This window comes from Caloenas nicobarica, chromosome 34 (assembly GCF_036013445.1).
Source record: "Caloenas nicobarica isolate bCalNic1 chromosome 34, bCalNic1.hap1, whole genome shotgun sequence".
NCBI classification, from domain to species: Eukaryota; Metazoa; Chordata; class Aves; order Columbiformes; family Columbidae; genus Caloenas; species Caloenas nicobarica.
This window is the reverse complement of record NC_088278.1, coordinates 2,840,446-2,911,067: the sequence shown is the minus strand read 5'-3', so window position 1 is coordinate 2,911,067 and position 70,622 is coordinate 2,840,446. Positions and strand designations below refer to the sequence as shown.

General features: G+C 53.0%; 2 protein-coding genes across 2 annotated transcripts; one reads left to right on the top strand and one right to left on the bottom strand.

The window, feature by feature from the left end:
• Positions 1–20,321: 20,321 nt before the first annotated feature.
• On the top strand, positions 20,322–38,191 carry LOC136000693 (olfactory receptor 14J1-like; the record flags this gene model as incomplete). The annotated part of the gene is made up of 3 exons (XM_065654626.1): positions 20,322–21,058; positions 23,014–23,073; positions 38,059–38,191. Coding segments are annotated over 3 exons (930 nt in total), but the record flags the coding sequence as incomplete, so codon positions are not given.
• A 3,454-nt stretch (positions 38,192–41,645) lies between these two features.
• On the bottom strand, positions 41,646–42,560 carry LOC136000744 (olfactory receptor 14J1-like; the record flags this gene model as incomplete). The annotated part of the gene is made up of 1 exon (XM_065654697.1): positions 41,646–42,560. A coding segment is annotated over exon 1 (915 nt), but the record flags the coding sequence as incomplete, so codon positions are not given.
• Between the last annotated feature and the right edge of the window lie 28,062 nt (positions 42,561–70,622).

Here is a 70,622-nt window from a genome sequence, read left to right as displayed (position 1 = left end):
TTCACCCTGCCCTGAGCAGGACAGTGAGACAAGAGGATGTTCAAACCTGAGTTACTCTGTGATTCAAGGAATCTTCCCCTTGGAAAGGTTTTGGAAGACAGAATAGGTGGAGGAACAAGACAAAAAAAAAGGAAAAAAGAGGCAGAGGAGGAGACCTAAAAGGTGTCAACAGAAACAGAGCAGTTCCTGTGAAGAATGTTTCTCTACTCAAATTGTTAGCAGGAAAGCTCCCCAAACTCCCTGTTTTGCTCATTGGCCCCCCGGGATTTACATCACATTTCTTTACATCAGATTCTGCACGGAAGTTTGCACCTGATTGTTACAGCTTGTTTGCAGGAATTAGTTCATGTTTCCTTAGAGAACCGGATTAAACAGGCACCGGGGGAATTTTTAATTAGAGGAAACAAAGAAAGGAGAAAAAAAAGAAAACACAATAGAACTTAATGATGTTTCTCAGTTCTATGGTTAAATTAAGTAGTTTCCAGTGAGGTCTGAATGAGCAAAGAGTGAGAGGAGGAAGAACCGCTGGGGAGCAATGGAAAGTGCAAATGTCCAGACAGGCTTCTGAAGAGATGACTTCAGACATCGTGAGCTGAATAAGGACAGGTAGAAACTCCTGGATGTTCAGGGGGATTAAGTACACAGCATGATAGACAGAATTCTGGCAATGCAAGCATAGGGAAAGGTCAATGTTTCAACTCCCACAGTACATACGCATTCTGAAAATTCATATTTTAGCAGTATAGAAATTCCACAGACATTTTATTGGAAATATTGAATCATTTCATCTGAGAAAAAAAGAGTGTGGGGTTTTTTGTTCTTCTTGTTGTTTTTGGTTTGATTTGGTTTTGAGGGGAGTTCTCAGGTTTTCGGGCTGAGCTCCATGGTCTCACTATAAGCACCCAGTGCAAACCTCGAGAGGCCCCAGTATACCTGAGGTGTTTGCCTGGACTGGCAGGTATCAGACAAGACTGATAAAGACATGTCGCTTCCATCATTTACATCTAGTATTCAAGACTTCTGTGCTTAGTTAGAAAAGTTTCAGCACTGTAGGCAAAGAGGCAGGTACATGAAGAGCACTGAGAAGAAGTGATAGAAGAATTATCCAGTTGATATCACAGAATCATAGAATCATTTCAGTGGAAAGAGACCCTCAGGATCATCGAGTCTAACCATAACCTGACTCGAGCACTAAACCATCTCCCTTAAGAACCTCATCTAAACTCCTTTTAAACACCTACAGGGATGGTGACCCCGTGACTTCCCTGGGCAGCCTGTTCCAATGCCCGACAACCGTTTCCAAGAAGAATTTTTTCCTAATATCCAATCTAAAGCTCCCCTGGCACAACTTGAGGCCATTTCCTCTTGTCCTATCACTTGCTACTCAGGAGAAGACACAAACACCCTCCCTGCTCCAACCTCCTATCAGGCCGTTATAGATAGTGATAAGGTCTCCCCTCAGCGTCCTTTTCTCCAGGCTAAACAGCCCCAGCTCTCTCAGCCGCTCCTCCTAAGACTTCTTCTCCAGCTTCTTCACCAGCTCCATTGCCCTTCTCTGTGGGTCAGCGAGAACTGTTGCCTGGGCCTGAGGCCTGTATGCTAATCGAGTGTTGACATGGAACACAACATGCCCGGACAAGGCCCAGGAACAAAGAACTTGTGGTTATCAGCAAACGCCTAAGCCCTAGGACAAAGAACAACACGTGACCACAGGTGGCGACTGATAGTCGCGGGAACATCTCCTAATCAACAAACTTTGTTTAGGTAGTCTTGCTAGTCTTGCGCATGTGTTAGAGTGTTTAGCCAATCACCTTAAGACACGCTTAACTTAGAACATATAAATGTATGTGTGTTAGTTCAATAAATCGGACATCTTGCTTGCATCAAGCTACGTCCCCGTCTCTCAATCGCGACAAATTGGTGACCCCGACGTGATCGCCTATGGTGAAACTGCCGAGGAATGAAGAACCACCTATGTGGTGGCAGGTCGCGAGTCCCGCAGAACTTTGAATGAGCTGCTGAAAGGAAGCAGGATAAGCCGGCCGGCTACTTAATCCCTCCGTCTGGAACGAGAGGTGAGCTGCGGGAAACTAAAAAAATGGGGAATCAAGCGTCTTCCCCTGAGAGAGACGTTTATGAACTTACGAAAGCGTTGGAAACTAAAGAAATGGGGAATCAAGCGTCTTCCCCTGAGAGAGACGTTTATGAACTTACGAAAGCGTTGGAAACTAAAGAAATGAGGAATCAAGCGTCTTCCCCTGAGAAAGACGTTTATGAGCTAATGAAAGCATTGCTTAAAAAGCATGAGAAGAAGACCCTCTCAGGGCAGGATCTTAAGTTAATGCTCAAGTGGGTGCAGGTGAAAATCCCCACAGTAACTGCCTCTTCGATTTTTACACGTGAGCTTTGGGACGATGTAGGGGTTAAATTATGGGATGCGGCTACAGCGGGGGACGAAGAGTCGCAACGTATGCTCCCTAGATGGAGAACTGTTTTTGAGACTGTGAAAGCACAGGAGCAAATGCAACGGGGCTCCTGCGAGGAAGAATCAGCGCTTTACCAGTTACCCTCTGCCTGTCCCGTAACCTCTCCCGATGCTGCTAATGGGGTGAAGCCTTCTGCGCCTCCATTAGCTTGCGCCGCAGGGTATCCCCCTGAAGATGATCCCTTTGATCCGGGGCCTATCGACCCCGAGAAGGAGCCTGACTTATTTCCCCCTGACCCTCATGATGTTTGGGGAGAAATTAAGCGCCAGGCGTTGAAGGAAGGAGAGCTGGAAGTAGCGAGAACTATAGTCGCTCCTGTAATATATCAGAGACGGGGGGGGGCCCAATGGGAAGCACTCCTTCTCGGTTATCAAAGAGTTACGCCGTACTGTTACCGAGCAGGGGCTATCCTCTCCCTATTTTGCGAGTCTTTTGTCTTCGGTATTTGACACATATGTTATGACCCCACATGATCTGAAGTCTCTTGCGCAGTTGTTATTGACTCCGACTCAGTATACGATGTGGGAATCTCAATGGAGAACAGGATTGCAAACAATTTTGCTGGGGTATACGGGGCATGCTAATGCTGCTTTAGCTGCGTTGACCATAGAACATCTTACAGGGACGGGACGGTTCTCGGACCCTGTCGCTCAAGCTAGGGATATCCCTCGAGAAGCTTTAGAAGCACTCCGAGAGGAAGCGAAAAGGGCTCTGCTGAAAGTTCCTGATTCAGGCAGACCCCAGAAAGCATTTACTACTATAACCCAAGAACCTCGTGAACCGTATATGCAGTTTATAGATAGATTAAAACAAGCCCTAGAAAGGCAGATTGATAATACGGAAGCCCGAGAAATTCTACTCCTTAAGTTAGCCGTAGAAAATGCTAACGCTGACTGCAAAAAACTCTTAAGGTCTCTCCCGAATCAAAGCCGGGCCACCTTAAGAAAGATTGCCTCGCTACGAGTGCTTGGAGGCGTCCCCAGATACCCGGGATCTGCCCTAAATGCCAGAAGGGACGGCATTATGCTAATCAATGCAGGTCCAAGTATGATTCTCAGGGACGTCCGATACAGGGAAACCGGTCGCAGAGCGCGGGGCCGCGGCGCGTGCAGACACAAGTTCCGCGGATGGCCCCCCCGCAGGCGCAGGGGGGGGCAGCAGCGTTGCCGACCTCTGCCCAGCAACAGCAGGAAGTGCCGGCTTGGACCTGGCAACCTCCTATGCAGTAACGCTACTTGATTCCTCAGTCCATCTGTTGCCCACGGGTATTGTCGGCCCTTTACCACCCGCAACGCAGGCATTGTTGTTGGGAAGGTCGTCTACGACGCTATCAGGACTTTTTGTATTACCTGGGGTAATAGATGCTGACAGTTCTCAAGAGATTAAAATCATGGCTTGGACTCCGTTTCCTCCTTGTATTATACCAAAGGGAAGTCGGATTGCACAACTAGTTTTAATGCCCAAAGTTGATAATTCTCTGCCTAGTGACCAGTTAATGCCACAGAGGCAAGGAGCTTTTGGCTCCACAGGAGAACCGCAGATTTTATGGGTCCAATCTATCACGCAGAAACGCCCCACATGTCGATGTACTCTTATTCGTGGGAATCAACGGGTTGTACTGTGCGGAATTATTGACACGGGTGCGGATGTTACTGTCATTTCTCAAGCCAAATGGCCCTTCCAATGGCCCCTAGCAGATGTTTCCCAAGCGTTAGCTGGGATAGGGGGATATGGAGCTAGTCGACAGAGCTTAGAACTAATTCAGATACAGGATGCAAGCGGCCAAACAGCATCTGTCAAACCGTTTGTTTTACCTGTCCCCATGGTTTTGTGGGGGCGTGACGTGTTATCCCAATGGGGTATGTCTCTTCAAACTACCCAGGCACATTTTTAGGTGGGGCCATTGAGGGGTGTGAGACCCTAAAATTAATCTGGAAAACTGAAACCCCTGTTTGGGTCGATCAATGGTCCCTACCTATAGAAAAACTTCACGCCCTCCAAGAACTAGTTGCAGAACAACTATCGAAGGGACATATTGTGTCTTCTAACAGCCCCTGGAATTCGCCGGTTTTTGTTATCAAAAAACACACTGGCAAGTGGCGCCTGCTCCATGACCTCCGGAAAATTAATGACGCTATGGAAAGCATGGGAGCCCTACAACCAGGACTTCCATCACCTACTATGATTCCTCGTGATTGGCATTTAACGGTCATTGACCTTAGAGATTGCTTTTTTAATATTCCCTTGCATCCAGATGATGCCCCTAAATTTGCCTTTTCTGTACCAAGCGTCAACATGCAAGCCCCATTACAAAAGTACCACTGGGTTGTGCTGCCACAAGGAATGAAAAACAGTCCCACATTATGTCAATGGTATGTAGCTAAGATACTTAGTCCAATTAGAACCATGATGCGCCATGTCTTACTGTACCATTATATGGACGACATTCTAGTAGCAGCAGAACACCATGAAGTCATGGAGGAAGCCGTAGCCCTTGTCATGGTTGCCATTAAATCGGCAAACCTCTGTATTGCCCTAGAAAAAGTACAACGGACGCCACCGTGGAAGTACTTAGGGTGGCGCATACGAGCCCAAACTGTTGTTCCTCAGCCTTTACAAATAGCCACAGAGGTAAAAAACTTACATGATGTACAAAAACTGCTAGGAACAATCAATTGGGTTAGACCCTTGCTTGGCATTACTAATGCAAACCTAAGCCCATTATTTGAAATGCTCAAAGGAGGCTCAGATCTCTGTGCCCCACGGAATCTTAATCCTGAGGCTGTTAACACCCTACAGAAAGTTGCCATGGCAATTACCAACAGACAAGCGCATCGATGGGCACCTGAGTTACCTTTTCAACTCATCATTTTGAATCCTTCACGGCAACCTCATGCGCTGATCTTTCAGTGGGATAGCCAGAAACCGGACCCTTTGCTGATTATTGAATGGATTTTTTTACCCAACCAAGCCACAAAAACTATTTCGACACAGCATGAAATGTTTGCATCCCTTGTCGTCAAAGCTCGACAAAGACTGTTGACTTTAGCAGGAACAGACTTTACCCTTATCTGTCTACCAGTAACAGCTGTTTATTTGCAATGGCTATTACAACAATCAGCATTAGGGACAGCTCTAGTCAATTATACGGGCCAACTTACTTCGCATCCACCTTCTCATAAACTGTTACACGCTGATTTTCACCTTCTGCCGATGCCAAAAAGAAGCGATCAGCCTCTACAGGCCTTTACTGTTTTCACAGATGGATCGGGTAGAACCCACAAGTCCGTTATCCTTTGGTGGGACGATAAGTCTGGACATTGGGACTCTGATGTAGAAACTGTACAGGGCTCTCCTCAAATAGCAGAATTGTCAGCCGTGGTTCGCGCCTTCCGGAAATGGTCTATCCCTCTCAATGTAATTACTGATTCTGCTTATGTTGCAGGAATTGTTCAACGAGCAGAAGCCTCAGTGCTCCGTGATGTTTCTCATGCAGTCTTGTTTACCTTGCTACAGGAGCTTGTCTTTCTCTTAGATTCTCGCCTTCATTCCTATTTTATTATGCATATTAGATCCCATACCTCTTTACCTGGGTTTATGGCCGAGGGAAACCGACAGGCTGATATGCTTACGCTACCCGTGCAGGTATTACCCGATCGTGTAGCGCAAGCTCGACTTAGCCATTCCTTTTTTCATCAAAATGCTGGAGGTTTAAAACGACAATTTAACCTCACCACGCAGCAGGCAAAAAATATTGTTGCTGTGTGTCCTGATTGCCAAAGACATTCTTTTACATCCGTTGCCGGAGGAGTTAACCCAAGAGGGTTACAGAGTCTGCAGCTTTGGCAAACAGACGTTACGCATTTTCCTGAATTTGGTTGTTTGAAGTATATACATTCTTCTATCGACACCTTTTCGGGTGCATTGTTTGCCTCTTGTCATGCAGGAGAAAGAGCGCGAGATGTTCAAAGGCACCTGACGCGAGCCTTTGCCACTTTAGGAATACCCTCACAGATTAAAACTGACAATGGCCCTGCCTATGTCTCTTCATCAATAAATTCCTTCTTAAATTCTTGGGGAATCTCACACACCACCGGCATTCCTCACTCCCCCACAGGCCAATCCCTAATAGAGCGCTCGCACCAATCCCTCAAGTGTTTGTTACAAAAACAAAAAGGGGGAGTAGGGACCGCTACTCCAGAAGAGCGATTACAGAAAGCCTTATATGTCTTTAATTTTTTGAATTGTTCTCTGTTGGACAGTAATCCTCCCATAGTTCGACATTTTAGTACAAACACCCTCTTGGAACCCAGAATCAAGCCACCGGTGCTAATTCGGGACCCTGAAACAGGTAAAGTAATGGGACCCTATCCCCTCGTTACATGGGGTAGAGGCTATGCTTGTGTCTCCACAGAAAGAGGCCCCCGTTGGATCCCAGCGAAAAATGTGAGGCCCTTTCGAGAGGCACTACAGCAGCAGCCCTCTGACGACATCTTGAATCCAGATTCTACACCCGGTGAAGAGGACACCGCCCTCGAATGAACTCTGTTTTAGAAGCTACGGAGATGGGCAAGGGAATAGTTGTGGTTGCCCTATGGGTATTTACATATGTCAGCATGGGATTTGAATTGCACCAAGTTGACCCCCGTACTAATGTATGGCTTACATGGGCAAATCGCACTGGGGTTACAGACTTTTGTCTGTCCCTGGCGCAAGTTGGCGATTCGTTTATGGAAATGTTAGTTAGAGAAGATGTTCTTGAGTTAGTTGGTCATCGACCTTAGGATAGCCAAAATGTTCAATTAAAACAGAAAGGGGGAGATGTGGGTTAGCGAGAGCTGTTGCCTGGGCCTGAGGCCTGTATGCTAATCGAGTGTTGACATGGAACACAACATGCCCGGACAAGGCCCAGGAACAAAGAACTTGTGGTTATCAGCAAACGCCTACGCCCTAGGACAAAGAACAACACGTGACCACAGGTGGCGACTGATAGTCACGCGAACATCACCTAATCAACAAACTTTGTTTGGGTAGTCTTGCTAGTCTTGCGCATGTGTTAGAGTGATTAGCCAATCAACTTAAGACACGCTTAACTTAGAACATATAAATGTATGTGTGTTAGTTCAATAAATCGGACATCTTGCTTGCATCAAGCTGCGTCCCCGTCTCTCAATCGCGACAGAGGGGGGCTTCAGATAGGCAAACACGGCAGTGATGACAAACAGGGAGACCACGGCCAGGTGAGGGAGGCACGTGGCAAAGGCTTTGTGCCGTCCCTGCTCAGAGGGGATCCTCAGCACGGCCCTGAAGATCTGCACATAGGATACCACAATGAACACAAAACACCCAAATGATAAACAGACACTAACCAAAATAAGCCCAGCTTCCCTGGAGTAGGACTGTGAGCAGGAGAGCTTGAGGATCTGGGGGATTTCACAGAAGAACTGGTCCAGGGCATTGCCCTTGCACAGTGGCAGTGAAAATGTATTGGCCGTGTGCAGCAGAGCACCGAGAAACCCAGTGGCCCAGGCAGCTGCTGCCATGTGGACACAAGCTCTGCTGCCCAGGAGGGTCCCGTAGTGCAGGGGTTTGCAGATGGCAACGTAGTGGTCGTAGGACATGATGGTGAGAAGAGAATGCTCTGCACCTAAGAAGAAAGATAAAAAGAAGACCTGGGCAGCACATCCTGGGTAGGAAATGACCCTGGTATCCCACAGAGAGTTGGCCATGGACTTGGGGACAATGCTGGAGATGGAGCCCAGGTCGAGGAGGGCGAGGTTGAGCAGGAAGAAGTACATGGGGGTGTGGAGGTGCTGGTCACAGGCTATGGTGGTGATGATGAGGCCGTTGCCCAGGAGGGCAGCCAGGTAGATGCCCAGGAAGAGCCAGAAGTGCAAGAGCTGCAGCTCCCGTGTGTCTGTGAACGCCAGGAGGAGGAACTGGGTGATGGAGCTGCTGTTGGACATTTGCTGCCTGTGGGCATGAGGACCTGTGCAAGGAGGAAAAGACAGTGACGGTTCAGATGAGACTTCTCTGGGAAAAACCAAAGTCATTTCCTACAGACCCTCCCACAAAGAGACCCTTTTCTTTTTCCAGGAGAACGTCCTGTCTGCAGCCCTCGTCGGTGCTTGATGAGTGTGCAATGAAGAGCAGGGTCTCTGCCCAGGGGCTCTTGAGGAGTCAGCCTGACCCTGTGTGATGGGTGGGGCAGGGGCCAGTCCTGGGGTTCAGCTTTATCAGATGGAACCGCTCCTGCTGCAGAAGGGACTGTCAGCATCTGTACCCGCAGGCCTGAGAAACTGAGTTTGAGAGGTTTGGCGTTTCTACAGCTCCTTCTCCCCTCCCACCCTGGGGAGTGTTCTCGGGTGTCAGAAACCCTCAGCATTTCTGCTGCACTCAGGGAGAACAGAGCGAGTCCTGCGAGACCAGAGGATGCCTGTGGGTCAGTGCAGAGTGAGGGCAGCTGCTCTGTCCCTCTGTCTTGCTCCAGCTGCCCTGGGCTGGCACCTTTCTGAGATGGAGGCTGATCACACTGCCATGTTACCCTGAAAAACCACCAGGCACTGCTGAGAGCAGAGGGACCCACCTCAGACCACAACATGTCTCACCCTCTCCTAAGGTTTCAGTATCCCATGTTTATCCCGGAAACCACGGGTTTCACAAACCCAACAGCATTTTCTCTGTCACAGCATCTCTGTGCTCCTCCATGGGGCTTTCACATAACACAGAGATGCTGTAAGACAGGTTTGCATCCTGGAGGGAAGCTCACAGCTTGGAAGGAAATCTCAGGGACACAGCCAAGAGTCCTAATGATGGCATTTGATTCAGGGAGACTCAGCTCATTGCCCAGCCCCACACACTGCATTGCCCACAACCCCACAGGGCAGAGCAAAGCTGGGACACCTGTTCCCATGGACACAGCTGCAGGAAAGGACCCACAAGATCAGGCTGTGACTCTGTAGCTGAAACTCCCATCCCCAGAGAGCCTGACAGCAAGAACCAGATCACAGCAGTGACCCAGAGCAGTGGAGCAAGAAGGAAACTGCGGTGAGGGTGGGTGTGAGAGAGGCCAGGGCAGAGGCAGCCGGGCACTCAGACAGCGTCACCCTTCCCCAGCTGTGCAGCCACCTCCCACACACCAGCATTGCCGGGCAGCTGCTCTCAGCCCCTGTGCTCTGCAGAGGGAACTGGAGCTCTGGCTGCACAGGAGCTGCTTCATGCCTTGGAGCCCCCGGCCCTGAGGGCAGAGGCTTTGCTGGGTGGGAGAGGAGGTGAGGGGGCTGCTCACAGGGGGGATCTGCACTGTTGTCTGTTCTCTCTTCTCTCTCCCATAAGAATTACAGGTTTAGTTTCCCCTCTTTTCGGACTATTTCCCTGCTGTCTGGAGATTCTGCCCCTGGGAGGTGTTTCCCTGTCCATGTCTCTTCCCTGTCAGTGTTCACAGACCATCCCACCCTCTGTGCACTCACCCTGGCCCTACAGACTCTGCCTTTTCACAGGGCACTGCCTGGGGGCATCTTCCTGTTTGCAGGTTGGAAAACAGGACAGGTCAGACTAAGGCTGACGGGTTCAGCAGATGTGATGCTGGTGCTGTGCACAGCAGAGCAGCGGCTGAAGGGATGGTATAAGGCTTCTGGCAGACACACTGATCACCTAAAGTTGCAGTTCAGGAGTCTCAGTGACTTGTTCAAGCAGGAGAGCTCATTTTCCTTTTCTCCTTTCCTGCACCCCCCAACCCTTGGGATAGGAAACTGAAAAGACAGCCTCAGGAAAGCTCCCTATCTCTCTGGTAATCCTTGCATTGATCTTCTGCTTGAGGCATCCACTTGGAAAAATCCTGGGGGTGATCTGGAGCTGTGAGCAGAACTGACCCACACAGCACCCCCTTAACAGCAGAAGAACCTCTCCTGCCCTGATAGGGGTCGCTCCTTCCCCCCACAGCTTCTCCCCATAGCACCGTGGGGATCTCCCCGGGCAGGCTGAGCGCTGACCCTGGCAGGCGGCAGAGTCCCTGCCCCGGCACAGCCCTGGGGTGCAGGGACCCTGCTCTGCAGGACAGCCCTGGGCAACCCTGGGTGCTCACCCGGCTTCACAGCTGTTCAAAATTGCCTGACAAGAGCCCCCTCCTTACAGATCCCTCAAGCTGTGCCTGTGCTAACTTCAGGAGATGCCTCCAGGAGCTGCAGCCGCATTGCCCTGCACCCAGAGACTTACCATGGCAAGGGCTGCAAAGATTTCTCCTCCAGTGAGCTCTCAGTCATCCTCCCCATCCTGAGCACCTTTCATCTCTCTCTGCCTTGCTCGTCTCCCTGAGATCCCCAGGCAGAGCCCTCAGCCCTGCTGCGCTTTGCAGAGGAGCTGCTCCTGGGCAGAGCTGTCTCTCTGCAGCGCTGCCGCTTGCCATGACCTCCCTGTGTCCCAGGAGCCCAGCCCAGCTCAGCAGCACAGGAGCAGCCCAAGGCGCTTTAATGACCCCTCTGGTGGGTTTGCTGCTGAGGCTATGAACTTCAAACCCTGGAGGAAGTTGAAGAAACCTCTCAAGAAGTCCAAGTCATATTCAAACTCCAAAGTTTCTTGTAATGTTAATGGGTCCCACTGAGGAACACTACTGAGGAACTGACCCCAGGGTCTGGTTAGAGAAGAAAACTGGAGGCAGAGATGACAGGTCAGGACAAGCAAGGTGAAGTTCTCTCTGATGATCAGTAAACCTGGATGTGTTTCATTAATCAAAGGGCCAAGCCCTGACCCCCAGCCCTGGGAAGGCAGATCCTGTCCCTCCCACGTTGCCCAGGGCCCTTCCTGGGACAGTGTGATGTGGGGCTGTGCAAGGCCAAGGGCAGGACTATGGTCCCACACCTCCCAGGTTCCTGGCTGGGGACAAGGAGGCCATGAGGCCCCTGTGCTGTAAGGACAAGGTGTCTCCTCACAGGCATCAGAGGTGGAGACAACAGCCATAGCCAAGGGGAGAAGGGGCTCATGTCTGTTGGGGGCTTTAAACCTCTTTACATCCCTTGATCATCTCCACGACAGCCTGTCCTATGCTGTGGCATCCCCTGCACCTCTTTCCCTGCAGGCTGGAGACATCCCCCTGCTGCCCCACCTTGCTCTTGTCTGAGCATCTTCCTTCCTTTGCTGATCTCTCTCCATCCTCCCCAGCTGTTCCTTGAAGCACAAAGCCTTGGGCTGATGCAGACTCCCTCTGGGTGACCTGCTCCACCACAGCACTGCCCTTCCACTCACATTCCTTGCTGCTCATGTCCAGCCTGGACCTCCCCAGCTGCACTTTGTGCCATTATTTCTTTCTCATGCTCTTTCCCACTATGAAGAAAACCTCCACCCTCTCTGAAACCACCCTTCCAGCACTCTCAGACTACTCCTACACTGCTGCAGCCTCCCCAGCGCTGCTGGGCCAGAGCAGCCCAGGTCCCTCAGCATCCCATACCATGTGCACAAAGTCCTGACCCCTGCCTTGGCACAGCCCTGCACTCTCCAGTTCCTCCCTGCTTCTCCAAACTGGGAGCCGCACACTGGCACACACCCGTGTGTGTGGGGTCACACCAGTGCTGAACCGAATGGGATGAGAACTCCAGGTGTCTGGGTCCCCACGCTCCTCCTCATGCAGCCCCGTGTGCAGCTGCCTTGGTCATGGTGAGCGTGCAGCACGGGCTTGTGTGGCGGCCCTTGTAGTGCCCAGGCCCTTCTCCTCAGGGTCCCTGCTCAGCGTGTCAGGTCCTGCTCTGTCCTGATGGATGGGGTTATTCTCCTGCCCCGATACAGGACTGGCCGCTTCTCCTTGTACAACTTCAGAGCTCTTTGATGGGTGAATTCCAAAGTTTCTCAAGCACAATTAGCTCAGCTGTTAATCTTTGCATGCAGATGGTCTAACCTGATAAAGGTGTCTCTCCCAAGTTAACAGCAGGAGGAGTTACAGGACACTACAAATAGCCCCTCCTGGAGAAACTGTGGCATCTTGGGGGTCTGGTACTCATAATGCCAGAGCTCTGGACTTAGAGGGGAAGTTTCCCTTCATGTGGGAGAACATCAGGAAGGTGTGGAGCTCTGTCTGGGGACAGAGAATGTCAGCTGAAGGCTGAGAAGTCAGCATGAGAGGGCAGAACAACATGGACAATGTGTGGTGGGTGGACATCAGCTACTGACTCACTGATGAGGAAGAGGAATTAGATGAGGCCTCCTTCAGACAAATGAAAGAAGCCTCATGTTTCCAGGGCCGTGTCCTCATGGCAAACCTAAGATATCCCAATATCTGCAAGGTACCAGCCATGCAGGAGGGTTTTGGAGCTCATGGACAACATCTTCCTGACACGGGTGGCTGAGGAGTCAGTGAGGTGAGGTGCCCTGTGGGACTTCACACTTACAAACCAGAAAGGGTTGGTCAGGGATGGAACAGTCAGGGCTGGGAAAGTAGAGTTGAGGCTCCTGCAAGATGCTAACAAGGCAAAGAGCAGGATTTCAGGAGAGCAGGCTTTGGCCTGCTGAGGGACCTGCTTGGGTCCCATGGGATATGACCTTGGTGTTTGCAGCAATTTTTCTCTCACATTTCCTCCCTCCTCTCTCCCACCTGCTTTTGTGCAGCGTTTTTTACCCTTTCTCAAATACAATATCACAGAGGTGCTGCTAGCATCACTGAGTGGCTCAGACTGGGCAAGGAGTGAGTCCATCTTGGAGCCAGCTGAAATTGGCTCTGCCTGATGCCGGTCAAACTCCCGTTGTCTCCTCAGAGAGGTGACAACTGTAGTACGCCCACACTCACCCCCAGTTCCAAGACTTTGCCATGTAAACCCAATACAGGGTGATAACGTGTTGGATGTTACAAACTTCTTGATCATGGAGAAGAAATGGAAAAGATCTTCTGTCAGCAACCTGAGGAAGTCACCAGTAAATGAGCAGGTTCCTATAGGGAACTGTAATTGCCCTGGCATTTACTGGCCAGGCAAAGCAGTGGGTATCAACAGTCCAGAAGATCTTGGGCCAACTGCTTAACGTGGCTGCCTGGTGGGACAACAAGGGTGATGCTCACCTGGATGTGGAACTGGGAAACAAAGAAGAGCTGGTGAGGGATGTGAACATCAGTGTCCACCTTGGCTGTGGTGACCAGGCAACAGTGGGATTCCAGGCACCAGAGGGGAGGGAGGAAGGCCAGCAGCAGAGCGCAGGCTGGTGGGCTCCAGAGGAGAAGACTTTGACATACGGAGGGACAGCAGCCAGTAGAGGTGGTGACATGGAAGTCTGTCTGAAGGGTGAAGGAACTCAGGAAATCTGAGAAACCTTGCAGGACAGCCTTGTGCTCCAGAGGAGTCTGATTCCTCTTGAGCTGTCCTGGCATGTCTCCTCACTCAAGTGGTGCATCAGGCACCCACTTTCCTACACATATTGTTTTGTCTTCATCAGAAAATGCTCCAGATCAATAAGATACCACCTCTTTGGGAAACGGGGAGGAGGGAGAGGGGCAAAGACAATAGAAGAAATACTGATTTATTCTTCTTTATTATGGAAATGCTCTCTATTTGGCTATTCCTGAAATCTCCCTAATCATCAAGACCAGACTTGAAGCCTTTAGGAAAACGATGCACAGAGCCTTGGCTTGTAAGGGCATTTTGGATGTTAATGAGCCCTCTGCTGCCGTGATCCTGAACTGCAGCTGCTGAAAGAATGAACAAACCTCTGATGAAGTGAAAGGCAGAAGTGGAACTCAAGTTTCTGAGGGTGCTTGGGACCCCATGAAGGGCCATCACTGATACGGCTGTGAAGGAAACAACCAGTCGAGGTCCCTGTCCCTGGAGGCTGGTGAAGGAAAGACTTGGAGACACTGGTTACAGGTGGTGAGGGCAATGTGGAGGTGGCTCTGATGCCCTGTCAGCCCTTGATGCTTGTTTATCACCAGAATGGCTGAGCCCTGAACCCTGGGACCTGGTAGATTTTTCTCAAATGTTTTTCAAGGCTTTTCGTGGGGTCAGTGTGAGTGTTTTGTGTTTTGGGGGTGGGTTTTATGTCAAGTGCTGTTGTTTTAGCTGCAAGGCTCTGGTTTTCTGTGGAGTTGGAAATGCCTGTGAGTTCTTCACAACTCATCAATCTTCTTTTATACCCCTGGCAATGGTCACCAATCACCTCAATGTCCCAGTCTCAAACTTGCTTGAATCCTCTATTTGGATCCATATCCCATCACTCCAGGATGTTCATGCATCCACCAGGTTCATGGATATTTCCTGAGGTCCATCCAGGACTGGGCAGTGTAAGAGAGGAGCAGAGCAGGGAAACGTCATGGGCCATGCCTGAGCACAGCCACCCCCAGCAGCAGCCATTCCCCATCTCCCAGGCACAGCCATGCCCACAAGATGGAAATGTCACTGCCATATATGATTAGCCCAAGAGAGGCCTTTCTTCCTTCCTTCCATATTCCCAGGAAAGTCTTGCTCCTATTCCTCCTCCACCTGCAGACAACAACTGCTTTCCATTCCTGGGCTCAGCCATGGCTGTAAGGGTTCACTAAAGCCATCAGCCATCTCATTGCTTCTCCCTGACATGCCCCAACCCTCTCCCACACCACACATGGCCAATCTCTGCTGCTCAGGGCCTCCTGCTCTTCAGAAGAGGCCTTGAGCTCTTTGGTTCTTCCTGGTGCTTACTATAAACTTCCTCGCTCTCCCCAGAGTTCATGGTGAGCTTTCTTGTCCATAACAGCCCCTTTATGACCATGGCTTACTAAATGGGTGTCTTTTTATGATCATTTGTGCAGAAAGAGTAGTCACAGGAAAACACTGAATATGTCAAAACTGATAGTGAGTGCAGTGCCGTAAAAACCTGATGAGTTACCCCCATTGCTGTGTCTCTCCTGGAAGGAGTCTGTCCCAAGAAGGGCATCCAGCTTCTGCCACTCTCTGCAGAGGCACATGAGCAGTGTCGGTGCACCTGGGGAGGAACAGGGTGATTTTTGCCAGACCACCCTTCATAGGAACCACTTAGATATGTACTTCCGGATGGGGTATCGTACCTTATGCTGCAAATACCTATTGGATTGGCACTGCCAGAGGGGCTACCACAGATGCAGAGTATCATTTTACAGATATTTAAATATAAGCATGCTAAACTTTTTTTTTCTTTAAAAACTGACATTGCTAGACAAATTACACAAACACTTGATTGATTATTGGTGGGTTTTAACATGATTATCCACAGAAGGCCCACCAGCTTTTCATCTCAGGAAATGGGATGCCAGAGCTGAAGGGAAGGATGGCTTGGGCTCTGTCCTGTGATCTGGGAAACTGAAACATGCTCCCATCTCCCCAACACCCTGCCCTCCTCAGTGAGGGGTGTGAGACATTCTGCCAGCAAGATCTGAACTCACAGTCATGACAGGTATTTTGTGTCTAACTGCAGCCAATGGTGTCCTGTCAGCTCAGGATTTGGGCTTCCATTGCTGGAGGTATTTAAAAGAGGCGGAGATGTGGGGCTTTGGGGTATGGTTTAGTGGTGGACTTGACAGTGTTTGATTTATGGTTGGAATCCATGTTCTTAAGGGTCTTTTCCAGCCTAAATGATTTTATGATTCTTTGATTGTATGATTATCTGATTCTCTGATTCTATGATTTGGGTTGAAACCATTTCCATTCCATCGCCTCCAGCTTCCCTCAGAGGCTGCTGTTGTGTGGCACAACTGTCCTGGCTCCCCAGGCAGGTTGGGCACTGGCTCGGTGCCTGCATTGGAAGTTTTCCCCTTCCTGGGGTAAAAGACTGTTGAGGAGAGACAGTTGTAGAGATTTGGGTCACAGAGGTTTGAAGCAATCCTTCCAAAATCTGAGCAGGCTGAGCTTTGGTACAAAGGCACAAAGGAATCCAGAATGCTTATGTGGTGTGCACTGACACAACACTGTTACCTGCATTTCCAGTCTCTCAAGTCCCAACTGTGCAGCAGAGTCTGGAGTTCTGAGCTCCCTTCATCTGCCCTGTGTGGCACATGTAAAATGAAACTACCCCAGCCAAAGAGTTGTTTTTGATTCTCTTCACAGCCTGAAGCACCACATGGGTCATGAGACAAGCCAGGATACCCAACGAGGACTCACATGCTCTGCACTTACAGTTTAGATGTTCACTGTAATCTCAGCAGACAAGAAATGCTGATTCCTGGGTGCAAGAAGCTGGTCAAGTGCCTTGTCACCATTTCTGTAATAATGGATTTGATGTCTGGTTGATGTGCAGAGTCTATACATGGATGCTGACACCTGTTGAACAACCTGCTCTGAAAGGATTAGCAAGGTGGGCTGTTCTTTCTGGAAGGGCATTGAGACAGCAAAAAAGAAGATCTTGGGTCAGGACAAATGGAAAGGGATTCAAAACTTGTGGTCAGGGCTATTTGAGGGGACTTGTAAAGCAGCCCTGCACCTCATGTAAATTATTTCTGTGGTCAGGGCTTTTTGGGGGTACTTGTAAAGCAGCCCTGCACCTCATGTAAATTATTTCTGTGGTCAGAGAGAACCTGAGAGCTTTGTCTAAATGGAAAACATGAAGGGGATGGAATGACAGCATCATTCAGGCTCAAAGGGACATCAGGAGGTGTCTTGACCAACCTCATGATCAAAGCAGGGTCAGACCAGATTACTCAGGACTTTATCCAAACACATATATGGGCACTTTCTGGGGTAGAGTGGATGCGCACCCCTGGGAAACAGCTTCCAGGGCTTGACTGTCCTCAGGATTGGAAAGTTTCTCCCTTTCTGTAGCACCTTTCCAAGCCCAACCATCCAGATTGTTTTTACACATCTACTTGCATAGCAATGCAGACCATAATATCCTACCTTGGACACAAGAGTAGTGTGGGGGATGATGCTGAATGCCCTGCTGACTTCCAGGTAACAGACCACCACTGCTCTCCCCACGTCCTGCAACCCTGTCCTTTCCTCACAGAAAGCAAAGAGGATGGACAGGCACAACCTGCCCTGGGTAAACCCCGTCACCTTCTCTTTCAGACACCCAGAAATGGGGTCCCAGTGGACATGTTCTGGGGCACAGCCCTTAGTTCCCCTGCTCACCCATTGGCCATTTTTGAAAAGTGCACACAATGTGTGAGAGCTGCCAGTGGTCAGGGAGTCCCCCCAGTCTCCATGAGCTTTCCAAGAAGGTGGAGAGTGGCCTCACTGTGACATGGTCCTGCTGTCTCAGCTCCTGGGATGCTGCCCCTCCTTGTCCCATAGACTCGAAAGGATTGTGTTGGTTCCAGGGACCCCTGACTTGATCCCCATCCACTGCTGGTTGTTCTGCCTTCAGTCACAGAGGCCTGGGAGAGCTTGCTGGTGAAAATGGACTACAAGAGACACAGAGAATATCACTTCTTTCCATTATTAAATCAATGAGTGGCCACAAGGTGTCTTTGTTTCTCCTTTCCTGAACTAGGAACAGCTCATTATGGGGCCCTTGAATTGCCTTACAGGTCTAGACTGAGTTTTGCTCTGGCCTGTTGCTGTGCTTGGAGGCTGCTGTCCTTGCAGACCAGGTGAACTAACTTCTGCCACCCTGCCTTGGCAGTTTATTCCATCTGTGTCACAGCTCTGTCTGCAACGCTGACAGCTCCAGCTCAGCCAGTCAGGTCCCTGGCTGAGGACATTGCCTCACATCTGGGCTGAACCACCCCAGCTGTGGCACCAGGAAACCTCTGAGTCGCCCCATGGAAACCTGGTACCAAGTGTCCAAGAGCCCATGTGTGCAAAGGCTTTGCTTCAGAGCACAGACACGGGATGGCCAAAGATTGCTGAATTTCTCTCTAGACCTAGGAGTATAAAACCAGAATAAAATGCCTAAATTTCTTGAAATGAAGATTTCCCCCTTCCAGCTTGGAGAAATTAGATCTTTTGCTGTAACCTTCCTGGTGTCCTGTCTAATGATGGGACACGAAAAGATGATTCTCACACCAGTTTATTTTTTAACACAAAGAACACAATGCTGGCAAGAAGTGTCTGTGCAGAGGAGAGAGAATCAACATCACTGATTACTTGAGGTTGTTTCAAAGGATGTGCCCCTGGAGCCCCAGGGACAGCTGGAGGGAGCCCAGAGGGGACAGAGAAAGGGACATCATGGGCTGCTCCTGTGCTGCTGAGCTGGGCTGGGCTCCTGGGACAGAGGGAGCTCATGGCAAGCGGCAGCGCTGCAGAGAGACAGCTCTGCCCAGGAGCAGCTCCTCTGCAAAGCGCAGCAGGGCTGAGGGCTCTGCCTGCAGCACCAAGGACAGAGGAGCCAGGGAGAGACAGGGAAATGCAGTCTGGGGTGGGAGGATGCTGAGAGATCACTGTGGGAGAAATCTTCGCAGATATGATGCCTGTGGCTGCAGGGCATTGCATCTGCAGATCATGGTAGGATCTCAGAAAGCTGTCACATTGTAGAGCCTGCAAGAGACGTAAGTAAAGCTCTCAGAGATTCCCTGATGCAAAGGAAGAGGATGTGCTGCAGAGCAGGGATTGCCTTCTGCACCGTCAGAGTGACAAGACGTGAATGCTGTGTTCTGCCAAGGATGGCTGTGGGGTGTAAATGTAAATGTGCAGGCAGGGGTGCCCAGGGCTGTCCTGCAGAGCAGGGTCCCTGCACCCCAGGGCTGTGCCGGGGCAGGGACTCTGCCGCCTGCCAGGGTCAGCGCTCAGCCTGCCCGGGGAGATCCCAACAACACTGAGGGGAGAAGCTGTGGGGGGAAGGAGCGACCCCCAGCAGGGCAGGATTGTTCTGCTGCTGGCTTCTCCGTCGGTCAGGGCTGCTCTTCCAATAGGAGGTTTCTAGGAGGAGATCTATACAGGTATTACTACTAAGATAAGGAGTTTTCCCAAGTCTGTCCTTTCAGTTTCCTATTCCAAGACTTGGGGGGTGGGGGGATGGAGGACAGGATTAATGAAAATGGAGCTCTCCAGTTTTAACAAGTCACTGAGACTCCTGAACTGCAGCTCTGAGTGATCAGCCGATCTGCCAGAGGCCTTGTAACATCCCTTCAGCCACCCCTCTGTCCATGGACAGCAGCAGCATCACCCTGGCTGGACACATTTGACTTAGTCTGACCTGTCCTTTTTTCCAACCTGCAAACCTCTGCTCTCAGCAGTGCCTGGTGGCTTTTCAGGGTAACATGGCAGTGTGATCAGCCTCCATCTCAGAAAGGTGCCAGCCCAGGGCAGCTGGAGCAAGACAGAGGGACAGAGCAGCTGCCCTCACTCTGCACTGACCCACAGGCCTCCTCTGGTCTCGCAGGACTCGGTCTGTTCTCTCTGAGTGCAGCAGAAATGCTGAGGGTTTCTGACACCCAAGAACACTTCCCAGGGTGGGAGGGGAGAAGGAGCTGTAGAAACACCAAACCTCTCAAACTCAGTTTCTCAGCCCTGGGGGTACAGATGCTGACAGTCCCTTCTGCAGCAGGAGCGGTTCCATCTGACAAAGCTGAACCCCAGGACTGGTCCCTGCCCCACCCCATCACACAGGATCAGGCTGACTCCTCAAGAGCCCCTGGGCAGAGACCCTGCTCTTCATTGCACACTCATCAAGCACCGACGAGGGCTCCAGCCAGGACGTTCTCCTGGAAAAAGAAAAGGGTCTCTTTGTGGGAGGGTCTGTGGGAAATGGTTTTGGTTTTTCTTATCTAAACCGTCACTGTCTTTTCCTCCTTGCACAGGTCCTCATGCCCACAGGCAGCAAATGTCCAACAGCAGCTCCATCACCCAGTTCCTCCTCCTGGCATTCACAGACACACGGGAGCTGCAGCTCTTGCACTTCTGGCTCTTCCTGGGCATCTACCTGGCTGCCCTCCTGGGCAACGGCCTCATCATCACCACCATAGCCTGTGACCAGCACCTCCACACCCCCATGTACTTCTTCCTGCTCAACCTCACCCTCCTCGACCTGGGCTCCATCTCCACCACTGTCCCGAAATCCATGGCCAGCTCTCTCTGGGATACCAGGGTCATTTCCTTTGCAGGATGTGCTGCCCAGGTCTTCTTTGTAGGTTTCTTATTTGGTGCAGAGTATTCTCTTCTCACCGTCATGTCCTACGACCGCTACGTTGCCATCTGCGAACCCCTGCACTACGGGACCCTCCTGGGCAGCAGAGCTTGTGTCCACATGGCAGCAGCTGCCTGGGCCACTGGGTTTCTCACTGCTCTGCTGCACACAGCCAATACATTTTCACTGCCACTGTGCAAGGGCAATGCCCTGGACCAGTTCTTCTGTGAAATCCCCCAGATCCTCAAGCTCTCCTGCTCAAACTCCTACCTCAGGGAACTTGGTCTTCTTGTGGTTACTCTCTTAGTAATATTTGGGTGTTTTATTTTCATTCTTTTCTCCTATGTGCAGATCTTCAGGGCCGTGCTGAGGATCCCCTCTGAGCAGGGACGGCACAAAGCCTTTTCCACGTGCCTCCCTCACCTGGCCGTGGTCTCCCTGTTTGTCAGCACTGCCGTGTTTGCCTACCTGAAGCCCCCCTCCATCTCGTCCCCATCCCTGGACCTGGTGGTGTCTGTTCCGTACTCGGTGGTTCCTCCAGCAGTGAACCCCCTCATCTACAGCATGAGGAACCAGGAGCTCAAGGATGCCCTGTGGAAACTGATGACTGGATTTCTTCGGAAGCTATAAACTGTCTCTGTCTTCTTCTACATACGAGTTATAGTCTAACTCACTGCAGGTTCATCCTGTGTGCAGTATTTTTTGTCTCTAGTTGTGTTTTTCTCTTATGATAATACTGTAATTCCATTTTTAGTTCACTGCCTGCTTTTCTTTTCTCACTGAGTGTCTGTGTCCATGAAGAATCATGCTCCCTGTGTTTAGGCAAAATAAAGGGCTCTCCGGCAAACTGTTTTCTGCTGACATCCGAACTCCAAGACCTTTTTCAAGCTGCAGGGACAGTTCCTGTGTGCATGGGTGGAAGGGGAAAGAGCTCTCGCTTGGCAGCCCTGCCAGGGAGCACCAGCGCTTGGCCTTCCAGAGCTGTTCTCGTTCCACTCCCACACTCTCCTTCTCATCCCTTGTGTTGGTGCAAGGCCTGAGTGCTCTGGCAGCCTGGTCACCGTCCTGCTGTGTGTGAGTCCTGTGAGCGCAGGCAGGGACAGGCCATGGGCACTGCTGTGACAGAGCTGGCCTCAGAACGGCCTTTCCAGAAAGAAAGGTGATCTCCTATGGGCAGGGCCTGAAGGTTTAGCTCTTCTTCCAAGCTTCTCTGCAGAACATGCTGAAGTGACATGCAGATGCAAACAGCAGGGTACAGCTGCACAGTGTGTGTGTGCAGGGCTGGGCACACAGCAGTGTCCTCTCACAGCCAGGCCTCCTGCCAGAGACCTGCAGGACCAGCAGAGCAGGGGCTGGGCTGTGCCCCTGTGCACTGGACACCCCGCGGAAGCTGCCCCAGGGCATTGTCATGGACTGGCCCCTCACAACCAACATTTCCAGCCCTGTCCTCTCACCCCAGCTCACAGAGGTTGCTCTTCCCTCCATGGAGGGACACTGAATGAGTAGCTCAGCAGTCCAAGTTTGTATTGTACAGATGAGATGTGAGCATGCACATCATGTACACGAGTTGACATGAACCCAAGTGAGCACAAACGCCATCAGTTATTCCAGGAGGTTCCATGAAGGCCCATGGGACAGACAGTGTCTCGAGGTCACTTCATGTTGAGAGTAACATGCCATGGGAAACCACCAGAATGCAGCACTGGGATGTGCTTCCTTGAACTGAGATCCCTCCCTGTGTCCATTCCACGTGACATGGGACATCTCAGACGAATACAGAGCAGGGGGACACACCTTAGGGCTGAGGTAACTCCCCTCCCTTCGGAGTGGCAACAGGAGGTTTTCATTGAACAGATGAGCTGTGAGCATGCACGTCATGTATGTGAGGTGAGAGGAACCTCAGGTGAGATGAGCCCAGGTGAAAACAAACAGCCATTCCTTGAGGTTCCATGAAGGCCTGTGGGGCAGACAGTGTCTAGAGCTCGCTTCATGTTGGATGTTACATACCAGAGAAATCAGCCTAGATGCAGCACTGGGATATTTCCCCACTTAAATCGTTAGTAGGAAATATATTTGATAACTTTGATAGAAGAAACATACAATCATCTGGTCAGGTCCTGGGCCATAGGGGTTTTATGGATGGGTATGGTGTGTTATGACATCAGTTGTGTCTCAGGCACTCATAATCCAGTAAGCAGTATGTGACTGTGAAGGGGACAGTGAGGTCAGTTCTGTCTCTGGAGGTGACAGCCCAGCAGCAGGAACGTGGCTGGGAAAGAACCTCTGCATAAGTACCCACAGCCCCTACCCAGGAAGAGGCCTTGGAGACAGGTTGTCATGTCCATCCCACCTGAGTACATGATGGGACAGAAACAGGGACATGCTCATGTCTATCAGAGAAGCTGAAGGTCCAGCAGCAGTCATGGTGAGGTTACTTCTCTCCGGTCTAGTGGAAGACCACAAGAAGACTAACAGGTAGGGTTCCCTGCTTGATGGGCAGTTTCTGAGGTGGCTGAGCTTTCCCAAGTAGTAGGAACAACCAGGAGAGGAAAAAAAAGCTACCAAGTGCAGATTGGGAAGTGGAGACTGGATATCAGGAGGAAAAAATGTCACTGGAAGGGCAGTGCTGTGGTGCAAGAGGCCACCCAGAGGGAGCTGGATCAGCCCATGGTTTGTGCTCCAAAGAACAGCCAGTGAGGGTGCAGACACATCAGTGAAGGTCCAGAAATGCTGGGGTGAGAGCAGGTGGGGAAGCAGATGGGTGTGTGCAGCCTGCAGGGAAAGAGGGGTAGGTGTAGGACTGTGCAGAACAGTCTGCAATGAAGATGACAAAGGCCACTGTTGAGGCTGGAAGGGACCAACAGGACCCAGGTCTCTGTCCCCTTGGCCATGGCAGTTGTCTCTGCCACTGAGGCCTGGGAGAAGACATGTTGTCCTCACGGCACTGGGGCCTCGTTGCCTCCTTGCAGCCCCATGGGGAAGCTGGAAGGTGCTGTACCAGCGTTGTCCTTCCCTCAGCCTTGCACACCCACATCCCACGGTCCCAGGAAGAGCCCTGAGGCGTGTGTGAGGGACAGGATCCACCTTCCCATTGCCTGGAGGTCGTGGCTTCTCCTTTCTGCTGCAGAAAGCAAACCAAGGGGTTTCTCAGCATCAGAGCTGAGGAAAACACTAAAAGGAGACCTCATGGTGGCTACAGCTTCCTCACAAGGGGAGAAGGAAGGGTAGGTACTGAGCTCTTCTCTGTGGTGACCAGTGACAGAACCCGAGGGAATGGCAGGAAGATGTGCCAGGGGAGGGTCAGTTGGACATGAGGAAAAGGTTCTTCACCCAGAGGTGCTGGACACTGGAACAGGCTGCCCAGGGAGGTGTCACACCCCAACCTGACAGTGTTCAAGAAGAGACTGGACACCATCCTCAGACACGTCGTGTGAACTGTGGGGGTGTCCTGTGCAGGGACAGAAGTTGGACTTGATGATCCTTGTGGGTCTCTTCCAATTCAGGACATTCTATGATTCTATGGAATACTAGGTCAAAAGCCCATGTTTTCGTTGTACAGATGAGTTGCAAACATACACATCATGTGCATGTCCACTGTGTCTATGTGGTGAGATGAACCCAAGGGAGCACGAATGCTATCAGCTATTCCTTGCGGTGCCATAAAGGTCAGTGGGACAGAGATGGTGTTCAGGGGTCTCTTCCAACCTGCGTTATTGTAGGATTCCATGAATCTTTTCCTTGGAGAGATCTTTCAAGACAGAATAGACAGAGGAAGAAGAAAAAAAAGAGACAGAAGCAGAGATATAAAATGCCCCAGTGTAAATACAGCAGCTCCTCTGAGGAACATTTCTCCACTCAAACCCTTGATAGGAAATCTATTAGATACATTTACCTGCTCACACACTGGAGCACAAGGAGGGCGATGGCTGGGTCCGATGTCATGTGCTCAGCTGTGTCTCAGGAACTCATAGTCCAGCAGGAAGCCAATGGCTGTGGAGGGGACTGTGAGTCACTTGTGCCTCTGCAGGGGACAGGCCAACAGCAGGAACAGGGCTGGGAAAGGGACTGGGAGGTCACACATACGAGACGAGCAATCGGGCCCAATCAGCATGGCTTTATGAAAGGCAGGTCCTGCCTGACCAACCTGATCTCGTCCTGTGACAAGGTGACCGGCTTAGCAGATGAGGGAAAGTCTGTCGTGGGGGAGTGAATCCACCACACAGGTGGTGGATGTTGTGCACTTAGACTTCAGTAAAGCCTTTGACACCGTATCCCACAGCATCTCCTGGAGAAGCTGCAGCTCATGACCTGGATGGTGTATCTGTGATGGATAAAGAACTGGCTGGAGGGCCGGGCCCAAAGAGTTGTGGTGAACGGAAACAAACCCAGTTGGCAGCCGGTCATGAGTGGTGTCCCCGGGGCTCAGTATTGGGGCCAGTTCTGTTTAATCTCTTTGTCAATGATCTGGATGAGGGGATCGAGTGCACCCTTAGTAAGTTTGCAGATGACACGAAATTGGGTGGGAGTGTTGATCTGCTGGAGGACAGGAAGGCCATACAGAGGGATCTTGCCTGACTGAGGTCAATTGTATGAGGTTCAACAAGGCCAAGCGCCGGGTCCTGCACTTGGGTCATAACAATCCCCTGCAACAATACGGGCTTGGGGAAGAGTGGCTGGAAAGCTGCCTGGCGGAAAAAGACCTGGAGGTGTTGATTGGCAGTTGCTGAACATGAGCCAGCGTGTGCCCAGGTGGCCAAAAGGCCAATGGCCTCCTGGTGTGCATCAAGAATAGTGTAGTGGGCAGAACCGGGGCAGCGATCATTCCCTTGTACTCAGTGCTGGTGAGGCCACAACTCGAATCCTCAGTTCGGTTTTGGGTTCCTCACTGTAGGAAAGACCTTGAGGTGCTGGAGTGAGTGCAGAGGAGGGGACAAGGCTGTTGAGGGTCTGGAGCACAAGTCTTCTGAGGAGTAGCTGAGGGACCCGGGGGTGTTTAGCCTGGAGAAAAGGAGACTGAAGGGAGACCTTTTTGCTCTCTACAACTACCTGAAAGGAGGTTGCAGCATGGAGGGTGTTGGTCTTCTCCTGGGTAGCAAGTGATAGGATGAGAGGAAATGGCCTCAGCTTGTGCCAGAGAAGGTTCAGAATTGATATTGGGAAACATTTCTTCATGGAAAAGGTTGTGAAGCAGTGGAACAGGCTGTCCGGGGAAGTGGTTGAGTCACCATTGCTGGAGGTGTCTAAAAGATGTATAGATGCGGTTCTTAGGGTTTAGTGCAAGAGTTGGGTTATGGTTGGACTCGATGATCTCAATGGACTCTTCCACCGGAAATGATTCTATGATTCTATGATCCTTTCTGGAATATTAATAGCTGATAGTTCAGCTCATGACTTGTTTCTGGGATGTGTGCTTTTAAGCTCACAACTTCCAGTGTCTCTGACAGGGCAGCGGAAGGCACCTAACTGGAACCCTAACTGTGAGATTCCCTCTGCTGAAGGACCTTTTTGGGTTTTGATTTCGCCACCTGGAAGCCCCTGGGAGCCCTTGCGAGAGTGGCGGACGTGGCGTGGGCGTTACCACAGTGATGGCGATCACACTCCCACCCCTCACCTTGAAAAAGCCTCAGGGACAGCAGTTCCTGTGTGAGGAAAGGCGGAGGGAGCTGGGGCTCTTGAGCTTGGAGAAGAGGAGACTGAGGGGTGACCTCATTCATGGGGATCAATATGTGAAGGGTGAGTGTCATGAAGATGGAGCCAGGCTCTTCTGGGTGACAACCAGTGATAGGACAAGGGGCAATGGGTGCAAACTGGAACACAGGAGGTTCCACTTCAATATGAGAAGAAACTTCTTCTCAGTGATGGTAACAGAGCCTGGACCAGGCCGCCCAGGGAGGTTGTGGAGTCTCCTTCTCTGCAGACATTCCAACCCACCTGGACACCTTCCTGTGTAACCTCATCTGGGTGCTCCTGCTCTGGCGGGAGGATTGGACTGGATGAACTTTCAAGGTCCCATCTGTCACAGTCCATCCGGTGATACGCTCGTGATGGTTCATTTACCCTGATCTCGAAGCGCAAAATTAAGGCAACCAAAATGCCAAGCGGTTATAATTCAATCAAACAGCGTTACTTTATTATTTTGATTGTAAAGCGGCACATGATAGAGAGAGTGGAGAAAAAGGAAAGGAAAGAAAGGGGGAAAAAAGGGTTGGCTACCACCACCAGTTCCAAAGGCGTCCCTATGGTCTCAGGTCCCGTACAGTGTCCTGCCGGTTCTCCGGTGTGATCCGTGATCCTTTGGTGGGGAGAGCTCAGCGATGTCCCGTCGGGAATCGTCTTTCATGCTTCTTCACCCCGCTCTGCTCCCATGGATTGAGGCCAATCTCTGCCTTTGTTTCGCAATCCAGGCTGAACTGCGCAGGCCTGAAGAGTCCCCGCTTCGCTTGCCAGAACCCGTCTGTGCCTGCATCGCCTCGGTTCAGGGGTCTCTTACTGGTCCATTGGGTGACCTCAAGACCTTTGTCAAGCCTCTGCGCATGCTCTTCTTTGTTGGCCTTAGTAGCAGGGAGGAGGTGGGGGCAAGTTTGGCTGAGGCAGCAGGTGAAAATCCATCTTCTGCACAGCAGCTATTGTCCCCAGGTGGGAGAGACCTGTAGAACACAATTCCTTTTAGGAGGTGGGGGCAAGTCTGGCTGCGGCAGCAGGTGGAATCCATACAGCAGCCATTGTTACCTGTAGCCCCCGGGTTGGAGAGACCTGTACAACACAACTTTTTTCGTCAGGCCTCTCTCCAAGTCGTTGTCCAATTCTTTCTATCAGGACATCTGTTCTCCAAGTCCCTGATGGTGATGTTCAGGCAAGTACTGTTCTTTGGACCGACTCCTACACCTTCCAATCCCTGATTTCTGTGATTCTGTGAGATGGAGGGGCCAGGAGAGGGAGATGTGAGGAGATGGATGGGTGAGGAGATAGAGACACTAAGAGAGGGAGGGTCGGGTGGGTGGTGGGTGAGGAGCTTGGGATGGACAGATGGATGGAGACACGAGGAGATGGAGACACCAGGAGATGGAGATGGAGGGACCAGGAGGTGGGTGAGAAGGTGGGGATGGACAGATGGACAGATGAGGGTGGAGACATCAGGAGATGGAGAATGAGGGTCAGGTGGGTGGTGGGATGAGGAGATGGAGGGATGGCCATGTGGAGAGATGGATGGATGGACAGATGGATGATGGACAAGTAGACACCGTCGAACTAGATGCCCCCTGCTGGGCCCTCCGCCCACTCACACGTCTTGTTGGGTGACACCAACTTCCTGGTGGCCCCAAAATGGATCCAGATGAACTTCCCTGGGAGAGCAGCAGTGGCCACTGCCCCTGGCAGGCCCCGCCCACAGACCCCACCCACAGGCCCCACCCCCTCCACTCACCAATCAGGAGGAGTTGACGGGAGATGTTAGGGTCTTGTGTTTTCCATCCTCCAGATGAGGCTGGATGAAGTTGGGGAGATGTTTGGGGGTCTCAGTTGAGGTTCAACATCCTCCAGGTGGGTCAAAGTTGGGGAGATCTTGGAGTCTTGGAGTTCAACGTTGTCAGTGTGAGGTGGGACAACATTGGGGGAGATGGTTCATGTCTTGGGTTCTCCATCCTCCCAGGGGAAGAGGGATGAAGTTGGGGAGATGTTTGCGGGTCTTGGTTGGGGTTCAACATCCTCCGGGTGGGACAACACTGAGGGAGATGTTGGGGGTCTTGGAGTTCTCCACCGGCTAGATGAGGAGAGGTGAAGTTGGGGGAGATGGTTGGGTCTTGGGTACTCCATCCCTCAGGTGGGACAACACTGCGGGAGATGTTTTGGAGTCCTGGGTTCTCCACATTCCAGATGAGGTAGGACAAAGTTGGCAAAGATGTTTAGAGTCTTGGTTGGGGTTCAACATCCTCCAGGTGAAGAAGGCATGAAGTTGGGGAGGTGTTTGGGGTCTTGGGGTTCAATATCCTCCAGGTGGGACAAAACTGAGTGAGATGCTGGGGTTAACATCCTCTGGATGACGTGGGACAACACCGCGGGAGACGTTTGGTGTCTTGGGGTTCTCCACCCTCTAGATGAGGTGGGATAATGTTGGAGAGATGTTTGGGGTCTTGGTTGGGGTTCAACATCCTCCATATGAGGTGGGGTGAAGTTGGGGAGATGGTTGGGGTCTTGGGGTTCTCCACTCTCCACATGAGGTGGGACAAAGCTGGAGAGGTGTTTGGGGTCTTGGGTTCTCTGTTCCCCAGGTGGGACAACACTTGGGGGAGATATTGGGTCTCAGCTGGAGTTCAACCTCCTCCGGGTGAGGTGGGGTGAAATTGGGGGAGATGTTTGGTCTTGGGGTCCAACATCCTCTAGATGAGGTGCGGTGAAGTTAGGGAGACGGTTGTGGTTGAACATCCCCAGGTGAGCAGGGGGTAAGTTTGGGGAGAATTTTTGAGGTCTTGGAGTTCAACACTCTCCACATAAGGTGGAATGAAGTTGGGGGAGATGTTGAAGTCTTGGTTTTGGTTGGCCCAAGGGGTCCAGGCATGGGACATCTGGGCCTGGGTGGCCCAGTGGAGCTGGGACATCATAGGACTTGGTGTCCCCAAAGTGTCCAGGGATGGGATATCCTGAGTCTTGGTGGCCTCACCGTGTCCAGGGATGGGGCATCTAGGCCTGGGTGTCCCAAAGTGTCCAGGGATGGGACGTTTTAGGTCTTGGTGGCCCAAAGTGTCCAGGGATGGGACATCCTGGCCTGGGTGGTCCATGGGTTGGGGCATTTAAGGTCTTGGTGGCTCAAGGGAGCTGAAGATGGGACATCTTGAGTCCAGAGAAGGGACGTCTTTGGTCTTGGTGTCCCCAAAGTGTCCAGAGATGGGACATCTTGGGTCTTGGTGGTCTATGGGGTCCCAGGATAGTACATTTTCTGCATTGGCGGCCCAAAGTGTCCAGAGATGGGACCTTTTATGTCCCGATGACCTAAGGGTTTCAGGGATGGGACATCTTGCACTGAGTGGCCCAAGGTATCCAGGGATGGAAAATTTTGGCTCTTGATGGCCTAAGGGTGCTGGAGATGGGACATTTTTAGTCCAGAGATGGCACATCCTTGGTTGTGGTGGACCAAGGGGGCTGGAGATTGGGCATTCTGCATCTTGGTGGCCCAAAGTGTCCGGCAATGGGAAATCTTCGGTGCAAGGATAGGACATCTTGGCCTGGGAGCTCTGGGGCTCCAAGGGTTTGGACATCCTGGGTCTTGGTGGCCCAGAGAGTCCAGGGATGGGACATTCTGGGTCCAGAGATGGGACATCTTCACTCCAGGAATGGGACATCTTGGTCTCGGTGGCCCGAAGTGTCCAGGGATGGGACATCCTGGGTCTTAGTGGCCCAAGGGGTCCAGTGATGGGACATCTTGGTCTTGGTGGACCAAGATGACTGGAGATGGTACATCTGGGTCTTGGTGGCCCAAAGTGTCCAGGGATGGGACTTCTTGTGTTCAGGAATGGGACATCTTGGCCTGGGTAGTCCAAGGGGTCCAAGGGTTGGGACAGTTAACATCTTGGTGGCCCAGGATGGCTGGAAATGGGACATCTTGGGTCCAGAGGTGGGACATTCTGGGTATTGGTGTCCCCAAAGTGTCCAGGGATGGGACATTCTAGGTCTTGGTGGCCGAAGGGGTCCAGGGATGGGACATCCTGCTCTGAGTAGCCCAGAGGATACAGGGATGGGAAATTTTGGCTCTTGATGGCCCATGGGGGCTGGAGATAGGACAATTTGGGTCCAGGGATGAGATATCCTGGGTCTGGGTGGCCCAAGTGGTCCAGGGATGGGACATCCTGATCTTGATGACCTCCTAGTTTTCAGGGATGGGACATCTTGGTCTGGGTCACCTAAGGGATCCAGGGATGGGAAATTTTGCCTCCTAATGGCCTCGCAGAGTCCAGGGATGGGACATCTTGTTGGCCTAAGGGTTCCAGGGATGGGACATCAGGGGTCTGGTTGGCCCAAGGTGGCTGGAGATGGGACATCTTGGGTCCAGAGATGACACATCTTGGTCTTCGTGTTCCAGAGTGTCCAGAGATAAGACATCTTGGTCTTGGTGGCCCAAAGTTTCCAGGGATGGGACATCTTGGCCTGGGTAGCCCAAGGGGGCTGGAGATGGGACATCTTGGGTCCCGGGATGGGACATCCTGCATCTTGGTGGCCCAAAGTCTCCAGCCATGAGACATCTTGGATCCAGGGATGGGACATTTTAGGTCTTGGTGGTCCAAATTGTCCAGGGATGGGATATCTTGATCTTAGTGGCCCAAGGTTGCTGGAGATGGGACATCTTAGGACTTGGTGTCCCCAAAGTTTCCAAAGATGGGTCATCCTGGGTCTTGATGGTTTCATGGGGTCCAGAGGTGGGATATCTGGGCCTGGGTGGCCTAAAGTGTCTAGAGATGGGACATCTTGGATCCAGGGATGGGACATTTTAGGTCTTGGTCTCAAAGTCTCCAGGGATGGGATATCCGGGTTCTGGCATGGGACGTTCTGGCTCTCGGTGGCCCAAGGGGTCCAGGGATGTGACATTTTAGATCTTGGTGCCCTAATGGGTCCAGGGACAGGAAATTTTATCCTGCGTGGCCCAAGGTATCCAGAGATGGGAAATTTTGGCTCTTATTGGCCTCACAGTTTCAGGGATGGGACATAGCGGCAGAGAGAGTGGCTCTGGTAGCAGTGCCGGCCATGGCAGCATGTCCGGCTGCGGCCACATCTTTTCTTTCACCAGGACCAGGTCACGGTGGAGTGGCCACCTCCCTGTCCTGCCAGAGGATGCAGCTCTGCACCCCCCGCCCTGCTTTTAAAGGGGTGCCTGAGCAGGGCCCTTTGTGACATCACCAGTGACATCACAATGCCCCACTGTGGCAGTTGCACATCCCCCTGAGATCCAGAGCCTTCAATGGGGCAGTTGATGGCTCCTTAGCACCTTTTGTGCCCCACTGTGCCTGTCCCCACGTACACACCAGGGTGGTACCAAGGTGCTGACAGTCACATCCTCCCCTGCCCCGGGCAGGGTGACTTCACCTCCCCCAGCTGGGGGGCAGGAGGGGTGGGACCCTCAGTCAATTGACAGGGTCCTCAGCAAAGGAGGTGCCGAGAGAGACTGAGAAGCTTCTGGACTATGTTGTAATATCCACAGCCTGTCACGTCCCACCCTCAGGTATGAGTGTGGAATGGAGGGAATGCAGGTTCTCATTTTCCTGTTTCTGGGAGACTTTCATCCTCGGTGGAGGAGGGAGCTGAAGGTGTAACAGGTAGGACTTCTTTCATGCTCTGTGAATGTTCTTTTGTATTATGCCACCTTGATACCAGTTTACTCAGTTTATCAAGGGGTAAGTACGCCCTCCATTATATCTCCGGGAACTCCCTTTTTAATTCCTAAAAACCACCATTGTTGTCAGATCTTAGGTTTTTCTCCCTTTCCTCTTTTAATATGCAGATGCTGCTTTCTCGCAGCACTGGTAGCAGCAGCAGTACCAGTAGAAAGGGGCAGATTCTTTCCTTCAATATGATGGATTGCTCTTGACCTTTCATCTAGGATTTTTACAGGGCCATATTTCCTATTATATAATGTATCAATTCTTGTGCTACTTCCCCCCACGTCCACACCTTTTTAGTATTTAGTTGGTTGGGGGAAGTTGGGACAGGGGTGAAGGTTGAATCAATGGTAGTGTCAGGTCCACCTCTCTGGCTCCCACTTCTGGTACCCTGGCTTCTGATCAAACCTTCCAACCTACTGGGCTCATCAATGCGATTGTCCTTTGAAGGTTTAAGTGATTCCTGAAGTCCCCTTATCAAGGGAGTCATCATGTCAGGACTCACTGCCAGCATCATTGAGGATTCACATTCGGGAATCAATTTTCTTTCATGTACCATTTGCAAGCAGGCTGCTTTGTGTGCACTTTCTAGCAATTGATCGGGTGTGCCAGTGATTGCCAGGGGCTCTCCTCTATCTAAAGGGTTTAGCCCTCCAGCCCAATAAGCAGCTCGCTGGGTTAGGGACCGTGAGGCAGGTCTGTCACCAGTTGTTAAGAAAACTCCATGCCCCCAGTAACCATTAGCTTCCTGTTCACTTAACTAAATTTGGTCTCCCCCAGTTAGGGATATGTGCCACACGTGCTCCGTTTCAGGTTCTTTAGGGAGGCGCCCATACTCTCTCTTTAGCTTGGCCAGCTCGGTGGCAGTGTAAGATGTTTGCTTAGTTGTAATGTGAGGGTCAGTATCCTCTTCATTTGCATAAAAATATTCTGTTTTCACTAAGGGTCTCACATGTGGGTATTCCTCATCACGTTTTCTCATCTCCTCCAATTCTTTGTGAGGGTAAATTTGATTTATTTCTCAGATACTTTTCTCCTCTAGCTGCCGCTCCCTCAGCACTCTTGTGCTTTTTAAACATTCCTCCTTTAGAGTAGCTTTTAATGAGCGATTTTCTTCCCTCTCTTTTTCGAATCGTTGTGAAGAATTTTCTAATTGTTCTAAATTGGAGATCGTTTTTTTGCAAAATCTGCACCAGATTTTCAAGGGATTCTATAATTTTGCTTTCATTACTACGTTGCCTGAGGTGATCTTCAATTGCTGCTACTAGGCTGGCCTAGGACAGCACAGACCATAGCTTTGTTCTTATCTGATCTAAACTTAGACTTAGTCTGTAGAGAAATCACTCGGTCCACTACATGTCGGAGTGGATCCTTAGGACGAGCCTCGTTGGACGGAAAGAGTCGGCCAGAATAACGACAGCATCCCAATGTGGGTTAAATCGTTCTCCTTTATTCAACATAACAACAAAGACTATATAGAACTTTTTCCCTGAGCACGCGCTAAAGAAACGGTAATGATTGGCTACAATGAGCTGACCACGCGTCCCATCCCCATTTGCTATTGGTGATCAGCCACTGTCCACGCGCCGTGACGTTCCATGTCTCTGCTGGCAGAGGACAGCAAGCGGCAGCCTAAACCTAAACCGCGGCAATGTGGAGCCCTGGATTGCTTACCACACATACATGTTATGTCTCCTAAAAAGTTATCCACAACTACACTCTGTCAATTAGCCCAATTATCACAAGCCCAGTCCTCTCTGGGTATGGAGGGTCGAGCCCCATACTTTGCTAAAAGTGTGTAGAATGAGTCTCGATCTTTCCCTAACCAAAAATCTTGATTATCAACCTTTTCAGTCATTCTTATTATGAAGGGACCAAACCCACGTCGGGAAGGCACAAGTTAGTTATACAAAAGCACAGCAACTGCTGTGTCACCCTTCTCTTTCCCGAGTGGTTGGAGGGGACAAAAATCTGCTATGGGAAGGCTCAACTTAGTTACGCAAACACACAGGATTGCCCCTTCACTCTCTCTAGCAGACAATTCTCATCAACATGAGAACAACACCCATTTTTGCACTTTGAGATCCCAGAGACAGAGCCCTCAACTCAAGTTTGGAGCGCTCAACACCAAGGCGTGTGTGGCGTGCGGGAAATCTGAATCGCCCCCCTTGTTTTCTGGACACCTCTCACCTTATTAGTTAGGGCCAGGTGTGGCTGGAGCGAAACTTTCTTCCCCTGTTACAGACCAAACAGTACCTGCACTCCTCTGTATTCTCAGAATCCTGTCCGTGACACCAATTTAATGTCACGGTCCATTCAATGATGGACTCGTGATGGTTCATTTACCTTGATCTCGAAGCGCAAAATTAAGGTGACCAAAATGCCAAGGGGTTACAATTCAGTCAAACAGTGTTAACTTTATTATTTTGCACGTAAAGCGGCACGCGATAGAGAAAGTGGAGAAAAGGGAAAGAGAAAAAAAAGGGGAAAAGAGGATTAGCTACCACCACGAGTTCCAAAGGCGTCCCTATGGTCTCAGGTCCCAAAAGCAGCATCCTGCCAGTCCTCCGTCATGATCCATGATCCTTTGGTGGGGACATCTCAATGATGTCCAGTTGGGAATCGTCTTTTACGCTTCTTCACCCCTCCTCTCTCCCGTTGATTGAGGCCAATCACCGCCTTTGTTTTGCAATCCAGGCTGAACTGCGCAGGCCTGAAGAGTCCCCTCTTCACTTGCCAGAACCCGTCTGCGCCTGCGTCGCCTCGGTTCAGGGGTCTCTTACTGGTCCGCTGGGTGACCTCTAGACCTTCGTCAAGCCTCTGCGCATGCTCTGCTTCGCTGGCCTTAGTAGCAGGGAGGAGGTGGGGGCAAGTTTGGCTGAGGCAGCAGGTGAAATCATCTTCTGGACAGCAGCTATTGTTACCTGTAGCCCCAGGTCAGAGAGACCTGTACAACACAGTTCTTTTCCTCAGGCCTCTCTCCAAGTCCTTGTACAGTTCTTTCTATCAGGGCATCTGTTCTCCAAGTCCCTGATGGTGATGTTTAGGCAAATACTGTTCTTCGAACCAGCTCTTATAGGAGGTCATGGAGAACATGCAGCCAGGCTCTTCACCATGGTGTGTGGCAGAAGAACAAAAGAGAATGGGTGGAAGGTGAGAGAGCTTCAACCAGGACATAAGGAAAAGCTTTTTCCCCAGGAGCTCAGCCAAATGCTGTCTCAGGTCACCCAGAGAGGCTGCACAGTCTCTGTCTTTGCAGGTTTTCAATCTCTGATTGAATCAAGGCTTGAACACCTTGGTCTGACCCAGTTTGTGACAGGTTGGACTGCAGACTCCTGAGGTCCCTTCAACCTCACTTCCCATATGATCCCATTGTGATGCTGGGCTCTGTTTCTAACTGGTCAGAGCAGATGATTATGGGCCATGAATCCAGCTGTGCTGTAGGTGACCATCTAAACCATCATCTCAACCAGTGAACCAGCCAACACCTCAGTGTGACTCGCTCTGGGCAAAGTGTGAGGAGTCCTGGGCAGGGAAGGTTTAGAGGGCATGGGGTGCTATGCAAGACACAAAATGATCTTGGCTTAATACCTGTAGGCCCATCAGATGTCAGTTAATGTCAATGAAAATTAAAATAAGAAGAACTGAAGACAAAGATCCAAAGCAAAGGAAGGTGTCAACATACTTGTCTTTATTTTTCTTTTTTTCTTTGGGAGGGTTTCTTTTCTTTGAAAAGCAAAGAGTTTTCCAGAACTGGGAATGGATTTAGGACACAAATGTCTTCAGCTCCAGGGACACAGACACCTGGTGCCAGTGTAGATGCCCTGGGAACCCCTGCCCAGGCTCCCCCTGCATTGCAAGGTGCTCTGGTCTTCCCCAGGTCCCCTGTGATAGATGCCAATCCCAGGCCAGCACCTCAGGTGCACTGGGGCCCCGAAAATGGCCCTGGCTGTTTATGGTGAGACACCTGATGACTGATGTCTGCCTGGAAAGGTGCACTTTGTTGTTGGTGGTGGGGTTTTTTTTGGTTTGTTTTTTTTTTTTTTGTTTTTGGTTTGTTTGTTTGGTGTGTTTGTTTCTGAGTTTGATTGTTTGTTTGTTTTTAACATATTAAAACAAAAATCCAAAACAAACAAAAAAACCCCCACCACAAACACAAAAAAATGTTAAAAAGTGAATTACCGGGAAGTGTACTAAGGGTACGAAAACAAATATTGGTCTTCCCCTGTACTTCTATTACCAACACTCTATTATTTCATCTCCCTTGTCATTCGGGAGTTTCCACCTCTCCTGATTAAATGTCCATGTCAAAGGACAACTTTCCAGCAGACTGTCTGGATGTTTGCCCTTCCCAGTGCTCTCAGGTTCCTCCTCCACTTGCTCTTTGGTCATTCAGTTGCCTCTCAACTGTCTGCTTTCTGCTTCAGAGCTTCAGGGAGTTCCAAACTTGCCTCATTCTTCAGAAGTCTAATTAACATGGTAGTTAACGTGTTAATTGTGTTTATATATATCCTTTACTATCTCTCTGTCTAAAACAGTTCCTGTGTGGATGTCCCGTGTGGATGGTGGACCTCATTAGATCCAGCTCACACACACAGTTGAGGAAAGTGGTTTAGTGTTTATGAAATTGTGTAGTGTTTACACAGGAGAGCAGGTGGGAGCTGGTGTGCAGGAGCTGCAGCATCCACCTGCAGAGCTCAGTGCAGAAGTCTGATGTGAGGAAAAGTGATGCAAGTCCCAGGTGGCCAAGGAGGGAACGGGCAGACTGGGGGTGGGGGGTGAGGAGCAAGGGTGTCCATACAGTGTCCAGCCTCAAGGGACTGTTCTCCTGCCTGTCCAGATGGCTTCAGGAGATACTCTGGATCAATGTCCATTGCAGAATGCTGCTGTCACTTCTTCTACACACTGAAAAATGACAGAAAGCACCCTTGAAAGAAAAACCCCTCCTTTATGAAATCTTCTTTGAAATCTTCATCAGTAAGTGTCCCATTGAAACCTCTCCAGTTAGTTCTACAAGTCTTGAAGATTGGAAGAAAATTAGGAAAGAAACATGGCTTGTTAGGGCTTTCTGTGTTTTAATGAGCCCCATGGCGTATTTGGTGCTGAGTCCATGAACCTCAGATACCAAGGACAGACTGAAGAATCTCCTCAAGAAGCTCAAGTCAGAAGCAAAGCCCAAAGTACCTTGAAGCATTAATGGGCCCCACTGAGGGCTGTTACTGACAAAGCCTCCCCAGGGACTCGTTAGAGCAGATAATTGGAGGCAGTGATTGCATCAGGCAAAGGCAAAGTGCAGCAGCTCTGATGCTGAGAAAACCCTTGATTTGTTTGATGAAGGACAATGGCCAAGCCCTGACCCCCTGCCCCTAGGAAGGGAGATCCTGTCCCTCACGCGTGTCTCAGGGCTCTTCCTGGGGATGTGGGGATGATGCCCAGTGCAGGACAATGGTGTGACACTCCCTGGGGGTGCAAGGAGGCAATGGGGCGCCATGGCCATGACAACCATGTGTCTCCTCTTCGGCCTCGCTGTCAGGGCCATCAGCCATAGCCAAGGGGACAAAGACCTTGGGTCTTTCAGGGACATCCAGCCTTGCCAGCACCCTTGGCCATCTCCACCACGGTCCATCCTACACTGTCCCAGGCCTGTGGCTGTTTCCCCACAGGCTGCAGACACCCCATGCGCTTCCCCAGCTTGTTCTCACCCTGGTGTGTCCCCACCTGTGCTGCTGTCTCTCCATCCCCACCAGCTGTTCCTTGAAACACAAAGCCATGGCTGATCCAGAGTCCTTCTGAATGACCTTAGCACTGTGCTCAGAATGACATTTCTTTATCCTGAGGTCCACTCTGGACCTCCAGAGCTGCAGTTTCTGATGGTTTTCCTTTCTCATGTTGTTTCCCTCTACCAAAAAAAAAAAAACCAAACCCAAAAAAGTGCCATCATCTTGGAAAGTGATTTTCAAGATTTCTGAAGCTACTACTACTCTTTCTTGTCGTGGTTTTACCACAGCCACCAACTAAGACCATGAGAGCTGCTCACATCCTGCTCCCGGTCTCCAAGTGGGATAAGGGAGAGAACTGAAGGGGAAGGGAGAAACCTGTGGGTTTAGAAAAAAAAAATAATAAGACAATAAAAATAATACACTACTACTACTAATATACTAGAATATACATAAAGTAAAATATATGATACTCAGTGCAATCCCTCACATAACTCCAGTTGTGCCAAACAGACAGCCCAAGAGAAGGGAGCGCCCTGGTCCTGAACAGCTGATCCCAGCAAGAGAAAGTAAAAGTGCGAAAGGCCCAAGGGCCAACTGCAAAATGGCAGAACGGCAGAAGGCCGAACTGACATCGAACTCCTGACAGAATAAAACTTCTGAATGGAACTAACCAAACTAGCCAGAAAACCCAAAGTAACGGATGTAACAAGCCCTAAAAGCTGGCTCCAGCTTTAGACTGAGCATGACGCTAATCACAGGGAATATTTCATTGATCAGCCTGCATGTCAATCCAGGTGCTGTCCTGTCTGTGTCCCCTTCTGCCAATTTGCATCTGCAGCTGGATGGCCAAAGAAGTCCTTGGTTTCCCTGACAACAGCCAAGATATCAGTGAGTTCTGACATTCCTTTCATACCAAATGGGAAACACTGTAAAGCTGCTAAAAGAAAAAATTAAATCTATCCCAGGGAAGAAGCAGTGTTATTATTCTCATAGCAAATCTAAACAAACGACTGTAATAGCTATGAAGGAGAGAGATTCAAAATGCATGAAGAAAATTAACTCAATCTCAGTAAAAACAGCACGTTTCCTCAGCCTCCACTTCACCAGGCTAAAGAAGTTTGGGTCTCTGAACACCTCCACACATGACCCAGACTGTCTCTGGCCACACGACAGCTCCTCCCCGTTCCTCCAGAGTGGGGAACCTCCCACTGGGACACCCCGCTCCAGATGTGACCACACCAGTGCAGAGTCAAGATGGACAATAACTGCCCTTGGCTGGGTGGCCACGCTCCTCCCAGTGCAGCCCAATGTGCTCATGGGCATATTCCTGTTTAGCACCACTGAGAACTGACTGAACAGCCAGGCTCAGAGGGTTGTGACCAGCGGCACAAAGCCCAGCAGGAGGTACCATGAGGAGCACTGAAGGACACTGTACTACCCAACATCTCCTCCCCACAGGTGTCTCTTGGGTCCCTGGAACCATCGCAGTGACAAGGGGGAGAGCACTGCCTGTATGGGGTGGAGGAGATGGGGTCTGGAATGAGGGTCCTGGGGCAGTTTCTCCTGGTTGTTCATGCAGCAACAAGCTGGGCTGGATATTTGGAGAGAGGAACTCTTCCTAAGGGCCTCCAATGGGCATGGGGATGGTCTACAGTTTCCTGCATGCTGCCTTTTCTGGTGGAGATCACAGAGGCTGCCGGCCCTTTAGAGGACCCAGGACAGGCCTTGTCCTTCCCCTGGTCACAGCTGGACCCCAGTTCTCCAGCTTGGCCCCAGCTCAGGAGCCTTGTCTAGGGGTGACTTTTGGGGTAAGGTTGCCAAGAGTGGTGCATAAGTTTGTCTTAAGGACATGTGATGAGCACCAGGACTGAAGTACCAGAGCAAAATGATGTGACTTCTGGGTGAATACTTTCTTCGGTGCAAGTCCTGACACAGGGTCCCAGACTTGCTTTCCATGCCACCCTTCACGAGGGATGATGCACTAAAAGATGGCAAGTGGGGGACACCGATCCTTCTCCAGCTACTTCCCGGGCCTGGTGAAGCACCAGGACGGCAAGGACTTCTGGCCCTGCACCCTGAACTCTGGGTATAATCTTGGGGCAGCTGAACACCAGCATTTTTCTCTCCAAGGCAATTTCCAGCCCCGGTCAGCTCCTGTCTGATCTCCCCCCATCCCTCCTCTGATCTGGTCTGGTGCTCCTGGCCCCTTCCCTGTGCTCCCCACAGGGCCCCAACCTGGCACTGGTGCTCTACAGAGCAGGTTGGCTGCAGGACCACGGGGTGACTCCACACTGGTTGTGCTGCTCAGTGAGGGACACAGATGCAACTGCATGGGCTGCACTGTCACTGAGCTCTTTCCCGGGGGTCTAAAGCTCTGGAATGGGTTCAGAGCATTTCTTGGGACTCATTGGGTTTTCCGCTCATTTCGGTTCAGCAATCCCTTCCTTGCCTTTCAGGTGCCTGGAGATCAGTGCAGGAAGACACGCCCTGTCCCCTTCCCAGGGACGGAGGTAGGCTGACCAGCCCGTAATTATTCAAATTGTCCTTCCTGCCCTTCTTGAAGATGGGTTTGACATCTTCCTTTCCCGAGGAACTCAGAACTTCTCTGATTCTGCTGTCACTTTTGAAAGCACAATCAAGAATCATGGGCAAGGGTGATGTAGCAGACAGGAGCACTTGCAATGAGCCTGTCCCAGCAGCTGAGATGAATCTCACTGGGCCACTGAGGTTTATTCCTGGAGTCACACACAGAAATGCCAGGGTTCCAACAGGCATCCGTGTCTGAGCTGGTCTCAGGACTGCTTATGCACCCAGGGATGTTCAGAGACAGAGTCTGTCCCTTTTACACACAGAGGCAGGAGTCACAGTGTCCCTCTGGCCTCCTGTTGCCACTCCCAAAGGACAGGAGGCACCTCAGCCCTGTGGTGTGTCACCCTGCTCTGCACTCATCTGAGATGTCCCACGTCATGAGGAATGGACAAGGGGACCTCAGTTCAAGGAAGCACATCCCAGTGCTGCATTCAGGTGGTTTCCCACGGGGTGTTCCTCCCAACATGAAGTGACCTCAAGACCTTGTCTGTGCCACAGGCCTTCATGGAACCCCAAAGAATAGTTGATGGTGTTTGTGCTGACTCGCGTTCATGTCACCTCACGTACATGATGTGCGTGCTCACATCTCATCTGTACAATACAAACTCAGACTGCTGACCTACTCATTCAGTGTCCCTCCATGGAGGGAAGAACAACCTCTGAGAGCTGGGGAGGGAGGAAATGTTGGTTGTGAGGGGCCAGTCCATGATGATGCCCTGGGGCAGCTTCCGCGGGGTGTCCAGTGCACAGGGGCACAGCCCAGCCCCTGCTGTGCTGGTCCTGCAGGTCTCTGGCAGGAGGCCTGGCTGTGAGAAGACACTGCTGTGTGCCCAGCCCTGCACACACACACTGTGCAGCTGTACCCTGCTGTTTGCATCTGTGGCCACTTTCGTGGGCAAGTTTTTGAGAGAAGGTTTGTAAGAAGACCTAAGCCTTCCGGCACTGCCCTGAGGAGATCACTCTTCTTTATAGAAGTACTGTTACAGAGGCCAGCTCTGTCACAGCAGTGCCCATTGCCTGTCCCTGCCTGCGCTCACAGGACTGACACACAGCAGGACGGTGACCAGGCTGCCAGAGCACTCAGGCCTTGCACCAACACAAGGGATGAGAAGGAGAGTGTGGGAGTGGAACGAGAACAGCTCTGGAAGGCCAAGCGCTGGTGCTCCCTGGATGTGCTGCCATGCGAGAGCTCTTTCCCCTTCCACCCATGCACACAGGAACTGTCCCTGCAGCTTGAAAAAGGTCTTGGAGTTCGGATGTCAGCAGAAAACAGTTTGCCGGAGAGCCCTTTATTTTGCTTAAACACAGGGAGCATGATTCCTCATGGACACAGACACTCAGTGAGAAAAGAAAAGCAGGCAGTGAACTAAAAATGGAATTACAGTATTATCATAAGAGAAAAACACAACTAGAGACAAAAAATACTGCACACAGGATGAACCTGCAATGAGTTAGACTATAACTTGTATGTAGAAGAAGACAGAGACAGTTTATAGCTTCGGAAGAAATCCAGTCATCAGTTTCCACAGGGCATCCTTGAGCTCCTGGTTCCTCATGCTGTAGATGAGGGGGTTCACTGCTGGAGGAACCACCGAGTACAGAACGGCCATCACCGGGTCCATGGATGGGGAAGAGATGGAGGGGGGTTTCAGATAGGCAAACATGGCAGTGATGACAAACAGGGAGACCACGGCCAGGCGAGGGAGGCACGTGGAAAAGGCTTTGTGCCGTCCCTGCTCAGAGGGGATCCTCAGCACGGCCCTGAAGATCTGCACATAGGACAGCACAATGAATACAAAACACCCAAATATTACTAAGAGAGTAAACACAGAAAGCCAAACTTCCCTGAGGGAGGCATCTGAGCAGGAGAGCTTGAGGATCTGGGGGATTTCACAGAAGAACTGGTCCAGGGCATTGCCCTTGCACAGTGGCAGTGAAAATGTATTGGCCGTGTGCAGCAGAGCACTGAGAAACCCACTGGCCCAGGCAGCTGCTGCCATGCGGACACAAGCTCTGCTGCCCAGGAGGGTCCCGTAGTGCAGGGGTTTGCAGATGGCAACGTAGTGGTCGTACGACATGACAGTGAGAAGTGAATACTCTGCACCAACCAAAAAGGCAAATGTTAAGACTTGAGCAGTGCATCCTTGATAGGAGATGGCCCCGGTGTCCCAGAGGGAATTGGCCATGGATTTGGGGACAATGGTGGAGATGCAGCCCAGGTCGAGGAGGGCAAGGTTGAGGAGGAAGAAGTACATGGGGGTGTGGAGGTGCTGGTCACAGGCTATGGTGGTGATGATGAGGCCGTTGCCCAGGAGGGCAGCCAGGTAGATGCCCAGGAAGAGCCAGAAGTGCAAGAGCTGCAGCTCCCGTGTGTCTGTGAACGCCAGGAGGAGGAACTGGGTGATGGAGCTGCTGTTGGACATTTGCTCCGCCTGTGAACATGAGGACCTGTCATAGGAGGAAAATATAGTGACAAGTTAGAGGAGACTTCTCTGAGAAAAATAACCATGCCATTTCTCATGGAAAACCTCATCCCTGATGGAGGCATGTGTCAGGTAATTCTCCTTTTCCACCAAATGACAAACACGGGTCATCACAGCTTAAAATGCAGCTTGGGCACCTAATTTCCATGAATGCACCTCTGGAGCAAGACCCCCTGGGTTGGTGTCAGAACTGAAATGGACCCACATTCCCACCCCAAGTCCAGAGAGTCAGAGCACCAGGGACAGGTGGAGAAACAGGGAAGAACACTGCAGTGCTCCTGAAAAATAAAGCAAGGACAGAAAGGCAGACGGGCATGTGTGATGTGAAACCTTCTTACCTGGCTGTGCTGCTGCCACTCACATGATGACATTGTAGAGCAAGTACTTTTAGCACCTTTTTTGTGTACCACGTTCCAGAAACCCTTCACCTGGAGGTCCAGCTGCTGAGGTGGAGACTCGTGACCTGGACCCCATGGCTTTGGGGCAGAGGCTCTGCTGGGGATGAGAGGAGACCAGGGGGTTGCACTGGGAAATGTGTCTGCACTGCAGGGGAGGGCAGGGGGCTTCCTGAATCCCCTCCCCAGCATTTCTGGTTGCAGCTCCCAACCCCTGCCCATGTCTCTGCTGCCTGGAGCTGTCCCTGCTGGGAGCTGTTTCTCTGCCCCTGAATCTGCTCCCTGTCAGTGTCACAGAGCCCGTCCCCCATGCTCAGCTCTGTCCTGCTCACACCTCCTGGCACCGGGCACTGCCCAGGGGCAGCTCTGTGTGCGCAGGGGCTCAGGAGAAGCTCTGACAAGTCCTAACGAGAACTGGGGTCTTAGCACCTTCTCCAGGGCAGAGAAATAAATTCCCATGTCCCACTGCCCACTCAGACAACCAAGAGTGGAAAAAACTCAAAATTTAAAATCATCCCTATCAGATAAATGCTTCCTCAGTGTCCTTCAGAAGGAACATCTGCAAATGTCCTGGGGGTGAGCTGGAGCTGTGAGCTGCCCTGATCCACGCAGTTCCCTCTCAACAGCAGAAGGACCCTGCCCTGCTGAGGGTCGCTCCTTCCACCCACAGCTTCTCCCCTCAATGTTGTTGGGATCTCCCCGGGCAGGCTGAGCGCTGACCCTGGCAGGCAGCAGAGTCCCTGCCCTGGCACAGCCCTGGGGCGCAGGGACCCTGCTCTGCAGGACAGCCCTGGGCATCCCTGGGTGCTCACCCAGCTTCACACCCTGCAGCTGGGAGAAGGCAGCTGTCGTGCCCTGTCCACGCAGTGAATCCCTGCTGAGGAGCAGATCCTTCTCCTCCACACCAGCCATGGGATGTGCCAGCTCTGCGAGATAATTGCAGGATCCTCATCTGCACCACCCTGCATCCAGAGACTTACTGTGTTAAGGACTGTGAAGATTTCCCTTAGAGTGATCTCTCAGCATCCTCCCATCCCAGACTGCGTTTCCCTGTCTCTGCCTGGCTCCTCTCCCCTCGGTGCTGCAGGCAGAGCCCTCAGCCCTGCTGCGCTTTGCAGAGAAGCTGCTCCTGGGCAGAGCTGTCTCTCTGCAGTGCTGCCACTTGCCATGAGCTCCCTCTGTCCCAGGAGCCCAGCCCAGCTCAGCAGCACAGGAGCAGCCCATGATGTCCCTTTCTCTGTCCCCTCTGGGCTGCCTCCAGCTGTCCCTGGGGCTCCAGGGGCACATCCTTTGAAACAACCTCAAGTAATCAGTGATGTTGATTCTCTCTCCTCTGCACAGACACTTCTTGCCAGCATTGTGTTCTTTGTGTTAAAAAATAAACTGGTGTGACAATCATCTTTTCGTGTCCCGTCATTAGACAGGACACCAGGAAGGTTACAGCAAAGGATCTAATTTCTCCAAGCTGGAAGGGGGAAATCTTCATTTCAAGGAATTTAGGCATTTTATTCTGGTTTTATACTCCTAGGTCTAGAGAGAAATTCAGCAATCTTTGGCCATCCCACATCTGTGCTCTGAAGCAAAGCATTTGCACACATGGGCTCTTGGACACTTGGTACCAGGTTTCCATGGGGCGACTCAGAGGTTTCCTGGTGCCACAGCTGGGGTGGTTCAGCCCAGATATGAGGCAATGTCCTCAGCCAGGGACCTGACTGGCTGAGCTGGAGCTGTCAGTGTTGCAGACAGAGCTGTGACACGGATGGAATAAACTGCCAAGGCAGGGTGGCAGAAGTTAGTTCATCTGGTCTGCAAGGACAGCAGCCTCCAAGCACAGCAACAGGCCAGAGCAAAACTCAGTCTAGACCTGTAAGGCAATTCAAGGGCCCCATAATGAGCTGTTCCTAGTTCAGGAAAGGAGAAACAAAGACACCTTGTGGCCACTCATTGATTTAATAATGGAAAGAAGTGATATTCTCTGTGTCTCTTGTACTCCATCTTCACCAGCAAGGTCTCCCAGGCCTCTGTGACTGGAGGGAGAACAACCAGCAGTGGATGGGGATCAAGTCAGGGGTCCCTGGAACTAACACAATCCTTTCCAGTCTATGGGGCAGGAGGGGCAGCATCCCAGGAGCTGAGACAGCAGGACCATGTCACAGTGAGGCCACTCTCCACCTTCTTGGAAAGCTCATGGAGACTGGGGGACTCCCTGACCACTGGCAGCTCTCACACAGTGTGTGCACTTTTCAAAAATGGCCAATGGGTGAGCAGGGGAACTAAGGGCTGTGCCCCAGAACATGTCCACTGGGACCCCATTTCTGGGTGTCTGAAAGAGAAGGTGATGGGGTTTACCCAGGGCAGGTTGTGCCTGTCCATCCTCTTTGCTTTCTGTGAGGAAAGGACAGGGTTGCTGGATGTGGGGAGAGCAGTGGAAGTCAGCAAGGCATTGGAAGTCAGCAAGGCATTCAGCATCATCCCCCACAATATTCTTGTGTCCAAGGTAGGATATTATGATTTGTGTCAGTGTGTAAGTAGATGGGTAAAAACCAATCTGGATGGTCGGGCTTGGAAAGGTGCTATAGAAAGGGAGCAACTCTCCAATCATGAGGACAGTCTGGAAGCTGTTTCCCAGGGGTGCGCATCCACTCTGTCCCAGAAAGTGACCAAGATGTGTTTGGATAAAGCCCTGAGTATGCCTCCTTTTCCTCCCTCTTATTCCTTTCCTCCTTTCCTCTTCCTCCAGCTCACTGTGGGTTCTTTCCCTTTGTCAGTCTCTTCATCCCCATCTTACCTTCGCTTTATTTCTCAGTCCCTCTGTTCTGCTCTCTGTCCTTCCTTTTCTCCATCTGTACATCCCCCTCCCTGTCCCTGTCTTTCTCTACCCAACTTTCCTTCTTCTCCTTCCCATCCCCCTGTCCCTCTGTCCTGCTCCTCAACCCTCCTCTTTCTTCCTCCCTGTCTCATCATGGCTCCTGATCCCTATTTGTCTTGGTCTCTCCATCTCTCCAGCCTTTCCCCCATGTGTTTCTTTCTCTCTGGGCTCCTCTGTCTTCTCTCTTGTCTGATTTGTCTCTTTCTAGTGCTCTGTCCTTCTCCCCAGCAGCTTCAACTGAATGACCAGGTGTCCCTGTGCTCTGGTATTTCCTGAGCACTGCCCTGGGGAAGATCTGTGTCTGTAGGGCTGGGGATCATTTAGGAGCTGGTCTCCTCCTGCAGACGGCAGAGCCGGGTGTAGTTGTGGCAGAGGTTGTTCTCAGCTGCTGCTCTGTGCAGCTTGGGGAAAGAGCCGGCTGGGGACCTTCTTTTGAAGGAAGGTTTCTTGTTCTGCGCTCACTGTTCCTTGGGACCCTGCACAGGAGCCGTGTTGGGGTCTGCAGGGACGGGTGGGACCTGTTGTGATTCCTTGTGAATGTGAACTGAACTTGTCCTGATGTCCTGGAATGAAACCACACTGACTGTAGATGGTTTTGTTACCAGCTCCAGTGCCAACCTATGTGCTTAACGTTAAAGAACAAGAGACCTTGCGCTATTTTCCAGCTGTCAGTGGCTGTGAATCAGCTGAGAACATCATTGCCTTAGGTAACGGGGCAAGTGGTCTGTGATCAGGGCTGTGGACTTGCATGGCGCTGCTTTCGCTACCATTTTCTGGTCTTGCCACTTCAAAGCCCTTCCTTCCCCTGGAAATTTTAAGATGGCATTTCTTATTCTGAGGGACTGGAGTTGAACTTAATGCTGAGTGGCTGATATAATACAGTCCATAAAATAAGAACAAGTATCTCGCTATTTTGTGGGGTTTTTTCTTACACCGTCAGAACTTTGGTAAGCAAGAGGAAGAGTGGTTGACAGAGTCTGTTTTCTGAAGTAACATGTTCCTGTACCTTTCCCGTCTTTCTGTGGTGAAGGATTTCTTCCCTTGCAGAGAGGACTGCAAGACCCGCTCCTGTCAGGCTGGACTTTGCCTCCAAACGTGGCGCAGCCTCTTCCATTGTGACATCACCCACTGCCGTTGATGTCACAAAGCAGCATCAGCGCTGAGGTCGGCACAGCAGGGTATAAAACCAGGGGTCTCCCTGCGCCTTTGTCACTCTCGATCTTGAGGGAACAGAGATCGCAGAGTTCTTGGCTCACTCCTGAGCAAGCAAGATGCTTGTTACCTGCACCTCAGCAGGTACCAAGAGCCAGCCAGAGAAGGTTAAGGGTCTGAACAGGTATGTGTGAAAATTCCTCCTCCCCTTTGCCCAGGTGTGTTTTCAACCTCATCAGCTGGGGTGAGTGGAGGGTGGACAGGAGAGGAACCCGAGGGCAGCCTGAGAGCTCGGTCTGGAGCTGGTGGAAGGCAGCAGCCACCTTTCAGTCTCTTCAGGACCACAGGGGCGAGGCCCAGAAAGCCTTTGATCTCTGCAGAATGAGGGACAGGTCTATTTTGAATCGCATGGAGGGAGTCCCAAGCAGTGGCCCAGATACAGCCTGCCGTAGTAATTGTGAGAGCTCAGCTCAGTCCTGTATTGTGCTCTGCAGGGTGGGTTGTGTCCCTGAGCCTGCTTGGTTTTCCTCTCCACTTGGACCAGAAGGACACCAGCGTGTCCTCTGTTGGCCACGGATTTGACTTGTGTTCCTGACAGAGGAGGTTTCTTTCGGAAACCCAGTCAGTTCCTCACCAGGGCTCTGCCTTAGGAAAGGGGAACATGATCCTCTGAAGGGTGCAAGGAGTTCTCTAGGAGAACAAAAGGGGATTGTTCATTCCTGATGAGTGTATGCTGTGAGCCTTTTGAGAGCCTCCTGGAACAGGCGGGAGGAATTTCCCCCTTGCAGAGCGCTGTGTGCTGTGTCTTGGCAGATCAGGCTCAGGGCAGCAGGGCCCAGCCAACAGAGCGTTTCTTTGGTGCTTTCTTGGTTGCCCGTTGCTTGCCAGCACGCATTGACATTCAGCCTCCCTCCCTCTTTCCCCAGTCTGCATTTGTCTGCAGTTATGCCAAGAGAAGGGCCAGAGATAACGCAGCTGCTAAAGAAATGCTGCGGGAGGGGAGACACACACCCCCGCCTGGCAGCTGTTGACCTGTAGGGGCACAGGCTGAACCTTCTCTTGGGAGGGTGGAGAACAGGATCAGCACAAGTGCCGATGGGATGGTGGGCAGGAGAAACAGGTGTTCCTTGTGTCCCTTCCATTTCCAAGAACCTCTCTCCAGCCCCACAGACATGCAGTGTGGCTACAGCTCCCGTTGCAGCTCCTGCTCTTAGTCTGGAGTCAATCTTGAGCCCTTTGTCCCTAACGAAACAATCGCTGCCATGAAAAATCCCCCACTGGTGCAGACAACCCCAGCAGTGACTCGAGCTGGTGCAGGACCAAGCCAATGCACGCACCAGGAACGCCAGGCTCAAGGGCTGCAGTCCCTGCTGCTGCTCTCCAGTCTGCTGCTGATCTGCACGGGAACTGCCAGCTTCACCAGCCTTTTCCTCCTTGCTGCTCTGTAGGATGATGAAGGCGCTGAAGGCAACGATGCTCGTGCTGCTTCTCGGCCTGTTCTCTTTTGGTGAGTCCCTGCAGAGCTCTGACCTGAGGATGGTGCTTTAGGAGGTACTCGGGGCTCCATCCTGTCATGTTCCGCTTCCCCCGCTGTGACCAGGGGAGCTCAGCTAAGAGCAGAAAGTCCCCGACAGAGCTGTGCCAGTCCCTGCTCCAGCGGGACGGGTGTGGGGGTGAGGAAGGGCTGACTTGCCTTCCCCAGGAGGGCTGAGCCAGTTCTCTTCAGCCGAGGGAGAGGCCGTGGCTGAGCTCTCCTGCCCCAGGGGGTGAGAATCTTCTGCAGGACAAGGAGCACAGTCCAGGGCAGGGAACGTCCATCTCTTGCGGAGCCCGTACGCCATCATGGCCATTGTCAAAGACAACAAGACAAAAGACAACTATGGCACTTGGAACAGACACAGACAGGGGCGTGGGCAGCCCGAGGCATAACGCAGCCTTAGACCAAGGTCTAAGCTCTGGTGTGTGTCCCACAGGTGTTTACCACGTCGCACAACTTGGCACCTTAACCATCTGGAGCACCACAGAAGAGTTAGGAGACCCGAGTGAAGCCCTGTCCCTGCCAGACCAGCTCCATAAGCTGCAGGAACAACTTTATCATCTGCGCTGGAGTGCAAAAGATGTCGCTGAGTGGGGTCTACAGGAAAGTTTGAAGCAGGCAAAGCTCCCAGGCTTTACCGGACGGGTAAGGGCACAAGGCAGAAGGATCTACTCAGGGGTTTTATCCTCCCTCCAGCACGTATCCTACTCCATTCACTGTCATGGCCACGCTTCCTTTTCCTGTTGCTCCACACTTCCTTATGGGGAAGAAAGAGCGTGACGGGAATGACAGCTGTCTGAGTCGTACCTTCCTCTGTGTCCGGATCTCGGGTCCTCCTCAAGGGAGGACTGGAAAGAAAGAACTACCTCAGCACTGCAGAGTTAAGCCAGTCCTATCTCATGCCCAGAAGGCTTGTCTGTCCGTGCTGCCCGGCCTGGGGCCTCTCCACAGGAAAAGCCCCTTCCCACAGCTCCAGCATGCAGAGCACTGGAGTGAGCAGCCCCCCCTTTCTGATCCCATCAATCACAGCAGAGCAAACCTGGGAGGCTTCCGGGCAATTTGGGTGTTCCTTCCATCTGATATGGGCCCTGTCCCCATTCACCTTGGCTGGCCTTGCAGGGGAGCTGCTTGCCCCGTTCCTTTTCCTTCCAACAGTCGCTCTCCTCTGTGTTCCTTCCCAGGCTGTTCAGGAGATCATCAATCAAGCCCTGGAGAAGATGGAAGAAATCCACGTCCCGATGCCTGATTATTCCCTGAAATCAGCAGGTGCTGTGACACTGTACAAACAAACCAGTTCCAAAGCGCTTCCTTCCAGATTGACAAGATGCGCATTGGAATGTGCCCAGGGGTAGGAGAGAAGGGGCGAGAAGTCAAGGGTCACCTCGTACCCTAAAAGCACCCCCACTGACAGAGGCTGTAACGGGCCAGACCCCATGGGAAGCACAGAAAGCCTGGCTCACATTCCTGCCTTTTTCCATGGCCCCATATGACAGTTTGATGACTCCCTGCTACGTGTCCCAGACGGGTTGTGCCAGTAAGACAGAGGGGAACCCACTGTAGGACATGGATGACTATCGAGAAGCCTTTTTCAAGTCAACACTGCAATATTCCTCCTGACACTGCCTGATGATCATGCTCATGTTTTAATTTCCAGGGGCTGCTGTCATTCATTCAAGGACTTCTCCATCGCTCCGGAATGACAAAACCAAAATCTTCCTGTATTCCCTGCCGGTGATGCATTATATGAGGTCCCCTGAGCTTATTCTGGAGGTAGGAGCACCAAGAAGCAGTAAAACAAAGGTCGGGAGAATGAACCACCCACGCTGCTCAGAGTTGCCTTTCCCCCGTCTTTGCTCCTCGAAGCTTCTTCTCCTGCCTCCTCCTCGCATGGACCTGCTCTCCTCCTGTGTCTCCCTGCTATTTCCTCTCCCAGAGTGCCCCAGGTTCTCCGCGGGAGCTTCTGCCAGGCCAGGCTGCTCCTGCAGTCTGTGCCTGCCCAGTCGCTGTGCAAAGTGTCAGCACTGCAAGGAAGGAGAAGGGCAGAGATGCCCGCAGAGCTCTGGGATGTGCTCTTAGTGAGCCCCAGCGGGTGCTGAGAGCCTGCGCTGCTGGAGGGCCCCACGTTGGGCTCTCAGGCCGTCCTGGCCCTGCTCCTGAGCTGCCTGCGTGGCAGTGCTGGCTGGTGCCAGGGGAAGGAGGGTGCAGTGGATGAGAGGCAGCGAGGGCTTCCCCTGACAGGAAAGGTTCATCCAGGGGGGCCCGGAGCTGCCACCTGCTCTGGGCAGGGGCCTTTCAGCCACACCGTCCCTGGCTTGTTCTTGGTGAGGGCTCTGGACCAGGAGAGGACGCTGAGCTTCTATAAGGAGCACACCCAGCCCCCAGCCATCGAAGGGCTTTTCTGCGGAAGGGTCTTGTGATACGTGAATTCTCACAACTGCTGCTCTGTTCGGTACCCACAGGGTGCGACTGAAGGCACTGGCTGCGCTTCAGAGCAGAACTGATTGGCCAAATGAATTCTTAATCCTCTGATGCTCATGGCAGGAACGAGAGCCAGGGCAACCTTCTCTATGTCAATGTAGTTTCTTCTTCTCCTTTCAGCCGGAAAATCATCCTGGAAACTGCTGGCCCTTCCCAGGAAGTCAGGGACACGTCTTCATCAAGTTGTCTGTGCCAGTCGTTCCCAGAGCAGTGACCATGGACCATGTGTCAGGGACAGCGTTCCATGGAGAAAGTCTCTCCTCAGCTCCCAAGGACTTTGCTGTCTTTGTAAGTGACTTCTCTAGACTGGGGGCAGGGGCTTGCACAACATTTCTAAGCAGTGGGTGAAGATGGGTCAAAGAGTCCAGTGGCCTGAAGCTTCCTCCTGGCTCTCAGAAGAAACAGGCTCCTTGGAGTTGCTTCCTTCCCATTATATTCCCCTTTTATTCTATGTACCACTCAAAAAAAAAAACCTTCTGGGGCAAGATGCTACTCCAGGAGCCACAGGGAAAAGTAGCTGGACAGTGCATGGTCCTAGACCTTCTTGGCTTCCAATCCCAGCGGCATTTGTGATCCTCAGGTTTCCTCGCTCTCACTGGGAGCATCTGCTCCTTTTCTGACTGGCAGCTTGGACTCGTTGAGTAGGCAAGTGTGGCGTGCTGCCCACCTGCAGCTTCTCGTCTTGTGCTCATTGTCCTTGGACTACATAGTTGAAATAACCCCGTACTTCACCAACTGAAGTTCAGTCTCCCCATAGTGATACCAGACGCTCTTGTTTTCTCCACCCCTGTCTTTCTGTAGGGCTTCAAGGAAGAACACGAGGAGCAGGGAACGTTCCTGGGACAGTTCACCTTCCTGGCACCGCTGAACCCCAGTCAGACCTTCCAGCTGAAGGTATGGGGACAAAGAGGGGGGAGAACTGTAGGAGAGGGGGAGAACTGTAGGAGAGGAGGAGAAATACGGCTGGATGGGGAGAGGCTTCCCTGCCAAAGGGCTACAGGCAGCCCTGTCCTTGAGCGTGTGCCACGCTGCCCTTTCTTCTGCTTTAACTTCCTGGTGGCAGATGGCTGGACTGCCGCTCCTCTTCTCTTTCATTTTGGGTTTAAACTTCAGCACTTAGAAGTGCCACAGTTGAAGCTGGAATCAGCTTGACTGTCTGAAGCCCAAGTGCACACAAGAGGCCACGTCCCGTAGGATGCACAACTGCTGCTCTGCCAGTTAAAGACCAGAAATACTGGGCTTCCTGAGGATTCTGTTGGTGCTGGCAGTGAGTAGTGACAGGGAGGCCATTCTGTTTCCTTGGCTTTCTAGAGAAGACAATGAGGCATTTTCCTGACACCACCACTGGGTCTTCTGACTGTGGAAGCCTGTGTCCCAAAGCAGGCGAGAACTTTCTAGTGTATTTGCTGAGGCATCTGGTCGCTGCTTCTTCCTTTGCTGTTCTCATGGCCCAAAGAGGGAGATCAGGATAAGAACGTCTTGACCACGACTGTCAAAAGCCTTCGCGGGGCAGCAGGAAGGAAGCTGTTGAACGAAGCCGTCGCTGCGGCACTTCTGTCAGTGCTCACGTACCAGAGAGGAAAAGGCGACTCATTTCTTCTTGTCGTTTCAGAACGAGCTCCCTGGAGTCGTGAATTACATCCAGCTGCAAGTGCTGAGCAACTGGGGCCACTCGGACCACACCTGCCTGTATCGGTTCAGGGTGCACGGTGATCCGCCCAAAGATGAGGGAGAGGTTCCAGTTTCATCTGTCAATAAATTCCATTAATGTTCACCAAGTCGAGTTCCAGTCTGCTTTGCCTGTGATGCTGACTAGTCCTCCCTGAGCTAGCTTGGGCTCCCCGTCCTTCTCTCAACCCACCAGCTTATGGGAGACTTCAGGAGTACACAGCAAGATTGTCCTTATGAAGAGAAACAGGAAGAATCAGTCACAAACCTGCAGAAAGCCTGACATCCACATACTTGCTGCCTACAAAGGAACATCAGCAAGGCCCTGCCTGTACACCAAAGATTAAATTACTGGACAGTTTTTCTGGGCAGAAGCAACTAAGGATCGACTGAATGGAACCATCTGTTTTCACAAGAGAGAGATGCCACTTCAGCTTCCATCTTTCAGTCTGTTGCTGATGAGAAAATGTGGTTTTTTGTAAGAAGGAAACCCTTAATTGGAAAGTCGTTTCATGCCTCATTTGCCTCCCTGGGCACATAATCTAGTGAGTAGCCCAGGAACCCTTACAGAGTGATTAGCAAAGCAATCCCAGGACACTTAAGAGATCCCATAACTGCAGGAGTCTGTCTTTGCTTTTCACCGGGAGTTCCCCAAGCCCCAAGGCAGGAGCAGGCAGGGCAGTCCTGCACTCGGGTCACACCAGGGAGGAGAGAGCAGGAGCAGCGCTTGGCACCAAGGGCTGGGAACCGCAGTTTGTGCTCTGAGCTGGGGCGTAGTGCATGTGCAAGCCCAGCACGGATCCAGATACCAAACTGAGGGTGTCAGCTCACCCCTGGTGCCACACACACTGCACACTGCAGCAGAAGAAATGGAAGAAGATACCAAGACACGGGCAGGGAGATGAGGACAAAGGGATGGAAGAAGAAAAAAAAAAAAGAAAAGAAAAAGGAAAAAGTAGTAATGGTTTGTGGCTGAGATGAAAAAATTTAACAAAATACACCAGGACTGGGACAGAGTGACAGAGAAAGGGCAGAGGAACAGGGAGAAGGACAACACTGAAGGAATAAAACAACGGTGATGGGCAGCAGGACGAAGAGATGGAGAAAGGAAAAATTGACCTAGAGAGAGAGGAAAGAAGGGACAGCCAGCTGGACAGGGAGATATAGTGAGAAAAAAATCACAGAATGTCCTCAATTGGAATGGACCCAGAAGGATCATTGAGTCCAACTCCTGTCCCTGCACAGGACAACCCCACAGTTCACACCATGTGTCTGAGGACGTTGTCCAGTCTCTTCTTGAACACTGTCAGGTTGGGCCATGACACCTCCCTGGGGAGGTTGTTCCAGTGTCCAGCACCCTCTGGGTAAAGAACTTCTCCTAACGTCCCACCTGACCCTCCCCTGGCACATCTTCCTGCCGTTCCTGGGGTTCTGTCACTGGTCACAGAGAGAAAAGCTCAGCCCTGCCCCTCCTGCTCCTCTGCTGAGGAAGCTGCAGCCCCATGAGCTCTGCCCTCAGTCTCCTCTGCTCCAGCTGAACAAACCCAGGGACTTCAGCTGCTCCTGATACAGCTTCCCCTCCAAACCCTTCCCCAACTTCGTAGCCTCTTCTGGACACTCTCCAGTAGCTTTACCTCCTTTTCTCCCGTGTCCCCAGCCCTGCACACAGTGAATGCTCCAGGTGAGGCCGCCCTAGCGCAGAGCAGAGCGGGACAATCCCCTCCCTGCCCGGACCAACACATTGGAGGGACCCAGAAGTCCCGGACCCACATCTGGGGGGACTCAGGAGTGCAGGACCCACATATTGGAGGGACCTAGGAGTCCGGGTCCCACATATCAGGGGACCCAGGTGCCTGGGAAGGGTGTTGGGTCATGGCAATAAAGTTGTGTGTGGAAAGGAACTCTGGAAACATCTGGTTTCACCTGAAAACTGGGGGCTGGGGTGATCACACCTGGACCCCTGCACCCTTCAGTTGGGGCCAGTGACCCCCAGGTTGGTCCTGGCCCCACAGCGGGGGGTTCCCTGCCCTCTTGCCCCCAAATTGGGGCTTCTTCTTTTTCCTAAAGTCGCTTTCGTTTCAATAAATCAACATTATAAAAGGGGATGGGGGGAGGGGCAGCCCCAGATGCTGAGCTCCACGTCCCCTCCCCGGTCACATGTTGTCACACATCACCCCACAACTGCCAGAAACTGCCCCACATTGCCCCAGGGGCACCAGAATCACCTCAGGGCTCCAAACGGCGGCCAGAGGGACACAAAGGCCTGGTGCTGCTGCAGCTTCTCTTCATTTCCGGAGCTGCTCCTGAAGCCGTGACAGCTCGTCCTTCCACGTGAGTCTCAACTAGATGAGAGCTCTGGCTGTCCTATAACCAGCCCTATCTCTGGATTCGTCTTTCTTTCCATCCTTGCGTCCAACTCTCAGACGCTTCCTCTGCCCTGCGGAGCTTCCCTGGGAGTTTCCCGTTTCTGGAGCGGCCCTCCCGACAGCTCTGCTTGTTCTGGCTGTTGCTAAAGTACACAAACCGGCGATTCTTAGATCTTCGCAGCCCATTCACACCATGAGTCTGTCCAACAGTGATATTTAAGTCTGGGCTCTTCTTGCTGCTTGTGGGATCTTGCACTGATCTCGGATGGGCCTTTGTTTTGTTAAACTGCCAATATTGTTTCTAGTCCATCACCTCGAAGGTTCTGCTCAGTCCGAATAAATCCTTTTCTTCCTAGAGAAGTGCGGAACAGGCCCTGTCATGTCTCCCTTTTAGCCCTGAAGTCGTTATTTTCTCCCCAGTCGATTCCGTTCTTCCCAGCAAAGTGTGAACCAGACCTGATCTCACAGGTGGTCAGTGCAGTCTGGAGCCGTTCTGGTGAATACGAGCGGAATTTTACAGCTTCACATTTCAGCAAATTCAGCTCACTAAGTACCACGAAGACAAGAGGATATTAAAAATCACACAACCTTATCATTCTGGGTGATTCGTTCTATCTAGGATGCATTTAATTAAGCTAAGGGATTGATGTAAAACTTAAATTGGGCTCATCGACTGACCCGTGAGCAGTAAAACCATCGCTGCACGGGCAGCTTGCTCAGCAGAGAGCTCCCAGCAGCTCCCCAGGCTGTCATATTGATGGAATAAAGTGGCTGTTTTGTAGCCCAGTGGCAGCCGGTGGGAAAGGTCTGCACGAGGCTCCGTGCAGCCACTTCTCGTAGCAGTTCAGTGTGTTGTTCTGCACCCTCGGGGGTTTCCCCGCGGGAGTTCTGGGCCCGGCTGCAGCTCCGGCCTTTCCCTCTTCTGGAGCCTGCACCAAACTGCTGCTGGTTTGGCTGGGGGTCGATGCCTCCGCCAGCTCCCCCACTCGAAGCCACAGGACGAGGCCCAAGTTTGCCTGTCTGCAGCTCAGAACCTGCGCTCGTCCCGTCTCCTTCCCTGCAGGCTGTTGGAAACCGCGTTCCTCCCCCCGGGAACGTCCCCGTTTTCCATCCGGCTCCTCTGCCGAGGGTGCGTTTGTGCCCGGGCAGGCGGCAGCCGTGTCGTCCCAGCGTGTCCCCGCCCTGCTCAGCCCTGGGGAGCCCCAGTGTGACGTCAGAGCCGCCGCTGTGAGGTCAGAGTTGGCCAGCGTGGCCTTCCCGCCTGGGGAAGGAGCCCCCAGCTGCCGTGTGGCTGTTGCCCTGGGCAGGCAGCTGGTGCTGTGGGTGCTCTGGGGCTGCTGGAGCGGTTGGTGCCTGGACGGGCCAAGGGCTGTGCCGACTGGGGAGCCCACCTTTGCCAGCCATGGCGAGGAGAAAGGCATCCCAGAAAAGACGCCAAGGGGCCTCCAGAGGCTCCTCGGGGATCAAGGCCGACCAAGAGCCGGCAGGGGAGGCAGCAGGACCGAGCTGCTGCCAGACGAGCGGGTAAGAAGCTGGCTGCTCCTGCCCGGGGCGGCGGGTTGGGGTGGGAGCTGGGACGTGGGCGGACACGGCCCGTGGGGCGGGGAGCAACGTGGGAAGATGGCCGAGGCTTCTGGAGAGAGAAATGGATCTGGGGAAGGGGCCGGAGTACAAGTGGGATGGGAGCGGCTGAGGGACCTGGGGGGTTCAGCCTGGAGAACAGGAGCTGAGGGGAGACCTGGTCTCTGAACTGCCTGAAAGGAGCTTGGAGCCAGGGGGGTTCTGGCTCTGCTCCCCAGGAACAAGCGCCAGGACGAGAGAAAACGGCCTCAAGTTGCACCAGGGGAGGTTGAGGTTGGATCTTGGGAACAATTCCTTCCTCAAAGGGCTGTCAGGCATTGGAACCAGCTGCCCAGGGCAGTGGTGGAATCACCATCCCTGGAGGGGTTGGACAGATGGAGATGAGGTTCTCAGGGACATGAGGTAGTGACAGGGTTGGGGTAGCGGTTGGACTCGATGATCGTGAGGGTCTCTTCCAAGCAAAATGGTTCTGTGACTCTATGAAGAAGACCCCGTGGCTTGCGAATCCCCACGTCTGTGGGGAGGGCTCTGGGCTGGACGGCCAGCTCGCTGTCCCGGCCGAAAGCCAGGGTGCAGCAGGGGCTTGTGCGGAGGCCAGGATGGAGCACGTTCTTCTCTTCTGCGCCAGAGACCCTGTGAGAGATCCTGCCAGATCCTGCCAAGTGTGGGATGGACCAGCTTGAGGAGATGGGGAAAGGAGAGGGGGGACCCCTGGCAGCAGCCCAGCTGTGCTGCCTCTGTCCCCGCAGCTGAGACGTCCCCTGCGAGGCTTCCCGAGGCTGAGCTCTGGCCAGGGCCTCGGCTCACACAGCGTGGGGCTGGTGGGCAAGCGGCATCTCCTTTTGTCCTCCCGCAGGAGCCCCGGCACGAGGTTGGAGCTGGTGACACGATTGTGGAAGTCAAGTCCCGGCTCAGCCACTCAGGGGTCTGCAAAGTGGTGCAATAAGGCCACAAAAATTGCATGTAAGTTCAGCCACTGCTGCTCGCTGTGAAGTGCTTGGGCGTGAACTCCTGGAGAGGAGACCTCAAGAGACAGGCCTGACTTTTCTCTGTTGTCTGGTTTTTTTTTTTCCCAGGCATGCTCTTCAGCCTCACTTGCCATGGGGCAGGTGCCCTGGTCTCCCTGTGGACACGTCTGCTGAGCGTGTGCATCTTCACCGTGTACGTAGTCCAGGTTTCTGCTGTGAACAGGGGGAAGGGGATGTCCAGGGCCGGTGCAAGCTGGAGGTTGGACTCAATGAGCTTTGAAGATCCCTTCAACCCAAACTATTTTGTGATTCTATGTGAGAACAAACCTGCTTTCTCAGCCAAAGAGAGAGAGTGAGGTCCACACCCCAAGGCTGCTGACAAGTGTCTTCATTTGCTCTTTATGGATTATTTTCCTTCTCTTTCAGAAGGTGCTCCTGCAGCTCTTCCTCTGGGGAAGAGCTGCCAGTAGTGTTGAGCAGTGTGGACAGAAATCATGTTCCTGCTGGGCACAGTCAGCAGCAAGCTTCCCAAACGGCAGCTTTTCAGCCTAAAAACACAAATCCAGCTGTGAAGGGGTTTGCTCGAGACTTGGCTCCTTGGCAGCCCCTGGACTCCCTCTTTTGCAGGCACAAGATGGAACCAACAAAGAAGCGGTTTGTGATGGACATGCAGACAATGCACTTCCTGAGGGACGTGAGGTTCTTCCGAGTCATCCTCTTGTTGCTCCTGGTGGCTCTTGGCGTTTACTGCGTGACCTCGATGCCAGGGTGGACAACACGGGCAAAGGGATGGATGGAGGTGGGTGACTCCTGCGAGGGAGCACTGAGGACAGCGGCTGGAGAAATCATGGGCTCTCCTGCCTCCGTGCAGGGTGACCCAAAGAAGGAGCAGCTTGTGCCGTGGCTCCTGGGGAAGCCTCCCCTGGGGAGCCCTGGCAGCTCTGGTAGTGGAGACTCTAATGGGGAATTCTTCCCTTTCAGGAGCAGACATGTGGGTCTGCGGCAGAACGGCAGACTCGGAGGTAAGAGATGTCCCCTGACCTGGAACTGGCTCTGTGCAGAAGCCTCAGCCAACAACTCGTGCTACCCATTTTCCTAAAGCTGGGGCTCCTGTCCTTCCCTCCGGCCTTCGCTTTGCTCAGCCTGGTGAGGAGGGGAGCGCTCGCAAAGCCGGGCGAGCACACGTGTCTGTGCTCCTTGCTGAGCTCCAGCGCTCCCCAGAGGGGATGGACCACTCTCTGACGAGATCTGCTTTCCTGGTCCTTCAGCAATTATCGGGCTTTGTTGGCGGCACAAACCCAAAAGATGCGGCTCCTGCTGCAGGAGGTGGCTCAGCTGAGGGGGGAGCTCCGCAGCGCGAGGAAGGTGAGGGTGCATTTGGGGAAGGAGGTTTGGCTGGGCAGAACCGCCGAGAAAGCCTCCTTGGGCCTGTTGGTGGGCTCGGACTGCTGACCGTGCTGTTTCTCAACCCAGGCAGCGTCCAAGGCGGCTTCGGAAGTCTCCGTGGAGATGTCTGACTGGGCCCTGCAGAGCGCTGGTATGGACACAAGCAGCCCAGCCGTGCTCCCGGCGCTGCTCTCCAAAGCAGCAATGAGGACAGGACTGAAAAATGAGGAGCTGGCAGCGGCCTCCCGAGTCGCGCCTGAGCACCGCGTCCTCCTGGTCTGTGGCCTCTTGCAGTCATCTGCCCTCCCTTCCTTCCAGGTGCCACCATCGACACGCAGAGAACTTCCCAGACCTACGGCTGCCAAGGGAAGTGGAGCTGCATGGTTTTACGGCTGTTTCCACCTGTCAACCCTCCTGAGGCTGTTCTGCAGGTATGGCAGCAGAAATCCTCAGTGCTGGCGTCTTGCCTTCCTGGGAAGTTGGGGACTGAGCTCAGGGGCATTTCCGAGCTGCAGCAGACCCCACAGACATGCCGGTGCCTGCGCTTCAAGCTCCAGGAGCAGTTGTGTTGGCCCCAGCGGTCTCTCACGCTTCATTTCTCTGCTGTTCCCGTTGCAGCCGGATGTTTCCCCAGGGAACTGCTGGCCTTTCCAAGGGCGTCAGGGCCAGGTGGTCATCAGGTTGCCAGCACGAGTCCATCTGAGCGCCGTCACCGTGCAGCACGTCTCCAAGGAAGCCTCTCCCTCTGGGTCCGTCATCAGCGCCCCCAGAGACGTCGCCGTCTTTGTAAGTCTCTGCCGGGCGCTTCTGCCTGGGATCTGGCCCTGGGGCAAAGCCGTGACAGCGACTTTGTGCGTCCTCTGAGGTTTGTGCCCCACTCTCTCCTGAGCCCGGCCGTGCCATGGCACAACACTTCAAGGGCTCTAGAGATTTCCTCTCTCTCAAGACTTATTCTGGCCAAAGCACCTCAGGGCTCTTCACCAAAACTTCAGGCGGAGACTGAGCTCCAGCCCAACCAGTGCCAGACGAGTGCTGGAGTCCCAGGAGAGGCTGGGAACGGGACGGGGCTGGTCCAGCACGTACGTCTCCTCAGTGCTGGGATGAGTCTGAGCTGCTCTCCTTGTGCTTTGCCCCCGAGGGAGTGGATGCGGATGGAGAAGAGGGGACTCTGCTTGGGACGTTCATGTACGACGTGGCGAAAGAGCCCATCCAGACCTTCCCTCTGAAGGTACGGTCCACCTGCGGGGGAAAGATGCCAGGGAGCGAAGCAGGTTTGCCTGCAAGTCCGCAGCAGGAAGAGCATGAACGTTTTCTGGCTGGGCACAGGGGCCCACAGCACTTTTGGGAGCTTGTTCCTGTGCAGGAGCGGGGCTGGCAGGGGCAGAGCCATTGACTGCACTGCTGCTCTTAACGCCTCTGTTTCCTTTTCCCTCTTCACAGAACGCGCCACTTCGCAGAGCCTTTTCCTATGTCAAATTTTTTGTGAAGAGCAACTGGGGAAACCCGAAGTACACCTGCATTTATCGAGTGCAGGTTCACGGGAAGATGGCGAAACCAGAAAGCCTCGGCTGAAACCAGGGCAGAAACAAAGGCAAAAAAATTAAAAATGATGTGTCGGTTCAGATCGGTGTGGAAGATTTGCAAATCCGATTCCTCACCCCATGAACGTTCCTGTCCTTGATCTGGCTAATCTGTGTCAGAGGTTCATTTGTGTCAGATTGATTAGTGTTGACGTGGAATTTTGAAGTGTTCCTCCCCTTGTTATTCTGCCCTCCCCTCGGCACTGGCATTCCAGGGCTGGGCAGGGTTGGAACTCCGTGCTCCTGGCAGCTCTAACAGCGTGTAGGATGGGCAGGGGGTCGGGGCAGCTCGCTGATGGGCAAGAGTGTTTCCTGGGGGTTGCTGGAGGATTCCAAGGGGCTCCTGAGAGACGGAGCTGGTGAGTGGGCATCCCAGGATGCAGTTGGGGTTCTGCCATTTCATACCATTTAAACCAGCACAATGGGCTAAAGACAGAAGGGGGGAATTACAGAAGGGGCGCAGGGAGCCAGCCAGAGAGCAATGGGGAGAGACCAAAAATAGCAATTAGGGGCAAGTGCCACCATTTCTTGAGCTCTCCCAGGAGCTGCATCCCCAGGAGCCCCAAGCGATGTGACCTGGGCCCGATCCTGCACCCTGGCAGAATCACAGAAACACAGAATCACAGAATGTGCTGAGCGGGAAGGGACCCACAAGGATCATCGCGTCCAACTCCTGTCCCTGCACAGGACAACCCCACAGTTCATACCATGGGTCTGAGGACGTCGTCCAGTCTCTTCTTGAACACTGTCAGGCATGGGGCCGTGACACCTCCCTGGGGAGCCTGTTCCAGTGTGCAGCAGCATCTGGGTGAAGAACCTTTTCTTCATGTCCAACTTACCCTCCCCTGGCACATCTTCCTGCCGTTCCTGGGGTTCTGTCACTGGTCACAGAGAGAAAAGCTCAGCCCTGCCCCTCCTGCTCCTCTGCTGAGGAAGCTGAAGCCGCCATGAGCTCTGCCCTCAGTCTCCTCTGCTCCAGGCTGAAAAAACCCAGCGACTTCAGCCGCTCCTCATATGGCTTCATCTCCAAACCCTTCACCAACTTCGTAGCCTCTTCTGGACACTCTCCAGTAGCTTTACCTCCTTTTCTCCTGTGTCCCCAGCCCTGCACACAGTGAATGCTCCAGGTGAGGCCGCCCCAGCGCAGAGCAGAGCGGGACAATCCCCTCCCTGCCCGGCTGGCCGTGCTGTGCTGGATGCACCAGGACACGGGTCCCTCTTGGCTCCAGGGACGCTGTTGGCTTGTTTTCAACTTGCCGTTGACCAGAACGCCCAGATCTCTCCACGCAGAGCTGCTCTTCAGCACCTCGTCACCCAGTCTCTCTGTACAGCCAGGGTTGCCGTGTCCCAAGCACAAAATCCAGCACTTGCTCTTGTTGAACTTCATGTGGTTGGTGATTGCCCAGTTCTCCCATTTGTCCAGATCCCGGGATAAAAGTCAAGGTTGGTCTATACCTTCTGAGCTATTACACCATTATAGGCTGCCCACATACGTGCTATGGGGAGAGTTCCTATTTGCTAAATCTTATTTCCTTACCATATCCTGGCACAGGTAAGTAGGGGTGGCAGTGCAGTCTGAGCTGTTGGGCTCAGCCTAGAATTACAAGAAGCCCACCCTGACTGGTGCAGTAGGAAGGGAAACAGAAAAGGAGCGCGGCAAAGGCAGCCGTTAAAGTAGCGGATGAAAGCTGGTCACTGCCGCACACGAGGTGGGAAGGGGTGGGCTGCAGAGCCAGAGGGCTCTGCTGTCAGCGCTGGCAACAGGTCAGCAGCAGCTCCTCTGCAGAGCAGGTGACGTGCATCGGAGTCTTTCCAAAGGCCTTTGAAACTGCTGTGAACTGGGGCCCTGTGACAGTTGTGGTGAGGCCATCAGCCTTGCAGCTCTGCAGCAGTTCAGAGTCACTGAAACACTCTTGGTGGCGCATGCTGTTTGTGGGTTTCATTTTGGCTTTTTTAAATCATTTTGTTGAGGTACAATTATTTGTTTGGAATCAGGTGATGGCACTGGCGCTCCTCTTTCTGGAGCACATCCTGACATCCTTTGTCATTCAGAGCTCTGCCCTCTGCTCCTGAGAGGAGCGATGGCCGCAATGGGGAACGACTCTGGTGAGTAGCAGCTTCAGCAGCAGCCTCAGACTTTGTGAATCCCCAAAGGCAACGGACATGTCTGGTGCTCCATCCCTGAACGCTGATGTGCTGACGGCCTGGAGTGAATTCTGGGGCATTTCTTGAGAGCAGCCAGACTTACCAAGGTATTGTCAATTAGACACAGGGAAATGTGTTTTGTCACTCCCCCCACTACGTACCGCGTTTGAAAAGTGTCGTTGCTCGCAGCAAGATCTGATGTCAGTAGGGTTACTTTCTGTGCCAGGTACTTGCTTTTTTCATCAAGTTACAGCCAGGAAAAGGGAAGACTTGACCTGGTGATGCAATTCATGGCTCTAGAGGGAAAAAGCATGTTGCCCAAGGCACAGAAATGAGTTGGGGTTTGTTGGACTTTTGGCCAAGCAGGGAGCAGGGGAACATGCTGTTTTCCAAAACTGTTTCTTAAGCAGCAAATTTCAATGGCAGTGCTAGGCTTGCTGCAATGTTTCTGTGTCGGAGGTTAGACCTGGTTGTCCTGGGTGCTCCTGTAGAGAACTCAACTTTTAAAATGTGCTTTCCTGCAGCAATGTCATCTCACCTCTTTTCAAATGTGGTTTCTTGGCAGTCACTGCTGAGGGAATGGCTCCCCCACAGAGGATCCTCTTTCCCCCAGAGAAGATTTGCATGGCCCGGCAGCACAGCCAGAGAGCTGGAGCGGGACTGCACAACCTGGGCAACACGAGCTTCCTCAACTCTGTCCTGCAGTGCCTGACACACACCCGCCCTCTGGCCAACCACCTGCTCTCTGAGGAGCTCAGCCAGGCCTGTCAGTACTTTTGTGAACATTTCCTTGTACACTTGTTGGGCACTGCCCAAGGGCTCCCAGAATCTGGAGCTGATTTAGGAGAAAAGCAGCCCTTCCTTGTCACTGCCCGCAGGGCTGTTCTTTGAACACGCAAACGTAGAACCCGCTTGTTGTGTCTGGATGTGTTCCTCTCCAGAAAGGCACCTCTTCCTGTCCCCGGGTCTCACTCCCCATTCCTGCAAGTTAAACTCCTTTGCTTATTGCACAGAAAACTTCCATCAGTTCAACATCCCTCTGAAGAAGGTTTTCTGTGCACTAAAATGTCCTGTGCTTGTTGGGACATTGGCACCTTGGGTCAAGAGGAGTGGACACCCTTCGTAGAACTTCAAGATCTCCATTAGGTTTCCCGTCACTGTGGATAGTTTGTTGATCTGTGGAGCGTCCCTCTCTCCCTCTTCAGGCAGCCAGGAAGGCTTCTGCATGATGTGCAGAATGGAAGCGCAGGTTAACAAGGTCCTGCATTCCTCAGCCAGTGCCATTGAGCCTTGGGCGGTTGTCAGAGTTCTCACCCGTAAGCCATTTCAGGTACTTTGACATGTTTTATGCCATTCTTGTAGGAGAGAACTAGTAACTTCTTTCTTAGAAACAGGCAAACATTTCCAGCATGGCAGGCACGAGGACGCCCACGAGTTCTTACACTGCACTGTGGATGGCATGCTGAGAGCTTGTCTGAGTGGAAACAGTGAGTAAGTACAAGCAAATTGTCTTTCCAGCATTCCAGAGCCCTTTGGACTCCTTGATGTACTCTCCTCAAGGAAAACTATGCCCAGGGCTTTCAGACAAAGCCAGACTCTTGGAGGAGATAACTCTCTGTCTTCCCATTTGTTTCCAGCGTGGACACCTCTTCTCAGTCAGCTGCCATCATCCATCAGATCTTTGGGGGCTTTCTGAGATCCAGAGGTACTTTTCCACAGCTACTGCTCTCCTTGGAATCATCTGTGCCCTTCTGTCTGCCTGTGACAAACAGCTGATCGTGTGATTGGCGCAGTGGGTGTGAAGAGCATAACCCTGCACAGACTTCCCCTCTCGCTGAACATTTCCATTTGGTTTCCTGATCCGTCAGCAATTACCGGGCTTTGTTGGCAGCACAAACCCAAAAGATGCGGCTCCTGCTGCAGGAGGTGGCTCAGCTGAGGGGCGAGCTCCGCAGCGCGAGGAAGGTGAGGGTGCATTTGGGGAAGGAGGTTTGGCTTTGCAGAACCGCCGAGAAGGCCTCCTTGGGCTTGTTGGCGGGCTCGGACTGCTGACCGTGCTGTTTCTCAACCCAGGCAGCGTCCAAGGCGGCTTCGGAAGTCTCCGTGGAGATGTCTGACTGGGCCCTGCAGAGCGCTGGTATGGACACAAGCAGCCCAGCCGTGCTCCCGGCGCTGCTCTCCAAAGCGGCAATGAGGACAGGACTGAAAAATGAGGAGCTGGCAGCGGCCTCACGAGTCGCGTCTGAGCACCGCGTCCTCCTGATCTGTGGCCTCTTGCAGTCATCTGCCCTCCCTTCCTTCCAGGTGCCACCATCGACACGCAGAGAACTTCCCAGACCTACGGCTGCCAAGGGAAGTGGAGCTGCAGGGTTTTATGGCTGTTTCGCGCTGCCAGCTCTCCTGAGGCTGTTCTGCAGTTACCACAGAATCACAGAAAGGTTGGGGTTGAAAGGAACCTCTGGAGATCATCTAGTCCAACACACCTGCTAAAGCAGGTACATCTAGAGTAGGGTCACCAGAACAGACCACACAGGATCGTGTCCAGGCGGGTCTTGAATGTCTGCAGAGAAGGAGACTCCATAACCTCTCTGGGCAGCCTGTTCCTGTGCTGTGTCACCCTGAGGGTGTAAAGAAGTTTCTCCTAAAATTCAGATGAAACGTTCCATTATTCAGCCTGTGCCCGTTGCCCCTCATCCTTGATACAGAGAATTAACTAATTAACACTTAACTAATTAATACTTAGAGAACTAACACTTAAGGAGCTAACGCTTAGAGAGCAAACCCTTAACCCACAACGCTTAGAACCCTTAACCCACATTACAATTGCCTAGCTTTGCTTAGCCTTGTGTAAGAGAAACAAGAGTTTATCGACGACTTTACAGGCCTTGCAGGGAGACAAAATCTTGAGTGCATTCTTGGTGCATCCTTGGGTGAATTAGATAACCGAAACTTGGGCATAGGACAGGAGATATGCCAGTTCTAACCAACTCAGCAGTCTGAGTCCCAGCCAACTCATCACACCAGGCCAGAGGTGAACGTGTACAGAGAAGACGACCCCGGTCCACAGGCAACTCTCTTCTTCATAGAGGCAAGAAAAATGAAGGTCATGCTGCCAGACCTGATGCAGGTCCTGCAGTATGGCAATAAGGCCATCAAGATGAAGGCGCTGGTGATCTTCAGAACCGTGACGGCTCGGCTGAAGAAGAAGGAGGCCAGCCCCATCGCTGTGCCGTTGGCGAAATTTCTCCTGCCCTTCCTTGATGACGTAAGGCTGATGTATAAGCCCGAGCCCTGCAGATGGAGATACTGCCCTGTGTATCTCCCCTCACATCAGCCATGCAGGAGCTTCTGCTTGCTGCGGCAGAGAGCTGCTGGTGCTCCCGTCCTACTGTGCTTCTCCCTCCCAGGAGCTGAGCCAGCTGAGAGAGAGCTCCATCAGCCTCTTCAGAGACCTGATGAAGATGGTGGTGCGGAATGACAAGAGAGAGATGAGGAATGTGCGACTTGGCCTGCTCCCTCTCTTCTTCCGCACGAGTGACCAAATGCAGAACGTGGCCAAGGTACAGATTTCAAAGCTGAGCAGTGATGCAGGGAAGAGACCCCTGGCCGTTTGGGCCAGGGCATGTCCCAGCTCCCTAAGGGCAGAATCACCCCAGGAACAAAGCCCAAAGGAGGGGGACGCCAGGTCTCCTGCCCCAGACCGTGGTGCCATCTCCCAGCTTCTGCTGTTCCGCAGGCCACCGGGGAAGCCCTCTTTGGTGCAGCAGAGCTGCTCAGGTGGAAACAGCTCAAACACCTGGTGCAGACAGAGCAGACATGGTGGATTGGAGAGAGCTTGGTGAGGACAACCCCCAAGGGCCAGGGCCCAGGCTGGAGAGGGGCTGCCGCACATGTCTGGGCTGTGGGCTCTGCAGATGTGCCTCACCTGCCCTGCTGCAGCCCTGAGCTGCATCCTTGTTCCCTGTCCTCAAGAACAGAGGCCCCAAGGGCTCTTCTCTCTGCCCCACAGCCAGCAGGATGGAGGGCTCTCAGCAGCCCTGGGACCCCTCGGCCTGTGTCTCACTCAGCCTCAGCCCCACAGGGCTCCTGGCTGGGACATGGGAATGGCCAGGGGGGAAGGGGAAGGTGGGTTGCTTGGAGCAGAGACTGGTCCAGCCAGCTGGGGAGGGACAGCGACATGCTCATCCCCTTGTGCTCTCTCCAGCTGGAGCAGGACAGGAGCAGGGCTCAAGAATACTTGTATCAGAGCCTGCCGTACCTGAGGGATGCTCAGGCCAGCTTGCGAGAGGCGGCCATGAGGTTCATCGGTGAGTCACAGCCCCTGGGGTCCCTTTTTCGGCAGCCTGGCCCCAGTCCCCACCGCTGCCCTGGCACAAAGAGCAGCCCTGTGGCTGCCAGAGCCCCGGCTGCCCCGTGCAGGGCCTTGGCCTCCCCTCCCAGCCCTGCCCAAGCAGGTGGCCTTGGTGGCCGCCTTGCTCGGTCCCACCATCTCAGCTTCTGGTCTCCCCTGGGGCAGCTCTGATGAGGGGAGGAACAGAGGTCTGACAGAACTCTGTTCCCAGGGCTGGCTGCGCAGCCCCTGAGGGACCCAAGCAAGGAGGAGCTGGCTGAGATCTGCAGCGGTGAGCAGGGAGTGTGGTCGGGAGGGGATGCCTGGGGGTCTCGGCAGATGTGGGAGGTCATCTGGGCTCTGCTGCTTTCTGTTGCAGCCATTCAGCCCTTGGAGGAGGACAGTGAACCCTCCATCTGCTCCCTGGCAGCTCAGACCATCCTCATCCTGAGCAACGCAAGGGAGCAGTCAAGAGCGCGATGGACCCTGCGAGCCCTGTGCTGCTGGCCCCGCTAAGCCCGGCAGAGGTGCAGCTCTTCTCGGGAGAAGGGCTGGATTTTAATAAAGCTGGAGGAGAACGCCAAAGCCCTGGTGTCCTTCAGATGTGCAGCGCCCTGAGCGTGCTGAGCAGACGGTGCCGTTCCTGGCCTCTCCCGCTGCTGCAGGACGTCTGTCCCTCAGCACAGCCTAGTTCCAGGCATAGTTACGGTGCCGGCGGGCGGGCGCTCGCTGGCCCCCAGGCCCTGCCCTGCGGCGCGCAGGCAGCGGAGGCGGATGGCCGTGCGGGTACGGCAGGCACAGGGGCAGCAAAGACACGAAGGGTTAGAGTGGGGCTGGTCCCAGCGCCTCAGGAGCTGTTTCCCACCGTTTTGCCCTCAGCTCCTGCCATCCCCTGAGGCTTTCCACAGCGCCGTCTCAGCAAGCGAGACCCTCGGCTCCGGGCTGCCGGGCCTCGTCTCTCATGCTGCCCTCCCCTCATCGCCAGCAGCTGCTGCCTGGCGCTTTCGCCCTTTCCTGGAGACGCTTTCCCAGCGGCACTGCCGGGCTGAGCCGGGGCAGTGGCGGGTTCATAGAATCACAGAACCAGCTCAGGTTGCTCAGAGCCCCGTCCAGCCTGGCCTGGATGTCTCCAGGGATGGTTCATCCACCACCTCTCTGGGCAACCTGGGCCAGGCTCTCACCACCCTCAGGGCCAACAATTCCTTCCTCATGTCTGGCCTCAATCTCCTCTCTTTTAATTTAAACCATCACCCCTTGTCCTGTCTCAACAGACCCTGCTAAAAAGTCTCTCCCCATCTTTCTTCTTGGCCCCTTTTAAGTACCAAAAGGCCGCACTAAGGTCTCCCCGGAGCTTCTCTTCTCCAGCTGAACACCCCAGCTCTCTCAGCCTGTTCCCCCAGCAGAGCTGTTCCAGCCTCGGGTCATTTCGGTGGCTCCTCTGGCCCCTCTCTGGCAGGTCCATGTCTGTCCTGTTCTTAGGGCTCCAGAGCTTGACACGGGACTCCAGGTGGGGTCTCACCAGAGAGGAGACCTGCTGGCCACGCTCCCTTTGATGCAGCCCAAGATACGATTGGCCTTCTGGACTGCAAGTGTGCATTGCCAGCTCATGGCCCGTCTTTCATCCCCCAGCACCCCCAAGTCCTTCTCCGCGCGGCTGCTCTCAACCCCTCCATCCCCAGCCTGGACTGGTACCCGGGCTTGCCCCGACCCAGGTGCAGGACCTCGCGCTTGGCCTTGTAGAACCTCATGAGGTTTGCATGGAACCACTTCTCGAGCTTGTCCAGGTCTCTCTGGATGGATCCCGGCCCTCAGACGTGTCACCTGCAGCGCTCAGCTTGGTGTCATCCGCAAACTCGCTGCGGGTGCGCTCGATCCTACCGTCTGTGTCGCTGATGAAGGTTTAACCAGTACTGGCCCCCGTACGGACCCCTGAGGGACACCACTTGTCACCGGCTGGTCAGTTTGGGATGCCCTGACTCTGTGCCCCCCCAGCCCCAGGGGGTGTGGCTGAAGAACCAGTGGCCATCGGGGAGGACCCCTGGCTCCTGGCCCGGCACAGCCAGGGGGTGCTGACCCCCCAGATCCGCAAACCAGGGACGGGGGCACCTACGGCTGCTGGGCAGTCACCGAGCTGGGGGGGCGCTGACCGAGTGCCGGCTGGAGATCCGGGGTGCAGGGGGGTCCCCCATACCTGAGGGAGATACCTGATATCTGGGGGGCACCCTGGGCTCTGGGGGAACCCTGGGATCGGGGGGGGCAGTGGCAGTCCCCCAGCATGTGCCTCTCCCTGCACAGTGCCCCAGCGAAGGTGATAGTGAAGCAGGACAGGGCAGGGGGGGCGTGATTTCTGGGGACCTTGGGGGCTTTGGGAAGGGTTAATTGGAGGGCTTAATTGGTGGGGTAGTTTGGGGTGTGTTTAATTAGGGGCTGTGCTTTTGGGGGGGTTGCATGTCTAGCTTTGGGGTGTTTAATTTTGGAGGTGCACTTAATATTGGAGGGAGTTTAATTTGGGGGTTGTTTAATATTGGGGGTGTCTAATTCTGCAGATGTGTGTTTAATTGAGGGTGCTGTGAATAACTGGGGTTTGTTTAGTTGGGGGGCTTAATTGGGGAGGTGTAGGTTTAATTAGGGAGCTGTATTTAATCGGAGGGGCTGTGTTTTACTGGGGGGTGTTAAATAATGGGGTGCTTTATTAGGGCCATTAATCCTGGGGCTCCATTTTGGGGGTGCAGCACTCCCTGGGATGCCCTCCCTGCCCAGGGCCAGAGGTGCACGGGGTCGGGGGGTGACGGTGGCACCGGCCGCGCCAGCAGCAGGAGGTCGGGGAGCGGGAGGCCGGGGCTGGGGGCTGCGGTGGCCACTGTCACCTGGTTGGTGGCCTCCCCGCCCTGGGTCACCTGTGGGGACAGGGACGTGGTGAGGGGGGGATGGCGTGGGGGGCAGGGGGATGTGGTGAAGGGGAGACATGGAGGGGGGGCCGTGGGAGGTCGCGGTTGTGGGGACAGGCTGGGGGGGACAGGGCCGGAGATGAGGGGACATGGAGGGAGGGGACAGGGGCAGAGGTGAGGGGACACAGGCAGGGGAGGCAGGGACATGGCTGAGGGGGCACAGGGTGGGGGACGCGGCCCCATGGCTGAGGGGACAAGTGGGGGACAGGGCCAGAACTAAGGGGACACAGGTTGGGGGACAGGGCCCCGTGGCTGAGGGGACACAGGTTGGGGGACATAGTCCTGTGGCTGAGGGGACAAGTGGGGGACATGGCCCTGAGGTTGAGGGGACACAGGTTGGGGGACGCGGCCCCGTTGCTGAGAGGACACACGTTGGAGGACAGGGCCAGAACTGAGGGGACACAGTCCCAAGGCTGAAGGGACAAGTGGGGGACACAGCCCCATGGCTCAGGGGACAAGTGGGGGACAGGGCCAGAACTGAGGGGACACAGGCTGGGGGACACGGCCCCGGGGCTCAGGGGACAAGTGGGGGACAGGGCCAGAACTGAGGGGACACAGGTTGGGGGACGTGGCCCTATTGTTGAGGAGACAAGTGGGGG